Below are 60,407 nucleotides of genomic sequence, written 5' to 3'. Positions count from 1 at the left end.
AACAGAAAGAGTGGCAGCAGGCAGACAGGCATGGAGCTAGGGCAGTAGCTGAGAGATTGTACCTTGATCTACAAGTACAAGGCAGAGAGAACTACCTAGGAATAGTGTGCTTTTGAAGCCTCAAAGCTCATCCCCCAGTGACACACTTCCTCCAACAAGGCCACACCCCCTAATCCTTCCCAAACAGTTACATCAACTGGGGACCAAGCATTCAAATTCTCATTTGAAACACCACACAAAGTTAAAGTCCATGATTTTTAAATTAAAAGGGTCCATTCAGAAATCACATCCAAATAGTTCTAATGCTTACATCAAGGTAATTTTATCAAAATATTTTCATTTCCTTTTTTTAATTAAAAACTATTTTCAATCAATATATTCTGAATATATATTACCCTTCCTCACCTACTCCCAGATCATCTCTATCTCCCCCCCATCCAACTCTATACCTCCTTTTTCCCCTCTTTCTTTATAAAACAAACAGGCAACCAAATACCCAAACTAACCATAATTTTCAAAAAGGAAAAACACAATACAGACACACATACAAAACCATAAAATCGGAAACCATAATCTATAAGCAAAAGACCAGTAAAACAAAACAAAATTCAACCCTGCAATGAGCAAAGAGACACCTTGTTCTTGGTGTTATTCTTCTATCAGTCAGGGGCAGATGGCAGTCCTTTGTTAATCCTAGCTTGATGCCTGGCTTGGTGGTCAAAACTGTCTTATGCCTAAGATTCATAAAAATCAAATCAAATCAAATCTATGCAGCAAAGTACAGGAGGAGGATGACAGACAGAGACCTACAGACTGCCTTGACACCCATAGACTTGCCCTCCATGCATGGCACAGTTGTTTGCCATAGACGCTTGCTTGCAGATATACCACACAAGATGGATGGAGAATGCCACCCAGGGGCCCAGCCTGCAGTAGTAGCCACCACAATGTATGAGTATGGTGTGACCATGTGGTGGTCAGATGGGAGAGACAGAACTGGAGAGCTTGAACATTATGAAGTGGTGTGAAAGCAGAGACTTGAGGGTGAAGAGGAGTAGCCTATTATGAGTGGCCAGTCCTATTACCTGGGGCCCTGGTGATGTCCCAGCCTGAGTTGACACTGAGGATTATATCTAAGTCTGTGGCTATACAACTGTAGGGTTCAGTATCAATGTCTATATTACCACCAGAGAACACGGAGATGTCCTTGGGAGAAACAGGCTCCAGGGGTTGAGCATAATTAGAGGTAATGCTCCCCACCCCTTCACCACCTGCAGTAGCTGGGAGACCTGACCCCGGGGATCATGAGACCAGAAGAGCTAGCCCTGCTCCCTCTCTGGCTATTACACTCCAGAAGGTGGGCACTGCACCATGCTAGAGCAATACAGTGGAGCTGGGCTTGATGGGGAAGGCATGGGTTAGCCGGCCCAGAGGGTGTGAGAGCGGAAGAGCTGTTTCAGCTCCTCACAACCTGTAGCACTTGGGAGAGTGGGCCAAGAACCTTGGCTGGGCATAAAAATGGAGTTAGCCCTGGAGATGTGAGTGTGAGAGAGCTGTCCCCGAGGTCATGAGAGCAGGAGATCTGACCCTACCTCTTGTTGATGGTGATGGCAGCATTGAGTGTCCTAGCTGGATCAGTGCTGAAGAACCATGGTGGTTTTGACAAGGGAGAGCTGGCAGGCTGACCAGATTAGCTATCACAAAGGCACAGATCCACAGCTCTGAATCGGCCTGCTCCAAAATCTGTATTATCTGGGAAGGGTTGGGACATGTGAAAGGGCCAATCTTGCTGTTCCAAAGCTATAGAATCTCCATGACACAGGGCAACAAGAGGACAACCTGGAGAAGTCCTGATGAGGACTCAATATTGATGGTGTTACAAAAGCCAAACATCTCAAGTCAGACCAATGACTCATTGCAATGAACATTTGCAAGTGAAGATGTGTGGACAAAGTGATACACTGTGGGACACCCTGTGGCATATACAGCTTTCGTGATGAGACGTTTTCTATGTTTTATGCTGTTGTTGTTGTTGTTGTTTGTATATGTGCTCATGTGTTTGATTTTGGGAGGGTTGCAAGGGAATGGGTAGATGAGCAGGACTAGGGTGCATGACGTGAAACTCACAAAGAATCAATAAAAGGGTTTATTAGGCCCAAACGAAGAAATATGAAAAAAAGTCTACAAAATTACCAGTGAGTTAATTTTGTGTTGGCAAGCTACTGCTGGGCATGGAGTCTACCTCTGAAGTATGACTGATATACCCAGTGAGATTCTGCTGGAGAAAACTAAGTTTTCCTTTGCAAGCATCCGCCTCCTCTTCCACATAGCTCCCTAAGCCACGAGGGGAAGAGTTTGACAATGACACACCATCCAGGGCTGAGTATTCCAAATTCTTTCTCTTTCCGAACATCGTTCGGTTGTGGGACTCTGTGTTCGTTCCCACCTACTCCAAGAGGAAGCTGCTCTGATGATGGCTGAGTGAGGCACTGACCTATGGATAGAGCCAAATCTCATTAGGAGTTCTTATATCGTTATGTTTCTTTACCAGAATAAGAGTGTTTGGTTTTCCCCACACCTGTGCCTAGGCTCAGTTTCTTGGCCACCTGAGCAGTGTCAGACAATGGTTCCATCTCATTAACTGGCTCTTAAACCCAGTCAGAAAGTGCTTGGTTACTCCTCCTACATTCTACCACTATTGCACCAGCATAACATGCGGACAGGTCACCATTGTAGATCTCAAGGTTTGCAACTGAGCTCATGGCTACATTACCCCTCTGGTATCCTGCTGGCTGGTCTTAGGCCAACTTGACACAAGCTAGAGTTATCTGCAGGGAGGGAACCTAAATTGAGGAAAAGCCTCCATAAGATACAGTTGTAAGGCATTTTCTTAATTAGCGATTGATGAGGGGGGAGGGCATGGCGGGTGGTTCTATTCCTGGGCCTTAGTTATGTTAAAAAAAAAAAAAAGCAGGCTAAGCAAAGCCATTGAAGCAAAACAAGTAAGCAGCACCCTTCCATGGCTTCTGCATCAGCTCCTGCCTCCAGGGTCCTACCCTGCTTGAGTTCTTGTCCTGACCTCCTTCAATGATGAACAGTACTGTGGAAGTGTAAGCCAAATAAACCCTTTCCTACGCACGTTGCTTTGGTCATGGTGTCTCACACAGCAGTAGTAAGCCTAAGGAAGGCAGATATTGTGCAGAGTACCTTCCAGGGCCATGAGCACAGGTAACTAGCAGCGATGGTTCTACTTCACCAGCTTAACTTATTAGACCATTTTTTACAACATTAAAAAATAAAACAAACTAGTACTTTGGACAAATATGGTCAGGAGAGATCATCAGAATCCCCAGTAGTCACATGGGACAGAAGCCCACAAAAAACAGTGGAGCAGGTCTATATCAAAACTGCGAGCAGAGCGCAGTTCTACACAGACTCTGATCCTGCAACTGAACTGCAGGTGGATTGAAGATAGTTGCAGGTGATCATTCCCTCTGAAGAGAGGATGCATCAACCAAAGAGATAGAAGACACTCAGAAAGTGGGAGAGCGTAAACCTGGACACAAGGGCCTACCACAGGCTAGAAGCCAGGAGCCTCACCTGAGTGGAGAGCCACCTCAGAGGACGTAGGCCTGTCTGACTCCGAGTGTAGGCAGTGCACAGATGTGCCTGTCTCTCAGGGAAAGTGAGGCATTTGGAGTTGTTGCTAATGATGTTAGAGTTTTGTGGTTCTGATGATTTTCCAGGTGCATTAACGATAGAGAGAGAGAGAACTAGATGAGGTAAAAAAAATGAGAAAATGATTGATGCTATTAAAAATGCAAATATCCGGGGGTTGGGGATTTAGCTCAGTGGTAGAGCGCTTGCCTAGGAAGCGCAAGGCCCTGGGTTCGGTCCCCAGCTCCGAAAAAAAGAACCAAAAACAAAAAATGCAAATATCCATAAATAAAAGAAAACAAATTCGTTATGCACTAACACAGACAAGGCAGGTAATAACATCAAATTAAGAGACAAGAATGGGGGTTGGGGATTTAGCTCAGTGGTAGGCGCTTGCCTAGGAAGCGCAAGGCCCTGGGTTCAGTCCCCAGCTCAAAAAAAAGAACCAAAAAAAAAAAAAAAAAAAGACAAGAATGGAAAACTGGATAATAGGATGAAGAAAGAACACCGTGAATAAGATTTAATGAGTTGTGATAATTCAAAACTTAAGTATTGATCCACCAAAACTATGATATAACTGTATGAGGGGGACAGAGAAACTGAATCTGCAGGGAGACACTGAGATACACACACACACACACACACACACACACACACACACACACACACACACACACGTTTATGGTACTTTCTTTTTGTGGTACTGTGATGGGCCTTGTGCTTGCCAGGCAAGACTCTAGTTATTCTTGACATATTTTTATATATACAAGTATACACACACACACACACACACACACACACACACACACACACACACACACACACATTTATGGTACTTTCTTTTTTGTGGTACTGTGATGGGCCTTGTGCTTGCCAGGCAAGAACTCTAGTAACGGAGCTTGATTCTCGCTCACACGGCCTGTTGTATCATTGAGGAGTTTCTAGTGGAATTAGCCAATGCTGGTGCAAGTACAGAGGCAGTGAGCTCCATGCCTTTCAAATGGAGCCTCTGACCTCTTCCCACCTCTGAAAATGGTGCTGTAACTAACTCTGGGTGGCTTGGGGTATTTTCACAGAGCATGCGCGGTTGGTGGAAAGAAAGTGGATAGAGCAGGAAGAGCCAAAGGATGCCCTGTGTGCCCTGGTGATGCATTGGTACGTGACTGTATACCATAGTCACCTCCGTCTTAAAAAGCAAGCTTACAAGCTGACATCTTCTTATCTTGCTGCAAAGCTACGGTCTGTGAGTGACTTTATGGTTCCAATCTCACTTAAACCCTGACCCCTGCATCTGTAGGTAAATGATAATTCTTGGATTTAAGAAGGGTGGCATGAGATGCCACCATTGGACAAAACACCACCCACATGTCTCTCTCAGCTTCTGTAGGGGCAGGACAGAGGGGCTTCACTGAATTTTTATCTCTTCAAAAGCACTTGTTCCTTGACAACTTCATGCACATATCAGATGCCTTCTGATTACTGTCATCCCCATCTTCTCTAATCTCTCTCCATCCCCTACCTACCCCCTACCTAAGATTTCCTTTTAAACATCCTTGTTTTTCTCTTCGTCCTCCTCTTCCTCTTCCTCTTCCTCTTCCTCTTCTTTTCTTTTCTGTGACCATGTGTTTGAAACTCTTCATTGGATCCTGCGGGCACTTCAGTGGGTATACAACTGAAGACTGGCTGCCCCTCTCCTCTGGATCTATCAGCAGACAATACTTTATCAAGAAGGGAGAGGCCCTAATGGATCCTTCTCAAACTCGAGTGACTTGATAAACCCAGTCTGTGTATGCCCGTTGCAGCTGAGGTCATGACCATATTGTTTCTGCCGTGCCGAGAAAATAGGATTTCACAGCCCTTCTTCCTAGCTTTTGGTTCTTAATAGTCTTCCTGCCCTCTTTTCCGAAGTGATCCCTGAACTTTGGAGATGGTGATAGAAAATGTTTTGTTTATTGCTAAGTATCCAACAACAGCATGTTCTTGGCAACTTAAAAAGCCACGGGTCTCTGCGTTCATTGCTGTCCTTTGCCAAAAAGAAACTTCTCTGATTAAGGCTTTGAGTAGCCTCTGAGTATGGGCATAAGCATAAATATTTAGAAGGCAGCTTGGCACTAAGACTATATAACTACACAAGGGTAGGAAGTTCCTCCCTAGAGCCTAGGACCTCCTGAACCATGACAGGCTCAAGATACAAGGCATGCATTTCTTCCTGTGTGATTTGGATCCATCAGGCAAGAGGAATATGTTTGCTATAAAGAACTAAAGAACCCACTGAGCTGAAGAAGTGAAAAACAAGGTTTCTTTGTTTCACAGCTGAAAAGTTCTACAAAAGCCATACATGAGAAATGACCCTCCCCAACACACACACACACACACACACACACACACACACACACACACACACACACAGAAGGTAGACTTGAATATAGGATTTTCATGTTTTTCATGATTTTGCCCAAAGCTTGTTGGGGTCTCACTAACTAAGAGGCAACATCCTAACCTATTTGAGGATCACAAGATGGTAAAACATGGCCCTTGTCCTTCTAGAAGGCAGCGTTTTGTAGAGGCTAAGACAGTGATAAGCACAGAAAAGCAGCCATGCCCAGGGAATGTTAAGGATGCACAGAAGAGGAAGTTGCTTCTTCCTTGACTGCATTCACGTGGGTGCAGTAAGAAAGGAGAATTAGGGGGGACTGACTTGGAGAAGAGAGGGCTGATGAATTAGTGAGTGCCTACCAAGCAGTGTCAGAGTCCTCCCAGGAAAAACCAGTGTTTTAGAGACAGCGTGCTGATGGATGGGCAAAGTTAAGTGGGAACAAGATGACAAGGGACAAGGTCATATCATTAGGATTTTGACTTCTGCCATCCTTCAATACAGGCACTGTTATGCCCCCCTAGAGAGGGGACAAGTACCCAGACTGCAAAAGCTCTGATGTTCACTCCTCTGTGGTCGTTATTTTCCACCTTGAGTTTTGTCCTGTTATTACTGGAATTTTGTATTCGCAGATATCATTTCCTATTCTGACACTTGTGGTACGTTTTTTGACAGACGTGAAATTCTTCTCCTGGATTGGAGGGGAGAGGGATGCATCTAGTAAGCCCCACTGTCATAAACGCAATAATGCTGTTTGCAGAGCCCAGTCGCTCATACCAGTCGGAAAACACAGACAAACAAGTATTGGAAGGTGCCAGCTGGCTGCAGACTGCCTGGCCTCCCTCCCCTGGACCAGACTTTGCAGAAAGAGACCTGTCCCTTAGCAGAGCTCTGGGGCCCTTCTGTCTCTCAGATATGCTCAAGGCTAGTTAGACTGTAATCAGTTCCCCATGAAGCAAACCTAAATATCAACAGTATCTCCAGGATCCTGTCCCCTTGAGAAGACTCTGGATAATGATCACGGTTGGACCTGGTAGGAGAAGATTGATAGACCTCTCTCCTAAGAATGGCCATTCCATGGGCTGTGCATTTAACCACATGGACGTCTGGATTCCTGCTGTTTGAGGGAAATCCTTCTCATTAGAGTTGGAAAAGGTAGCATTAGGACTCCTGCATTCCTGTCTGGCTTCTCTGGGAAGCTTTGCTCATGAGAAGTGTGGCATTGAGACATGGAGGCAAGGTCCTTAAGTGAAGATGACCAGATTCTGTCCGTCCCGTACTTCACAAACGCCTAACGCTACTCTGTGTTGGTGTCTTCTCCCTGGAAAGGAAATAGAGAGTAATTTCTAAATCATCATCGCAGGTCTCCCTTTCCACATGGCCACTGTACCAGGAGGGCAAAGGGAGCAGAAATGGTGAGCAGGTTTGAGATGGTGAAGAGTTTGAGAGCCGGTGACTATGATGAAAAGAATTTCCAGGAGTCAGTTTCAGAGAGACAGCTCATTTTGCTGTTCCAGGGGTAAAGTACATAAGGGTTCTTAGGGTGAAGGGGCAGAAGGGCTGATTGGTCACAACACAGCACCTAATTATCATGCAGGCAGAGGACTTATATACTGAGTCATTCAATGTTTGCAGGAGGCTTTGCATAGGGTCATCCTCCAAATAAGACCACGCATCTGTGCTTAGACACTCTCCAAACAAGGTCAGACAGGGAAAGGGAAGCCCCGCAGAGAAAGGGAGACCTCCAGTTTTTAAAATTTTTTTCAATCTCTTTTAAGTTTTATTTATTTCTTTATTCGTTCATTCATTTTATTTAATTTATTTAGCTGAGCTTGGAGAGCTATCTGGACATGGTAGTCTGTGACCTTAAATAGCAGGGTTCTTCAGCACATTATCTTAGAGATTAAGAAACGAGTGTAGTAAGACTCGCTTTAGAAGGACTTGCAAAAGAAATCCTGGTACTGGCTGACTTCACGCACTGAGTCTGTGACCTTGACCACTGCAGTACTTTTGAGAGCTGGATACCATATCAGGATTTTGTGAGGCTCTGGACCTCCCCACCCCAACCCTGTGTCTCCAAACAGGTGCCTTCTTATGATGCAAACCAGGTTCAGATTCACCACCTACAATTTTAGAAATCACCTCTGGTTCACCCACATTTCATATACTTTCTCCCCCAAACACCCCAAACACTCTAACCTGCTTAGAGTCTTCTTTAAAATCTGGTCCTTGGAGCACACACAGCTAGCCCGAGTGGAATAAACCTATCACTTCCTTCATTCTGGATATCATGTTCCTATTAAGACCCCCCAGCACTCATTAGGTGATTTCTGGTTTAACTCGCTTTGCCTACACATGTTAAACAATCCACGTATCTCTCAGCCGTCTCTTATATGGCCTTTTTGCTAGTTCCAGAAGACAGTTTCCCTCTCTATGTTTGTATCCTCCAACAGAGGATGACAGCCTTCTATAAGAGCCACCCACCACCTAAGAAATTTGTTTTCAAAAGAAACCAGCTAGTGTCTTGCATACACTCAAGATCAAGGCACACATCTTGCAATTTCTTATTTTCCTGTTACCCTGGCCTGAGTGATGATGCTATAGTCACCAAAGTTACCATGCCTTCCATGGGGGCTGTCAAGTCACACGGGGTCTCTACACTGCTGTTCCTTGCTATCCAATGGGAATTGGTTTCAGAACCTCCCACAGAAACCAATTATCTCTGTGTGTAAAAGAGTGTGTTATTTGTGTATGAATAATATACTTCTTAAAGACTCCACATCACCTCTAGATGACTTATGATACATAATAATGTAAAGACAGTGACAATAGTTATTAGGTTGTGCTGTTTGGGGGTGGGTGATGACAAGTGAGGGATTCTGTATATCTAATAAAGTTGCCATTTTAAAAATTATTATCCTTGAATAATTCTTTGGATCCCGTTGGCACTGTGCCATTTATGGCAAACGACAGAGGAAATGCCTTCTACATGGAGGTTTGTTTCCTAGAGAGCTACCAGATGGGCTTCCTATAAAGGCATAACAGAGACACATATCAGTGAGAATTAGGTTAACAAGCTGAGGGCCACTGCCGAGCCCTCTATACAAATGCCTTCAATTAAGAAAGAGGTCCAGAATGTGAAGTATCCCACTGAAGGCTTCCCAAATAGATTTGAGCCCAAGTCTTCCTGCTGTACGTCTGGGACGTGGCCTGTACTCTCTTGCTCAATTTTTCACTTCTAACCTCAATGCTTTGTTTCAGATTCTCAGTTACCGGGGAATATGCCCCACCCCTAATATCAGAAGATACATGCTGTATTAAATATTTAAAATCCCAACACAGGGTTTCAACCCCACCTTTGGTTATTGAGCACCCATATAAAAAACACGCACAGCATATACATATTTAATATGACTTAAGCAGCATAAGAGCTGAGCAACTGGGGCTGGAGAAATGGCTCAGCGGTTAAGAGTTCCGACTGCTCTTCCAGAGGTCCTGAGTTCAATTCCCAGCAACCACATGGTGGCTCACAACCATCTGTAATGAGGTCTGATGTGTCTGAAGACAGCTACAGTGTACTCGTATACATTAAATAAATAAATAAATAAATCTTTAATAAAAAAAAAAAAGAGCTGAGCAACTGCCTACCCTCTATGCTGCTAGAACCTACTTTCCTATTGATAACCCCAAGTTATTACTTACCGTGATGGTTTGTGTACTTGGCCCAGGGAGCGGCACTATTTGAAGCTCTGGCCCTGTTGGAGTAGGTGTTTCACTGTGGGTGTGGGCTTTAAAACCCTGATCCTAGCTGCCTGGAAGCCTGTATTCTGCTAGCAGCCTTCAGATGAAGATGTAGAACTCTCAGCTCCTCCTGCCCCATGCCTGCCTGGACACTGCCATGTTCCCACCTTGATGGTAATGGACTGAACCTCTAAATCTGAAAGCCAGCCCCAGTTAAATGTTGTCTTTATAAGAGTTGACTTGGTCATGGTGTCTGGAACAAGAAGCTATAACATTGATGTTGCCTTGGAGACCCCAAGATGTTCAAGATGCCAGAGCCATGGTCTATCTGCTGAGGAAGGCTGCTAACAGGGTGTGGAACCAGCCCAGGAGAAAAAAGTTTGTTGCAGTCAACAAAGATGAGAAAGAAGTTGGAGATCTAAAGACCATTTTGACATCAGACATAGAGATGCAGAGTTTGGAGTTTGCCCAGCTGGTTTCCTGTCTTGCTTTGGGGATTACAGTAAAGTGATTGGCTAGATCTCAGAAGAGACTTTGAACTTTGAACTTTTAACATTGTCGAGACTGCTATAGACTATGATGACTTATAAAGCTAGACTCAATATATTTTGCATTATGCTATGTTTATGTATGGCCCCCACAGACTCATATGTCTGAACAAGCCTGTGGACACTAGAGAGTGGAATGTGATGGTTTGTTTATGCTCGGCCCAGGGAGTAGCACTATTAGAAGGTGTGATCCTGTTGGAGTAGGTGTTTCACTGTGGCTTTAAAACCCTTATCCTAGTTGCCTAGAAGCCAGTATTCTGCTAGCAGCCTTAAAATGAAGATGTAGAACTCTCAGCTCCTCCTGCACCATGCCTGCCTGAATGTTGCCGTATTCCTGCTTTGGTGATAATGGATTGAACCTCTGAACCTGTAAGCCAGTTCTAATTAAATGTGGTCCTTATAAGAATTACCTTGGTCATGGTGTCTGTTCACAGCAGTAAAACCCTAACTAAGACACTTACCATTTACTTTGCTCCATCTGACCTTCTCTTAACTCTAATTGGGCAGCCCTGAGGGCCATGCTGTCTTGGCCTTTAACCCATGGCATCTTCGTTCCCTTCCTGTGCATTCTTCTTCTGCTCCCACTCCTCTAACCCCAAGCCTGGGAAAACCTAAATCCACATGTGTGTCTTCTGCCCAGCTATTGACTGTTGGTATCTTTATTTACTGATCACAATTGACTAGGAACAGGGTCACTTAGCTAGCTCTAGGGTCTATGTGCTGACTCTCATTTCTGGGGCACCCAGTTTTGAGGACTCAAATTAGCCTTAGAATGCAAGCAGCATCTTGCCGACCCACTACCGATATGACAATAACTTCCTGTGTCCCCAGCTCTTCACCCCATGTGCTCACTGAAGCCCCAGGAGGTAAGAGATGCAGAGGATCTGTCAGGTACACAGACCGTCTTTGGCAGTACCCTCTATCCGGGCCAGCCTGTTCAGGCTTTCTGATTCCAGCACCCATCTCTGTCACTGGAAACCAATGACAAAGCACAAAAAAAACTCTGGCCAGTCCAGCTACCTTGCAGGTGACATCTTTCTGGCCACTTGGCTACTGTGAACAGTTTTCCTCTGCCACTATGACTTGTCCCATATGTAACTATATTGCTCCTAGATGTCTACACCCATGGAATGGGACAGTCTTCACACACAGGACAAACCACAGACTCTAGGCCCTCCCCTGAATACAGAGAACAGGACCTCCCGGCCTGGGCCCTGCACTGGCTTCTGGATTTATAGGCCCTGAGGGCAAGGTCAGGAGGATTTCTTGTCAAGGGTGGGAAAGGTGTGTTAGAATACAGGCCCCAAAAGGGCCTTAGGGAGCTCAGGCAAGAGGAAAAGTACTGAACTTAGAGTCAAAACCCTGGGCTTGAGGTATGACTTTGCAATGTCATAGCTATATGACCTTGGGGTGATTGTATAACTTTTCTTCCTCTCACTTTCTATTCCAAAATGGCCAAACTGGGCTTGACCTGTGTGACAGGTAAACACTGCTCGTCCTCAGTTTCTCTCTATACAAAAATCAAGTGCAACCAGGAACTGGAAGTCCTCAGCTCTCCTCTGAGTCTTCTGAGCCGTGTATGGTGGAGGCCACCCTACGATCTTCAACTGTGGCGCTGAGACAGGAACATTTCTCTGAATGCCTCTGGGGGATACCTGGAGCTGGGAAATGGAGGTTTTGGGTAACAAGGATGTTCTATGGAGCATAGAGAAGACAAATGGGACCTGGTTTAGGCATGGCTCCCAGGAAATGGAAACTTTGCTCTCACAAGGATCTTGGCAGAACTTCTAAAGCAGCAGTCACAGTAACCTACCTCAGCCCGGCCCTCACAGAGCATGTAGGTGTTAGTAGGTACATTGACTGGTTTGACACAAGCCAGAGTCATCAGAGAGAAAGTAGCCTCAGTTGAGGAAATGCCTCTGTGCGATACAGCTGAAAGGCATTTTCTCAATTAGTGATCAATGGGGAAGGGCTCAGCCCACGTGGGTGGTGCCTTTCCTGGGCTGGTGGTCTTGGATTCTATAAGAAAGGTTGAGCAAGGCATGGGAAGGAAGCCAGTATTGGCATCCCTCATGGCTTTTGCATCAGCTCCTACCCCTTAAGCCCCTTGAGTTCCTATCTTGACTTCCTCCAATGATGGATTATAGTCTACAAGTGTAAGCCTTTCTTCCCCAACTTGCTTTCCAGTCATGGAGCTCCCTTGCAGCCTAGAAACCCTGACTAATACAGGATGTGACCAGCTAAAGACAGAAAACAACCTCAGAGAGGGATGAAGACTGAGTCTGGCCCCACCGGCCCTTAGCCAGGTCAGCAATCTGTCCCTGTTACCCCAGTTACTGATATCATGGAACGAGAGTGACCTAGGGCATATCCATTGCCCACCATGAGCGCATCTGTGCAGTCAACACAGGACTTTACCCTTTCTGGCTCTATGCACAGAAAGTAGAGGCACCATAATCTCTCTCTCTCTCTCTCTCTCACACACACACACACACACACACACACACACACACACACACACACACACCACACACTTTATAGAAAAACAGCTAAGGAGCAGAAGAGGAAGCTCCCTCCTCCCAGACTCTCATCAACACCCCATGTTCTTGGTCTATTCCTTGAGGAGCACTGGTGGCTGCCAGGTTTCAAGGGAGAGGAGTTGCAGACACCAGTTGCCCAATGGGTGCTATCTGATGCTATTGAAAAGGAAAGCTGGACAATCAATCTCTTTTCCATGATCCTCTTTCAGGATCCTGGCCTTCTTAAAATTCTTCAATCCGAAACAGAGGTAGCGAACTCTTACTCCAAGAAGCAAGAGTTTCCTCTCTTAACCCAGTAAACCTCAGTCAGGGTCTCAAGTAAACCACAGCAGCTGAGGGTGAGGATTTGCATAAAGGCGGTCTTAAAAAATCCCCTTTAAACTGGGTATGGTGGTGCATGCCTTTGATCACAGCACTCCAGAGGCAGAAGCAGGCAGATCTCTGTAAGTTCAAGGTCAGCCTGGTCTATAAAGCAAGTTCCAGGACAGCCAGGGCTGTTATACAGAGAAACCCCATCTAAAAAGAAGAAAAGAAAAAAAGAAACAAACAAGCAAACAAACAAACATACAAAACCCTTCCCTTTAGAAAAAGTCCAACCCCTTCTTGTCTTCATGTAGAAATTGAGCTTTGATATTGGAGAAAATCAGTGGAGGGAGGGGAGAGGACCCTTTAATTTTTGTTTCATTTTTTGAGGGGGTTATTTTGTCTTTGTTCTTTGTTTTGAAGAGGGAGAATGGAAGGGAGAAGTGAAGAGGTGAGAAGAAGAGGGGAGGGAAGAGGTGGGAAGGGAAGGGAAGAACAGAGCAGAGCACACATGGTGGGAAATAGGGACCCCTGTGCTCTCCTCGGCACTTTCCAGGAAAAGGCAGCCTCATTCAACAGCTCTAACTTTATGCCCCACTGAGCACAGCCTTCCTCCTTCCTCAATAGCCCAAACCAAAAGCACTCAGCCCAAGCCACTCTTGACAGATTGCAGATCCACCCAGCGATATTGACTCCACATGCAGCCGGCTCCCGCAGAGAGCCCTGTGCGGATGGAGCTACCCTGTGTATAGTAGTTACTAGGAAGATTACGGGGCTCGCTGACTATGAGTTAAAGAATTAGCCTTCCTGTCTAGGCATCGAAAGCTTGATGGCAATTACAGAGCTGGGTGTGCTTGGGGGATGGCTCTGCAGGAAAGGGGTTGTTTGGACCTGCAAGGGGATCTCAGTACCATGTCACTTGTTGGGGTATCTTGGAGAACAGCCTGCCTGACCTCCACAGAGAGTCGCCATCCTCTTAGTGAACTGCATTTCTGCTATTTATACACTAACCTGACAGCTTATTCATCTGCCGTGTTTGAAGACACCCTAGGGGGCAGAGAATAGAGCTTTACTTGGCACACGTCTAAATTCTGCCATAGTCACATTTTGAGATAAAGCCAGCAAAGAGTTCCAGAGTGCATGACTTAAATGATGGGCAGCCAGTGTGACGATGGTGAGGTAAGGAAATGCTTGCCCATCGGCCCTCCTCTGATGGCCCGGCACAAGGCAGCTCCTGAAAAGGCAGAAACCTTTGAGGGTAAGATCTGAGGATGGCAACTCTGATGTTTCCAAAATCCAGAGAGCGCCCTCATTCTACCGTATGTCGTGTGTCAGTTGGCTTTCCAGCGCTGTAACAAATGCCTGCCCTAATAAAACATTAAAAAAAAATTAAAATGTCAGCCTGGGCTCACGAATTTGTAGGTTCCATTCTGATTGGCTGATGGCAAGAAGCATATCTTGGTGTGCACATCCTAAGGGAAGCCCAAGAAAAAGCAAAGAAATCCACCACATGCTAGGAGATAGAAGAGCAGGAAAAAGAAAGGCAGGGACCCACTGTCTCTTCCAAGGGCGCGTCTCCAATGACACGAGGACTTCTCCGTAGGTTCCATGTCTAAAGGAGGGCACCACCTCCCTACTACACCAAGCTGGAGGGCCCAGCTTTAACACAGGGACCTTTGAGGCTGTCTCAGATGCAAACCCTTTTTGGTCATGAAGGAAAAACCGTCCCAACTGACACTTCAGAATCCTGAAAGATACAGATGGCCGCTGTACTCTCTGTGGTAGAGAGAGGAGAGAAGCCACTGCAAAGAAGGTGGACTGAGAGTCCCCACAGAGGTCTTTAGTGAGTAACCAGATCCCTTCCCTAACCCAGCCCGGGAGGAAAAGTGCCCTAGCCTTTCCAAAAAGCTAATGATTTGATCTCTAGAGAGCAGACAACCCAAGATCCTGAACAGCTAGCACCAATAAAGATGGCTTATTTATACCCCAAAGAGATTGGGCGAACATATTCACACCATATCCATATCAAGATGAACATATCCACACTCCATATCAAGATCCCAAACTCTTCACTTCAGTCCCAGATGGCTGGCAGCCAGGGTTCTACCCTCCAGGTAAGAGTTGAAAGAGCTGTGTTCCCCGGGACGCTGGCTACCTCAAAAGTAGGATCCATGTTTGTACAGTGAAAGGCTCAGTCAGACTGTCCTCAGGGGAGCTGACGGTACCAAATCCTAGCCACGGCCTGGAGTTTTCTCTTGCCAGGATACTAGATATTTGAGGAGAACCAGGCATGAAGAATACGTCTAGGAGAAAACAGTTCAACAACAAGAAAACATCAAACAGAAAAGACTCTGAGGACAATATGGACAGGCAAACAAGTCACAATGGAGGCCCCTGGAAACTGTACAAGAGAGAAGAACATGAAGTTTTCAGAGACGGTGTTAAGAGACACAGCTGAGGCACAGAGCAAAAATACAAAGGGAAGCAGGTGAGAAAGATTCCCTGCGCAGGTCAGCTCTGAGTAGAACTGTCTAGTCGTAGTGACCTCTAAGCTGTCCAGTTAGCATGGCAGCATAGCTCCCGTTCAGGCAAGAAATGGGAAGAGTGCAAGCATGAGGTGGGGATGGCAGGGGAGGGGGCAAACCTAAGTCTCCATCTGCAAGGGGTCTGCCAAGAAGTGTTGCTGTAGGAATGTCCTTTGGGACAGGCAGTCGTGTCAAAAGAAATGGAAGGCTGTGAGGTGGAGGAAGACGAATCCAAATTGTTCTCACTTCAATCCACAGCAATGGGACGCCTCAAGCACGTGCGTATATTACTCTAATAAAAACGAAAACTACAGACGAAAAGGGAAACCAAAGTAGACGCAATTGTACTTAATGTAGAATCTTTTGCAGCCACGAGATGGCGCCATTGGCACCTTGTGAAAACAACTAGACCCAGCACGCTGATTAATGATCCACACTTGTCAACGTTTTCCCATAAGACAGAATTCATGGGGGGGGGGGTCTTTGGTTGTTATTTGGTTTGGTTGCTGCAAACATATATGCTATGAGGTGAAATAAACCCTTTCCTCCCCAATTATCTGGTCCTGGTGTTTATCACAGCAATAGAAACCTTATCTAAGACACAAGCCCTCCCAGAGGTCAGTGTATTGGTTTACTAGACTTCTAATATCATATACTTAAGCAAGAGAATGTTCTCTCTCAAAGTTCCAGAAGCAGTGGGTCCACTATCAAGATGCTGAAGGGCTGGTTCCTCATAAGCCTTCTCTGTCCCCCTTGGCTTGGAATCAATTGTCTTCTCTTTGTGTCTTCTTAAGGACTCTCATCTTTGCATAACAATTCCTGGTATCTCTCTGTGTCCAAATGTCCTTTCCTTATAAAGGTATAAGCCAAATTGGATTAGAGCTCTCCATGATATCCTCATAGTGATTTAATTAATTCTTCATAGGCCCTGTCTCCAAATACAGTCACTTACCCAAGGTACTAGACTTTCATCTTGAGTATTTGGTTGGGACACAGGGCAGACCATAACGGATAGAAATATGGCTCTGGAATCTAACAAAATCTGTTCTGCAAAGAGCTTGGAGACATTGTTGCTGACTGTACCAGCCAGAAGGGCACTCTCTCCTTTGGGCCTGTTTCTCAGAGTCTGTTGAGAAAGTGGCAGGCAATTACTTACAGGAAGCATCTTTGAGAGCATAGTAGGCATTCAGATAATTACAATGTGCCACCTACAGTCCTCTCCCCAAATCCCTGTAGCACCTCCCTCCCCCAACCACACACATCTAATCCTGGAACCCAGGGAGCTCACCTGGCCATATCTGGTCCCTACCCACCCTCTCTTCTGGGAAAATCCTGGCCTCTGTTCCAGACTCATTCTCTTCATAGGCCTGAAGTCAGAAGTCAGCCCCAGCTGGCTGCTGGATTGCTCTCTCCGGGCTTCATTAGCATTCTTAGCAGTTACACACCATAACCCAACTCTTCGAGAGGAATTAAAATCCCCGTTGTGAATTTGACTTCCCCTGTACACCTGCTGACCTCCCCAATTTTGTAGGAGGTGTTTTTGATCCAAGTCCACCATGATGCTTGTTTTTATCTCTTACACATCTCAAAGTGTCCTAAGCATCTCGGGCCGGCTGGTGAATGTGAAATGCCTCAACGATTCCCCTTAACCACTGCCTGGCCCAGCCCCCAACGATTCCCCTTAACCACTGCCCGACTCAGCCCCCAGTGAATAACTGCACACTTGCCCCTTGCCCTACACGTATTGCACAAATACAAGTCCTCTCCATCCAAGCCAAGCACACAGCATCCAGTTCCCCCACAATGGGATGTCTCCCCCACGGTAACCAGCACACCTTATGCAAAAATAAAGCTAGCATATATTTCTTTCCCCTTCTTTGAAATTATACAGACACAAGTTTTTACTATTGAAACTGTAGCAACCTTGGGCTAATAAACGTTCTTTCTTCTAAAGTTGGGAACTTTTACCGTTTTCATTGAAAGGAATCAGTTTAAGACTGTGGGGTCTGTGCTGCCTCAGAGATATTAATAAGCAAGGTAGTGAGAGGTTGACATTAGCATTGGCTGCCAAGTCCGTGACGTGCCCGGGTGAGTCGGTCTCTCACACAGTGTAGACATCCTGTGCCTTGATAGGACAGGGCAAGATGCGTGACATTTCATGACGCTACTCAGACTCACACACAATGCCAAACCTATAAATTGAGTATTTCTGAAATTCCCCATTTGGTTTCTTCAGATCACAGCTGCTGCCTGCTGGGAACTGACACCAGAGAAAGTGTAACAGTGAGTGTGGAGTGACTGCCGTGTTCATGGCCAGTGTTCACTGATTGGATAGCCGTGTGTGGATAACTGTGTGTGTGTGTGTGTGTGTGTGTGTGTGTGTGTGTGTGTGTGTGTGTGTGTGTGTGTACTCATGTGCACATGCAACTTTAGTATAAAGCAACCATAAGAACAGAAAGAGTCAAATTCAGGTTTTCATGTTGCTAATTCTTGAGGGTAAAGGAGATGCTACTGTAAGAGGCTACAGCTTATTTTTCTAGTTTTTTGAGTTGCACAGATGCCAGCTATTAATTAAATATCGAGGAAACCTCATTGATTGATATCTACTGTTCCTGGAGAGTTTATTAACGGACACGGGGACGGACGAGAGATTTTCCTAGCATGAGAAAACAGTACTTAAAATATTTGTCTTAAAAGGGATTTAGTTAGGACTTCGGAGTATAACTCCGAATGGATTCTTTTAATTAATATTTTATCTGGCAGGAAATATTTATGAGACATTACTGGCCTCATAAATGCAAATGGAATTTCTATAAATAGGAGAAAAAAAGTAGTTTTCCTCTAAGTGTCATATTCTAAAGAGAAAAACTTTAACTGCCAATTCGGTTCCTGCTCATGAAAGAAGGGGAAAGAAGCAGATGAAAGGAAAGGGAGGAGGTGTGTCTGCATGCTAATTAACAGTGACAGCACAATCGGCTACCTTCTTGCATCTCACATTAATTTCCAGACAATGAAAGACACACTTAGCACCTGTCAAGCTTGCTAAGTAGTTCTAAGTAGTTCTAAGTCATCGACCAGTGGTGTCATTTATCCTTAGATGCCATTTGTACTCTGTCCCAGACTTGGGCTAGAAACGTCCAGACCACCCTACGTTTCTGAACACTAATCAGGACTAAAAATCCCACCCACCACCTCTCACGTTCCAGGCCCAGGCTAAACACTGGACCTAGAGTGTTCTGCCTCCAGTTCAACCCTGGGAGAAGGTTGTCGAAGCAGTCCTGCCCACTCCAATTTGTTACAGATCTGCCCTGTTCCACCATGAGGCACACGGAATGCCTTGCTCTCTACAGCAATCCAAAAGCCACTGCTGCTACAGGGCGGGACACGAAGCCAAGACTCAGCCAAAGCTTCATGTTGGGCACGAGCTGGATCTCTGAGCAACACAGCCTAGCTACTCCTGACAACCAGGACACCAAGAGTTAAATGCTCCCTACCGAGCATTAAACCAACACCTAATGGATGTGCTGACTAGTTTTATGACAACTTTACGTAAGCTAAAGTCATCTGAAGGAAGAGAACCTCAGGTGTGAGAATAACTCCATAAGAGCTGGCTGTAGGGCATATTCTTAATAATGACTGATGGGGAGGGTTCAGCCCACTGTGGGTAGTTCTATCCTTGGGCTGGTGATCCTGGATTCTATATTAAAGCAGGCTGAGCAAGCCATGATGAGCAAACAAGTAAGCAGCACCCCTCCGTGGCCTCTGCATCAGCTCCTGCCTCCAGGTTCCTGTCCTGCTTGAGTTCCTGCCCTGACTTCCTCCAGTGATGGACTACGATGTGGAAGTATAAGCCAGATAAACCCTTTCTCTCCCAACTTGCTTTTGGTCACGGTGTCTCATCACAGCACTAGTAACCCTGACTAGGACAATGGATGAGCACCAAGACGATCAAAGTCCCTTGAGGGACAGACAGGCGGTCTCCTGTTTAAGAGTGAGGTGCTGGCTTGGAGGCAGTCGGCTCTGTCTGGGTAGGCTAGGACTGTGGCTCCTGGGTGCTAGGACTGTGGCTCCTGGGTGCTGCTTTGCAGCATAGCCATGTAGATACATGTCAGACTCTGTGTCAGGCACTCTTCTCCTTGTCATGGAATAAACCAGCTTCCTGACCATGGACCTCATTCACATGATAAATAATTCCCCCAAACACCAGAGCTAGGACCTGGGGATACACGAGCACCACTCAGGCTGTGTTTGTTTGTAGGGGCCAAAGATATCTTACTGAAAGCCTGGTATTGGGGTGCCGAACCCCAAAGACTGGGTAACAGACAGGGAGGGGTTAGAGTTGGCACCACTGAAGGCACCAGCAGATAGTCACCTGCTGGCTCTCCCAGACAGCAACCCTCCCTCCCTGTGCAAGGACATTCCTGTCTTTGCTACAGTTGATGAGAATTGAAGAAGAGAGAGAGTCCTCTGTTCGGCCCCCAGAGCAGCAGCCAATGTGGTCTATACATGGAGAATGTCACACAGAAAATGAAATACAATCAAGAGATCTATGCAGGGAAATTGGATATGGAATAAGGTACACAGACTGGAAGCTTGGTGGGTGTGGGAGCTTGAGACCTGGGGATTCTGGGGCGGGGTGCCATCGGTGGGCTGCTTTCTGTTCAGCACGAGTGTTAGGACAACAACATACACAGAACGTCATTTCAGGAGAAAGTGGAGAGTGAGAGGTAAGGCCACCCACCTTACCTGAAGATGGCTCAGGTCTCACTTTTCTTTCAAGGGAAGACCGTATCCATTTCAATGAATAGCCATTCCCACCTAGCTATAGACTACCCAGGAGAAGGTGCCCTAAGCAGAATGCCCCAACAAAAGACCAACTTCCTTTCTCCCTCCTCCCTTCTCTAGACTTTCACCTCCATCCAGCGTTTCAGAGCCTCATAATCTGGTCCGGTCTCAAAAGCCAGATACATCAGTGTTGTTTTAAGGCTTAAGGTGCCCACTGGACTGGGACTCCGGAGTTCCAGGGGAACGTCCCCACCTGATGCATCTGGCGTCTGGAAGGGAACGGAAGTTCTGTCAACAGCCCCCTCAAAGGGCCCAGAGTGACCGAGCAGTCACCCCCTACAAGGCTCTGAGCCTGCATTTTCTGCCCTAAGAGTTTCTTCTGTCTGCTCCTCTGCACCCACTAAACACAGGCGCTCGGGCGCTCACACACGCGCGGGGGCGCTTACACATGAGGGCGATCACACACACGCACACGCACACGCACACGTGAGCTTTCCCACATACACACGGGAGATTCTCACACACATCTGACTGGCGCAGGTCTCTAACCCTCGCTTCGGCGTGACCAGAAGCGTGGGAGGGAGCACCAACAAGGAGGTCTTGGAGGGAGATGGCGGTCCAAGGGAGAAGGGGAAATAGTGGGCAAGAGAGTAGGGAGGAGGCTGCCAGCTCGTCCAGCACCGGACTCCTTCCCAAGTGACTGCGACCCCAAAAGCCCCCACCCATCTCTACCATTGTGCATGCATTTCCCCCATTACTGCCTTTCCTTGTGGTTCTCCTTTGCCTGTGGCCCTTTAAATCGCGTTCTATCCAGAGATTCAATTGTAGGGGGACAGAAGAAAGAGGAAGGGGGGGGGGACCGGCAGGGTTAGGGAGGGGGAAGAGAGGAGGGCGGAGAGGAGAGGGACAGCGGAGAGCCTCTCGCTGCTCTCTCCAGATAGAAGGGCGAGGCAGACCGGTGAAGGGGCGGGAGGTTTACACGCCTCTGCTAGCTGGACCTGCGACACCAGAGTGGCTCAGGGCGGCTGCCCGTACGTAGGCAATGCCTGAGGCTATGGAATCCCCTGGAGAGCCCTGAGAGCCACACGCACTGCCTTGAAGGGATCGCCAGAAGTTAGCCCCAAGGGCTCAGAGAAGCTCTCTGCTCTACGAGTAAGTTGTCTCCTTTCCCTGGAGTCCCTCCCCAGCCCAGCGACTTCCCAAGCGGGATCCTTCTAGGGGTCCTGTGGTTCTAAAAGCAGGCTTTCCTCCGGAGCCTGTGGTTGGGTTGCAACTGGATGGGAACAAGATTGGCGGTCCGAAGTTCAGCAAACTGAAGCTGGCTTTAGCTGCCAGCCGCCCCAAGATGAGGAGTCCACCCTCCCCAGGACCGTAAACGCCCTGCTCCCAGCACCAGACCGGGATACGTGCGCTACAAAATCCTTCCATCTTTGGCTTGCCTGGCCAGGCCTTGGGGGGGAGAGAACCTTGCTACCTTCAAGTGGGGACAGAGATGGTCAGGTTGGATGACCCCCTAGACCTTAGACTCTCCTACTTTCTAGTCAAATTGGGAGAGTGCTTTTGTGGTAGCAGTCCTCTCAGCTTTGGTCACTACTTATATACTTTCCTTCCTTATAAAACAGTTCTGTGATTGTTCAAAAGAAGGGTTAAAGATAAAAGCTGGAGGAGGGTGGGCATACATCCGCTTTCTCTTGACAGCGTGTCTCCCTGGCAATCTGCTCTGTAGCCCCTGATTCTATCAGGGTCTCCTTCAAATGCAAGGGCAGGCCACTAGGATGGAGTTTTCTATCCTGGGACTGTAAAGTAGACTTCCTTCAGTGTTGGCTCCTCAAAATTTCATGGGATATTCCCAAAAGGCAGTGGAGGCTCTAGCCTGCCCAGCATCCATACCAAGAGCCCTGGGGCCCTGTCACAGGGAACCTTTCAAACACCAGGACAACAGAGGGAACATGCATGTTCATGCTGACTCTTCTGGGTTGGACAGAGACTAGCAGCTGTCTTGTTCCACAGGTTAGAAATGGCAGCCCAGGGGGTGAGTGACTGAGCTTACAACAGAAGATTCTCATCAGCATCCGTTGCCAAAGTGTACCTATTCCTTAACATAAGCAAGCTGCCTGATTCACAGAGCACACTCCCATGTGGAGACCTAGTGGGGAAGCAGTTAATGTTCATGGAACTGGGGTGTCGAGCTGGGACAGGGTTCTATGAGTTAACCTGGATGCAAGCCCAGTGATACAGAACTAGGTTTTCCTGCTTTCTAAAGGGAACTAAAGCAAAAGGCTCTCTGGGCCCTAAAGGGGGATTCTAATCTTCACAGTCCTCGCCTTCAAATCCAGAGCCCATTTCCTACCAAACACTAAGGCTGTAAGGTGTTCCAGCTTCCTGGGATCCATGCCTTTGCTTAGGTACAGTCTCTCTCCACCTTCTTTGCTACTAGCGAGACAGGTCATCACTATACAGACCTGGCTAGCCTGGGACTCACTGTGTAGACCAAGTTGACCTCACAGAAATCTGCCCACCCACCTCTGCCCCTGGAGTGCTGGGATTACAGGCATGGGCCACCATATCGGGTTTACATGCATGCAGACTTGAGTCTCATCCCAGGGTTTCCCAGGCTCTGGAAGGTGAACGGAGCAGAGCGATGCTGTGGGATTTATAATTGGGATTATATTGGATTGAGCTGGGCTATGCCATCAAGGGTTGGCTAGAATCCTTGGAATCATAGACTTCTGAACAGGTCTGGAATATACTAGTCTTACAGCTTCCATTGGGAGTACTAGGGGACGGGGTGTACTTGGGAGCCCCAGACCAGCATGGAAAGAGGTACTATCACAGAGATAACTTCATCCTCCAACAGCACCCAGCCATCTTCCCCAGATTTACCGCCTAGCTGTCCAAGAGAAAAAGGGCCGTAGCCTCTCCCAGACAGCTACCAACTGCTGGCCAGCCACTCCGAAGCATCATTTCTTGCTTAAGAGCACATCTGCTTTAAGCATAAAACTAGTGCGTTCTATGCTCCATCTGGCAAGCAGGTCAGTTGTGGGAGGAGAGAAGGCAGGAGGAAGGGCAGGAGATGGATGGAGTTGGTCATCCCCTCTGCCCAGAGCTGACTGCCTCTGTCCAGAGCTGTCCCAAAGCAGAAATTCCTACTCTGTATAGTCAGATCTCAGAAGGACTCCCTAGTATCCATTCCCCTGAGGCTGCCTTCCACATCCTGAGCATTCAGATCACCTCTTTTTGTGGGTCCCATGGACATATCGATGTATCCTTGTGACCACATCCTTCCTCTGTACATGATGCACAAGCTGCATGGTCCCTCTCGGGACCTTACAAGTGCATGACTAGGTTTCGGATCCATGAATGCAATTCTTCTAAGTCTACTGTGGTCATCTGTGAGGAAGTTTACTACATAGCAGTGTGTTCAGTCTCTGGTTCCCGCTCCCTCCTAAGATGCTGGGATTCTGAATACCTCCTGGGGCCAAGCCGCCAGAGGGTGTGCTGGGAGTTCTAATACCTGAAAACTCCATCCATATCTGAACACTCTTTAAAATGCCTCAGCATCCAGTTGATCACCTGGCATGCACCAGGAATAAATGATTGTTGGAGCTTTTCGAATGCAACCATTTCACTGGGGTTGTTTTCCATTTGAGAAACCATTAGCTGAATGATGCCTGTATCTTCCAAGCCAATACTGACCAGGTTTTTAGACTGGGGGTGGAGAACAATGGGGTGAAACTGAGTGGGGGGCAGGAATCTATGGTGGCTCAGGGTAGCCATTTTTAGATTAAGCTTTTTCACTGTGTGTGAACTGGTCACTGAGAGGCAGCGCTCCTGAGGGGACCCATCATCAGCTGACGACTAAGACACTCGTCAGCCATGGAGAAAATTTCCTGTCCTATTTTATCCCTTTTCTTTCCCTTTAGAGACAGGAGAATGAGAGTTCAGATACAAAGAATTACAGGGAGGAATTTGAATAAAATTACCTGAATGTATTTTTTTTCCAAAACAATTCAGGAAGTGGATTTCTTTGAAATTATTTTAAAAGCCAGGAGAGGAAATGCAAAGGGGGGAGACTGGGTGAATGGCTGTCCTGGGTGTCTAGTTCCTCCTGCCTCGACTTTCTGATAAGAGAGCTATTCTTGTCAACAGAGCCCAGGGTGACATCAACCTTCGCCAAGAGCTGTGTTAAAGCTAAATGTCAGAACCAAACCTTTAACACAGAACCCTGGAGATCCTGGCTAGAGCTTAAATATTAAATTCTACTGCCAGTCTAGACCAGAGCAGGCTGGGAGCAAAGGTCAGGGATAATCTGACCAGTTAGCAGGTGGCAACAGCTCTTCCGGATCTCCAAGGACAAGTGTACAGGCGACCAGAATATCCGGGAGAAATGACAAAGAAGCAGAAGAGGGGCTGGGATTGGCGGGCAGCTCCTCGTGGCCCTGACTTAGCTGTCTAGGCTGGGAATGCTGCCTGTCTATTGGCTTCTTTCCCACCCCAGGCTCCCCATCTTACAACTAGGGAGACCTTAGTGGGAAAAAGGGAAAGCAAGAACCAAGAGGACTCAGACGCCCTTTGGGGCTGAGCCCCTGTTCTCTGATTCTACTCCTCAGCCATCTTGACACCAGCTCTGGCCACTAAGAATACGTAAGCTTGGCGGGCAGTAGATTGGAAGAGCGACTCACGTGCGGCCCTGCTTCTGCCCTAAGAAGGTGTTGTCTCTAATGCAAGAGAAGCAGGCCATGGAAGTCCAGGTCCCTGAGGCCCTTTACAAAGAAAAGCTGTCATGACAGCACAGAAACCTCACTGAACAGCAGCCTTCCCTGCACTCCCGGGGCCGGAGGAACTTGTTTGTTTCCTAATCCCACCTTCAACCATGAACTATGAAAGTCACTCACATCCCTTCAGACTGCAGGTGAAGCTCCTGCCTTATGCAAGTGTTTGAGAGAGAAGACAGACTCGTTTGTACGCCTTGCCTGCTCTGCCCTGTGAGGGGGTGTGACTTACAGCCTGGTTGGCAAGTGACAAGAGAGACACAGGTAGAGAGTGGCTAGCAGGGCAGCCTCAATGAAGGCATGCAGGAAAGGATTCTATAGGGCCTGGTAAAAACAGATCTGCTAGTGGCCAGGAGGAGTGGCCTGCAGAGGAAGGAATGCAGAGAGACCCAGGACAGTAAGGAAACAAGATGAAGAGCAGAGGCTAAGAAATGGGGCCTGGGGCTGGCCATGACAGTCCTGGGGAGCCTAGCCCTGCCTCACCTGTGGCTCTCTCTCCACTTCTGATAAACACTCATACCTGCACTGTATTATTTTCCCTCCCCGTCGCCCTCCCTCTCTTCCTCACCTCCACTCTCACTCTCTTTGATCACCCTGACCTTCAGGGCCTCCCACCCCACCTTTTATTTTTAAAAACTACTTTCATCATTCTCTTGTTTCTTTTATTAAACTTTTTTTTTTTCATTTTAGATCATGGTATGCAGGGTAAGCAATAACCATTAGGGAGCACTGCCATATCTTCACCACTTTTTCTCAATATGAACATATTGCAAAACTGACCAAATGGTTGCCAACCAATCTATACTTCCACTCATATGGGCATCTTGTATGTTTCCCCAGATCACCACATAGGTACCCAGTCACCCTGCCCACCTCTCAACCCTGGCAACTACCAGACTGCCTCCTATTTCTTTTTTTATTTTTATTTTGTAATGTCAAGAATGTGATATAAATAGGATGATAATTTGGGGTTTGACCGTTCTCACTCAATACAATTACCTGGAGATTTGGATTCCCTTGTGTCTGTGTATGTCTCTATGTGTTTGTATGTGCGTGTATGTATGTATGTATATATGTATTTATGTGGTGTATATGTGTATATATGTATATATGTGTGTACATATGTATATATGTATGTGTGTATGTATGTGTGTATGTATGTATATATGTTTGTATGTGCATGTATATGTGTATATATGTATGTGTGTACATATGTATATTGTATGCGTGTGTATGTATATATGTATGTGTGTACGTATATATATGTGTGTATGTATGTGTGTGTACATATGTATATATGTATGTGTGCATGTGTGTATATATGTATGCATACATGTATATATGTATGCGTGTATAAGTTGCTGAGGGTCCATTGTGTGAAAACGTCACAGTTTATTTAGTCATCTACCCATTAAAAGGCATCTGAGTGCCCAGGATTCAGAACTGTTACCAGTGCTTCTGTTTTTATTGATCAACTGGTTTTATGTGAACATAAGTTTCTATTTTTTCCACAATAAGTGCCCAGTAGTTTGCTTTCTAGGTCACAGAGTAGTGATATGTTTAGTTAAATTAAAATAAAAGTCAGAGCGTTTAAGAACTCATATTCCTCTTTGGGTGGAATGGAGTTTGGTTCCCAGCACCCGTACCTGGAAGCTCACAATCACTTGTAACTCACGTGCACCATCATGTCTTTCTTTCTCATGACTGACTCTTCCGCAGGCTGTCCTGGCAGGTGGAGAGTGTGGTGGAGGAAGGGACAGGGACTGCTCTCTGTCCTGGTAGAGCGAGCAGCTGAGGCTGACGGGGCCGCTGGCCTGGTCACACTGGGCTGTGGAAACCGAAAGCAGGATGTAGGCACAGTTTAGCCTAGCGTGCAGGAAGCCTGGCTCCTTGTTAGCACTGTAGAGCAGAGAGAAGGAGAGAGAAACTAGATGTGCAGTCTCCGTTCCCTTCCTCCTGCAGGTTCAAGGCTGGGTTAGCCTAGACAGGGCCAGCACAGAGAGGGAGTCTTAGCTTGGTACAGTGCAGGAAAAGGGGGTTCCTCTGCAGGTCCAAGCTGGGGCATCTGTCCCCCTGAGGTGCCAGCCACATGACTGGTATAGAATAGAGTTTATTTAGGTGGTGGAGAGAAGATTTGAGGGGGTAGTAGAGTCTGAGAGGGAGAGAGAAAGAAAGAGTAGAGGAATAGAGTAGAGGCCAGCCATGAACATGTGGAGAGAGGGGGAGGGGAATGGGAAGAGAAGGGACAGAGGGGGAAGAAGGGAGAGAGAAGGGAAGAGGGAGAGAGAGCAAGGAAGAAAGAGAACAAGAGAAGAGAGAGAAGGGGAGGCAAGCAGCCCCTTTTATAGTGACTCAGGCATACCTGGCTGTTGCCAGGCAACTGTGGGGCGGAGCCTAGAAGAACCGCTAACAATTAGTACACAGACCCCCATGCAGCTGTAATTCTGGGGCCATACCTACTGTACCCTGGTTCCCTGGTTCTTCCCCACCCTGGCCCAATTTTTGCCCTCTCACACCCAAGGCTTTTCACCTTTCCATAAACGTTTGTATTTTCACCTCGTCTGCCTTCTTGCCGCTGTCCTCTTGGCATGTCTGTCTGTGTGATACTTCAGGAATTGGCAGCAGCCCAGGAAATCTGTCCCCCACCCCCAGACCTTCGAGAGGAAACAAGGGGTTTTTCACTTTGACTTAATTATTAATTCCCCTTTATTATTTAATGCAGTATTCATACAGTGCGGGGCAAAAAATGAAGAAATGCATTAGAATTATGCTATTTCATAGACATGGCAGACTTAAAAAGAAAAAATAGAGATACAAATAGGGGGTAAATGTAAAATGAATTAGTTTGATCTTCAAGCCCTTTTATGTATGATTTTTCTTGCGTCTTCTGCGGGGGGGGGGGGCAGGGAGTGCGTCTGCGAACTCTACAAGCACAGCACAGCCGAGTATCAAAGTGAGGAGCTGTGGGTGTCCCTCAGCAGTTCTCCAGGGTGAGCCATGAAACATCCCCGTTTAAGGAAGCTGGCAGTCAGTCCTCTCCATGGATGTACTTAAATAGGTTTTCACTCACTCCTTTATGTCTTTGTATTTACTCTGGAGGACCGAAATCCCGAAGGAGAGTGCTAGACCTCCCCCCTCACATGTGTGCAGACAGGAAGGCGTCTCCCTGGGAAGCTGACAAACACTACTTACTCTGCTTTTCATCTCAATCACAAACTCTCAGTATTTTCGTTTCTATAATGACAAGATGGCCTGGGGACTAGTCCAGGGCACTTCCATTTGGGTTCTCATTTCTCTCCAGCCCCCAGAAGCTGATGCAGGAGGCGCTTCCTGTCTGAGCCAGCAGCCAGTCGCCACCTTCACTGGGTAGCCTGAGGCTCTGAAGACCCCAAGCTCACCTTCCGGTGCTCCTATGGAGACACCTGACCCTTTTGTTGTGCAGCTAGAAGCCAGGGCCACCCATGAGTCCCGCTGTGAAATCAGTCAGTGTCCCTTGAGTCAGTGTTTCTGAGGGTGGCTTCCCAGGAATGAGGAGTGAGGGGCAGTATCTGTGCTCTCTCAGTCACCTCCACTCTGCACCTCTGCAACAGACTAATATTATCAGAGTCTCGTGGGAGCAGTGAAAGAACATGCAGAGAACCCAATAGAAGTGCAGAAGCCACTGCTACCCCATGGTGATAAGTCTGCCGTGTAGGTGAACCAGCTTGTACCACACCTGCCCGGAACCCAGGCCAACCAGAGTGAAGGGGGCAGGGATATTACCCTGAAGTCTGGCAAGATGGGATCTCCTGATAAGACGGCAAACAGTTCTGCAGCCCATGGTTCCCATGGACACCTTTTGGCTTTTACAAGGCCAGAGACAAGGGGTGGGGACCTATTGGATAACCTGTGACCCAGGGAATGCCCGAAGTCAGGAGAGGCAGAATTAACCTGTTGCAAGAGATGCGCTGAACACATGCTTGAAACAAAGCAGGAAGAGTCCGAAGCCATGGGGACCCATTTAGGACACCTGTTTCTAAGGACGTCTCGGTATCTGAGTCCAAAAGAGGCGCGACCGAGTAACTGCAGCAACTCGAGTCCTCTGCCTGCTTCCCCACCTTGACTCAACAGTAATTTGGCCTATGCTGAAGCCATTTTGGGGGTCCTCCTCCGAGGAGCAGAGGCAGCTAGGGTACAGGCCAGGGGTGTCCTGAGCAGAAGAGAAGGCAAATCTGACAGATCCCCAAAGACGGAGTCTGCAGTGCTGATGGAGAGGAGCCCTCAGCTAGCCCAGGCTTCTGCTCGCCGCTCCCTTTAATGGGAGCTCCTCTCAGCCCAGATCCCAGCAACCATAGCCCTGCTCGCAGTGATGACGTGTCCCTTCTGACACCAGCTATTCCTAGAGTCACACTGTCCCTGGCTCTACACTCCACCGAGTGCCCTTTGCCCTTTTCCTGGGTCCTGGCCTGCACTCACTCCCCTCCAAAGGCGCGTGTAATCTTATCACACGGGCTATGGGAGAGCCTCTGCCCAGGGCCATCTGCTTAGAGCAGAGATAAAAGAACCAAACATCCCTCAAGCTCTCCTGAGCCCCTAAGAAACAACAGCATCCTGGGAATAAAGCACCGGGCTCTTAACACCCAGCTGCGCGGTCCTGCTACGCCATCACGGCTGACTGCTGGTGGTCGGCAACCATTTCATCTGAGATAGAAGGTAGCAGAGAGGTTGCCTGCTCTGCCCTCCTGTGCTCACAGCTTCCCTGAAGGGTTTGCATTTGCAATCAGAACTCTTCTCCTATTGAGAACCCCACCACCACCATTAGTAAAATGCAGGACCATGCCCAGGTACCTGGTGCGCTGCTCTCTGCCGCCCCCTAGAAGGGCTGCTGGCTGGTGAGGAAAAGGGACACTCTTGGAGTGCAAGGTGCCCCAGCAAGCCAGCTGCGTGGCAGAATGGGCTTGGAGGATACGGCTGTAGGGAATAGTCAAGGCTGGTGAGAACAAGGGAACAGCCCTTGACCTCACTCTGTTGGGCAGTGTCCACAAATGGAAGCCCCTGCTTTCTTCTGCCCTGACTGACTGCTGGCACTTGTGGCACTAAAGAGAAAAGCTTTGAGAAAACTGTGTGTGTCCCTTGAGCCCTTAGTCCCAGGATCACTGCCACTGAAAGTACAATCTACTTTTCCTGGGAGGAGAAGGACCCTCTCCAGCTCAGTAGCCCAGAAATGTAACACGGAGACAACAGACCAAACGTCTCACAGATGCCTTTTCTTTACCTCATACAATGTTTTCAAAGTTGAGCTCATTATCATCACATAATGTAGAATTTTGCTTTCAGTTTGCTCCTTTAAAAAACTGAAACAGAGCCTCATTCCATGGCCTAGCCTGGTCAAGAACTTGCTATGCAACCAAGACTGCTCTCACACCCTGCTGCTTCAGCCACCCCAGTGCTGGGATTAGAGCCAGGTGCCGCCATGCCCGACTTCATCTTCAAATCTTTTCATTTCCAAACTTTCTAGAAGAAAGTAGTGGAGCTACAGCATACCGTCAGGACACAATCCTTCCAGAAGCGCACGCGTGTACACGGCTTGCTACAGTCCCCACCATGCCTCGCTATGTCCCACAAGCTTGGAACAGTTTTGTTTACCTTTACCATCTGTTTGGATAATTGCTTTTTCCTAGACTAGAGACAGTAAAGTATTTCAAGTCTTTATACAAATTGCCCAATGCAAACCAGGTTTAGAGACACACACTTACAATCCCAACTACACTCGAGAGGGAGAGACAGGAGGATCAGAAGGTTCAAGATACTCCTGGGCGTGAGGTCACCCTGGGATAGTAAGTCTCCATATTTTAAAAAATGCAAAACGGGGTGTGAGAAAACATTACATCTGAATTAAGATATGAGAGAGACTGTTATCTGCTTTAGTCTGATAAGTAGCTAATGCAGTGTCCTTCCAGAGAGAGCCTAACACAGCAGCTCCTCACTGGCCTCTCATACCTGCTTTTGTAGGCGGCTGAGTTCAGCACTTACCATGGCTTCTGTTTGCTGCCAGCATGCACAGTGCACTCATCAGAGTATTCAGGGGGAGTGAAGTATTTGCCTTGGCTCCTGACAGAGGCAGACTCGCTCAGATGAAGAGTAGCTAACCCAGGGATGGGTGTTAAGGAGGGAACCAGTGGCTACCGCCAATGGTCTCCTTCGTAGAGTCTGCTCTCTAAGCAGACACTTCTGAGAGGAAAGAGAGGGCAGCATTAGTGATTCTGTCAGGTTAGTTGGTGCTCCATGGACCATAGGGGCTCTCAATCTCCTTGGAGCCATGAGGGATGCTTGGGAGCAGAGGATGCTGACCTATGGCTCCTGGGGTATCAGGAGGGGAGAGCGAGGGCAGAGAAGACAGCGCTGGTGAGAACAAGCAGAGAAGCAGCTGTGCCACTGGCAGCCTGGGAAACAGAGCGGCCCATCTTAATTTCATTGGCTTCCTGACACAGATCAGGGGTCTGTCCATCTGACCGCAAGCTGGGTCAGGTTGTGTTGAAGGCCGTGGCAGCACAGGGCAACTTGGTAGGACCCTGAGGACTGTTGGGGAGCAGCCAGCGCTCACAGCACGTCAAGAGGAACCGGGTCCCGCCCACTCACACACTGCAGGCTTAAGCATGCCACTAATTGACTGTGTTTCTGTGATTTGCAAAATCAAACTATTAAAAGGGACTTCATACGTGTGCGTGAGATGATACAGTACATAGGCACCCGGCACAGAGACTGGCTAGGCATTGGATACCTGAGCCCTTGTTCCTGCTTGACCCTCTTGCCAAGGTTTTGCTGCTCTGTTCCCCTGTAAGCCCTCTCTGTGCAACAGCTCTGCTGACCCTCCCTCACCTCCTCAGCCACGCCAAGTGAAGAACTGTGCCTTGGATTTCATGTCATTCTCTACAGAGCTCACCTGTTGGTCATTGTGTTCCCTGGAGTCTTGTGAATTGGACGAAAGCAGGGAACAGAGCTGCAGTGTTCACTCACTTGCCTTCCAGAGACCCAGGGAAGCAGAGCTAGTTGCCCTGTGCACACAGGGTGGAGGCAGGCCTGTCTCTCAGGAAGAAACTGAAGGCCACAGGCAATGATGAGACTGGGATACCTTAGGGAAAATGCAGACACGAAATGCAGAAAAACCCCAGACTCAGTAAGTCAGAACAGCATCTCAACAATATCTCCCATGAACGGAAGGCGTACCAGAGCTGCTGTGGGGAGCTACTAGGTTCCTCCACCCCCAGGGCCCAGCAAAACACAAGTGTTCAGTGGGAACTCATTAACTGGCTAATTGGCTGGCTGGCTGGCTGGAGAAAGTCTTGCATCTTGTTTCCTTAAGCTTGTAGACTTAGTACCTTATGCGCTATGACCCAAACTGACCCAGGCATACCAGCCAGGAATTCAAGAATAAACCTCACCTAAATTGATCAACTCGATAGCTGCAATATGATGAGGTTTCTCAGCGAAGTCCCTGTTGGGCTTTTAAAGATTTGTTTCTGCTGGTCTTTGTGCCAGCAAGCCTCCGAGTGCTCTAAAAAAGGGTTTCGCTTTAAGAATACGTTTGAAAAGCTAGGAAGTCAAGATTAGCCCCTAGGGAAAGGCCAACATTTTGGTGTGGTTTGCACACAGGCTCTTGGGGTTGGGGAATGTAGACTGGCCCCTCCCTAAGTAAGAGAGCACTAGGTAAGGAAATAGGGCCTTGTCCAATATTGAATTGTACTAATCCACCCTCACCAGACCCCTGGGTCCTGCTAATCCACTGTTCCAGGGACAATATTACTGTCTTCTCTTCCACATCCACCCCTGGCATCTGGCAGTCATGCCATGATTTCTGCGTTCAGCTAGAGAAGTCTGTAAGTATCTGGGGCTTTTCTTCTTTCAGCTGACTGGAGGGCAGAAAAGATGTGAGAGGAGGATTGTGTTTGTTTGTTTGTTTGTTTGTTTGTTTGGTTGGTTGGTTGGTTGGTTGGTTGGTTGGTTTAGATTGGATTTCTGAGACAGGATTTCTCTGTGTAGCCCTGGCTGTCCTGGAATTTCTTCTGTAGACCAGGCTGTCTTCAGACTCTGAGATCCGCCTGCCTCTGCCTCCCAAGTATTGGAATCAAAGGCATGCACCACCATGCTCTTTGTGTTTTGTCCCAGTAAGCATGTTGTCCTAGACTACCCGCTAGGCTAGGAGGGTATCAAAAACCTCGGTCTGTCACATTCTATAAGGCCAGGCTGAAAGCCTCAGGTCTCAGGACTCGGGTTCTCACTGAGTTCTGAAACTTCAGGTCTTAAGGGCTCCCAAATGCTCTGCTCGGAGACCCCATTCTAATGGCCACCTCCACTGCTCAGAACTGCCCTGCCTTCTTGGCTCCACTGCCCATGGGGCCCCTTCCTCCCCAAAGCATCTCTACACTTTGCTGCTGCAGGAGGTTCCTGGTAAGCCTCTCAGGAGCAGGAAGCAAGCAAGCAGTTACAGGCTGTGCAGGCCAGCTCTGCCTGAGGTAAACCAGCCAAAAGGAAACATTTTTTCAGAGAGTTCTCCAGACACTGTCTTGGGAGATGAGGTGAGGGGTTCACAACTATGGTGTGGAAAGTGGAGGAATCCAAATCTACAAACAGAGTTTACTCACCAGCACAGCCCTGTTTGTGTGTGTGTGGGGGGGGTGATTAAAAATAATAATCACATCATGTGCCCTTGATGAGATTTTGAAGCTCCCGTTTTCCCCTTTTGCAAAACAAAGACAAAAACCATCTCCCTCACAATGAAGGATGTGGAGCCATGGGCTCGTGAGCCTTCATCCCTGGCCCTAGGAACCCTGCTTGCCTCCTCTCATAGAGGTGCACTCAGTCTCTGAACTGAGGCAACCTGGTCAGTGGCCGGCAGATCCTACGCTGAGCTCTGCCCTGTTTCCATTTCTGCCATAGCTGATGGCCACAGACAAAACAGCATCCACCGAGCATCAGAGGTGCAGCCATGGTGTGATCCTGACCCTGCTCAGTTCTCACAGGGAACTTGAGCTCCTCTCCCCTCCTCCTAGGGATATGAGCCATCCAGTCTCTGTCCTTGTAGGACTGTGGCTGCCTTGGGAGCCATCTCTTCTCTGTTCTCAGAGGCGGTCACTTTCTTGCTGGGTAGATCCTTCCGTCTTTAAAGAAAAGAAGAAACCTATCGACTCCTGCCTCAGGAAAGCCAAGTCCCTCTGAGGGTGGCTATAATTAGGTCAGGTTGACATCACCTTCACACTGTTCCAACCATGGAAGCAGGGTCCCCAAGTCCTGGGGCTTCAGGGAGTGTCTGTAGGAATAGGGATCGTGGGGCAACTTGGAATTTTGCTTGGTTAAATGTGTCTTCTCTGTACTGGATATAGACACCATTTCTAGTGCCTTTAACACTCCCTGCTAATCGGGGTGCGTTTGAGAGGAGCGAGGCAGCCCAGCCACCAACCCGCTTGGAGCATTTTCATATTTTAACACTGCAGTGCAGTAGTTATGGGGGAGTTGGGGTTCCTTTTGTAGATCGTTAGTCTTGTTAATAAAGGAGTTAGTTTAAACAGACTCAAAAGGACGTTCTGGGAGCATTTTATTAGAGTTTGAAAGGAAACCTATAGGCCAGACAAGCTGAAGAAAGAGATAGGTAAGAGGAAGCAAGAGAGCCGTGCCATTTAAATCGAACTCAAGAAAGCAAGCAGGTTCAGCAACAGGGACCGAAAGCAGCTCGGTGGTGGAAGTGAGAGGAGTTGTGGGGTACCCAAAGTGTCAGGGGATGCACACTCAGGATATGGGCTGGTATCCAAGCAACCAGCCAACCAAGTAAGCAAGAAAGCAAGCAACAAAGGATATATAGAGAAGGGAAAGTGATTGTTATTACTATTTTGCTAGAATTTAGAAAAGTGGGCAGGCTTAGCAGTGTGCATGACAGAAGCTTGCTTTAAAAGGTGTTTAATTTTATTTCATGTGTATGGGTATTTTGCACACATGTATGTCTGTGTACCATGTCCAGGCAAGGCCCACCGAGGTCAGAAGAGTGCACTGGATCCCCTGGAACTGGAGTTAAAGATATGTGTGAGTTGCCATGTTGGTGCTGGGAATTGAACCTGAGTCCTCTGGAAGAGCAGCCAGTGCTCTTGACCAATGAGCCACCTCCCCATGGCAAAAAACATCAAAAGCAGCTGTACTAGCATATAAGTGCATCCTTCCCATTAGGAGTAATTGTTCCTTATGTTGACTTAGCATTCCTTCACTGGAATCACCTTTCCTGTGGAATAGTCTCCTGGCCAGTGACTGACAGGCCTGGCCGGATTAACTCTTGTTGTTCTTGTTAATTAAAGATATTCTCATACACCAAATTTTGATCATATTTTTCCCCTTCCCCAACTCCTTCGGGATTTTACCCACCTCCCCACCCACCCACCTTCATGCTCTTTTCTCTCTGATTTTCACCTTCCCAGCAGGCATCAGCCGGGAATAGTTTCTGTGTTAGGGATGGGACTTTGTGTCCACTTCCCTTCTCACTGCTGGGATATTTGTCTTGTTTGAACTTATGTAGGTCTCGTGTGTGCCGCCACGCTCTCTGTGTGCTTATACATGTATTAGTCCCATTGAACCTGGAAAACACTGTTTCCTTGGAAGCATCCACCACCTCTTATAATCATTCTCCTTCTCTTCCACAAAGATCCCTACTCCTTAGTGGTGGGAGTGAGTAGGTAGGTGGTGGTTGTGGTGTTGATAAAGACATCTCGTTAGGACTGAGTACGACATAGTCTTTTACTCTGTGCATGGTATCCAGTTGTGGGTCTCTGTGCTACTGCAGGAAGAAGTTTCTCTAATGAGATTGAGAAACACACTGATCTATGGGTACAACCCTATGCCATTAGGGGTCATTTTATTGCCATGTTCCTTTAGCAGAATAATAGAAGCAGGTTTCCCCTCAGGTCCATGGTCTAGCTAGTCTAGTTCTTGGCCTCTTTAGCAGTGTCCAGTGTGGATTTCTATTGTAGAGTCGGCATCAAATCCAATTTTAAAGAAGCGGTTGGTAGCTCCCATCACATTTGTACCACTATTGCCTATCTTGCAGGCAGGGCTCTATTGTAGGCTGCCGAGTTTATATTACTGGGTGATGTTGATGACTACTTTTCTACTCTGAGAGCATGCAGAAACCCTCCCAGAGAACTGAATGCTAGTCAGTAGGGGTGAGGCTTTCAGTTGGGTGCCAGCTCGATCTCTTCATGTTTGACATAAGCGTTGTCAATAGGCCTTACCATAAGGGTAACCTATCACATGTTACAGAGAGAAGTGAGAAATCCAGAGAGATGTTTGTGATTCTTATTTTTCATAGGTGGGAAACTAAGACTCCCATTCCAGTGCTCTGCCCAAAAAGCAGAGCAAGTCTGAGTATCGTTCTTACCAGACTGCTACCCAGAGACTCCTGGGCGTCTAACATTCTAGACCACCCCATGGTCCAGAGCTTTGTGCACTGTGCTGGGTGTGTTGGGGGATCCTTTTCCCAATGGTCTATTTAACGAATGTCGGTTTCACTCATGCACATCTCAAATACAGCTCCTTTGATTTGGCCATTTCTGAGACTCTTCACCTGTGTTTTATATCAAAGGGATTAGCCTTCTTTGCTGGACTTGAAACTGTCTTTGTGGAGACCTTTCATCGTGTTCCAGTAATTCTTCCCATCCACAGGCGAAAGGGGGCAGTCAGAAGGTAAGGACAGTAGCAGGGTGGCCAGGTCTAATAGGATTTACCCAAGGTGGATGCTTAAAGAGAGCAGCTAGCATACTCAGCCTGCCTCTAGCTGTCCTGGGCCTTTGTGTCTCCCTGGCTGTTACACACAGCTCTATACACTCTATGGATTCGAAGATGTAATGCACTGGTAGGTTGAGCCTATGCTCACTGCTTCACAGCTCTAAGTCTAGCTCCTAGTTCAGGGGCTGGACTATAGTAGTTCCACAATTAATACTCGCTTAATGAATGTAAAATTAATTGAATTGATCCTAGAACCTGATTTTAAGTCTACCTATAGTGTCCCTAAAAATCTGTTTGGGTTGCTGGGCACACAAGCACTGGAGGCCAGGATTTTCCTGGATGAGCCGGCTCTTACGTTTTAAAGAAATCTGTGTAGTAACGGTTCCATGATCAAGCAGCTTGATCTCACACTGTAAACACCACTGAATTTTAGATGTTTCTCCTCTCCATGTGCTTAAAATTTGGGATAATTGAGCATTACATTGCATTTAAATTCAAAGGAGGAGAGATCATAAATTTATACAGTCACACAACTTAACCACAGAGACACAGTCTGAAGAAAATGCACCAATAGGTGATTTTGGAGAGCTTATTTATACAAATTAATATGGCCAAGAGCAGGCTGTATTATTTATTATGTGACGCTGTCTTAGGGGAACAGTGTTGTCTCTGTAGTCTGCTGTTGATTTTAGCACTATTATGTGGTTCAGGACTGCATTTTAATAATACCCGCATCCCTTGTAGTGTTCTCCATAATGGCCCCCAGGCAAGGAGGGAAGAAAATAGTAGCTGAGATGCATAGCAAAGGAGAGCGAGGCAGACACAGAGAAAATTGTTTTTTCAATGACCCACAAAGCAAGTCTGTGCCTATCAAGCTCAAATCCAAGTCCTACTCTAAGTAGCTGTGACCAAATACTGGATTGGAGGCAACTTAAAGGAGAAGAGGTTTGCTTGGGCTTGAAGGTGTAGCCCATCACAGCAGAGAAGGCACAGCTGCAGGAGTATCCAGGAGCACCAGCAATGAGAGCTTGCTCACGTTTGGGCAGATCAGGAATCAGAGAAGGGGAGGGGCTTCCAGGGCTCAGTTTGCTTTCTCCTTCCTTTTTTAAATTAAATCTGGGACTCCAACCCACAGGGTCCTGCTGTCCACAATCAGGATGGGTCTCCCTTCTTCAGGTTTATCTCTCTGAAAACACCCTCACCAATAGGCCAAACTCGTGTCTCATTAATGACCTACAGAATTCTTAACCCAACCAAAGACTGTAAAACTTAGTCATCACACGCTGGGTGCCACAAGGAATATTTTAGTTACGTGCATGACTCCTTAACTCAGAAACTTGCAGACTTTTCCTAGAGCCAAACCCTTTCAGATATGGGCAGAGGCATCCTAGAATACATCATTGTGCTTCTAATACATTACAGGGCCCTCTGCTATAAGAAGGCACGAAGGGTATTTTAAAAAACAGTAAAGAAGCAGTGCAGAAAATCAGTGCAGAGCTGCAGGCAGAGTACACGTTCTCATGTGCCCAGACTACTCATTCTCATGGCCCTGCCTTAGCCCTGTCCAGCATGGGTAACTAGAAGAGCTCACTATAACACTTCAGCTGGGTCCCCAGGAATGCAGGGGCTTTGGGGTTACAGCACACTTCACCGGCTTTAGGAATCTCTGCTCAGATTCACCCAGGGGGCAGAATAAAACCCTATCTTGTGCTCTGTAAAGATAGTCCACGGTTTCCCTTCTTCCTTCATTTATCTTTGTAAATGCCACATTTGAGTGCAGGGAGCAGGTGGCTGTGTGCGGTGCGGAAATGGCCAATGGATGTCTGAGACAAATGGTCCTTCAAAAGAATGACTCTTCAATGTGACATTTAAAAAGTTACCTTGAAATTGCTACAGCTACCTAGGTGATAAAGGAAAAGAGGTGCTAGAGTCATAAGATTTCTCAAAATGGCCAAAATTACCTTGGTTAGAGCCAATGGGGTAGTTGGTTCAATGCTCTATGTCATTGGTATTTTGCTCTTTGTCTCATCTCTACAGTCTTGCGATCTGTGCCAAAAGATTTCATGCAAGACATAGAGAATATAGTTAGAAGGTGAAGCTTATTACAGACTAACACAGGCCACCCTCAATGGGTAAGAACAAACAGTGAACAAAGAGAACATTGTGTCGATGTACATTGTAGGCAGACACACTATTTCTAATAGACTTGAAATAGACAGTTGTTTGGGTTCATATCTTTTGCTTTAATAAAATACTCTGAGAAAAAGCAACTTATGGAAGGAAAGGGTTCATTTGGCTTATAACTTGCAACTCACCTTTCATCATTGAGGTCAGGGCAGGAGTACAAGACAGGAACTTGAAGCAAAAGAATACTGGTTGCTTGCTAACTCTCTGACCTGCCCCCTGGCTCATGTTCATCTAGCATTCTTAAGTAACTCAGACCCACTTGCCTAAGGAATAGTGCTGCCCACAGTGGGCTATGCTCTTCTGTACCAATCATCAGTCAAGACAATCTCTCACAGACATGGCCAAAAACCATTCTGATATAGTTAATCTCTCAACTGAGCCCCTCTCTTTGGGTGACTCTAAAATGTGTCAAGTTGACAAATGAAGCTAACTAATACAATATCTTCCCCAAAGGGAATTTTCCTGTCCAGATGATTGGTGGGCCAATTTTGACTGACTCTTACAGGAGCTGGCCTTGGTATGTATAGAATGCATACAGCTAGATCTGAAACAAGCTTTTAAATACTTATAAATGGATGTTCTCAGAGAATTCAGCATGTTCACTGAAGAACCAAATTTGACTTAGGTCCCTTTCCTCTGACTAATAACTAGAGCCCTACAGTTCCTGTCCTAGGTTTCACATGACCTTGATTATAAAGAAGGGTTCCAGCCCTTATGTCCACCAAGCCTGCTAATTTCTAATTGGCTACCTATCAGTTTATAGAACACTCACCAGAATGGTTCCAAGGAATTCCATAAAATCCCAAAATTAGTGTTAGGGAACTTCCCACAAGGGACTACCCACAACTAAATTCCAAAGAGAGATATACCAAAGGTAAGGGTGAACATCCAGAGAGTGTGCCTGGATTTAAGCCTGAAGGAGAAAAATGTTACCTGAGGAGGGTCACAGAAAGGTAAAAAGATATTTTGTTTCTCAATCAGTGCAACAAAGAAAATGATGGCCTGTGAGAATTATATACCCAGGAAAGGGTATTCTTGGGAAACCCGGGGGGGGGGAATGTTTACAAAGGATGCCCTATGGATTCGTATGCTAGGATCAAGGCTCCAAGAAAATTCTGGAATTAGCAGTCTGTTATGCAAAGCTTGAGTCATAGAATACCATCATGTCTTTAAAGCTAAACCTCTGGGCTAGGGCAAGGTAAAATCAGATCCCAAACCTATATTGGCTAGATGCTACTTCAAACATCATTTCCTCAACTGAAAACAGAGAATGGACAGGTTAGCTCAGCATGGTGGCCTACCCCAGCCATACCAGCACCACAGCCTCAACAGGAAGGTGCATGTTTGAGGCCACCTTGGGTTACATAGTAGCCTCCCTATCAACCTGGGACTATGTTAAAATAGAGTATCCTAACAAACAAAAAACCTTAACAACAATGAAAGAGAAACGGACAGATTATAACTGAGGCGGGATTAAACAAGCAAATGGAACTGCATTTCTTAGCTCCACTCCTGCCCCTGGGCAAGCTGTTGTCAGTAACCAGAGGAGATCACAGTCTGTCCTGTCTTTATCAGCCTCCAAGCATTTTAAGTGGGTTTGAGCAGAATGTCAGGAAGGCAATAGAAGGAACGCTCCAAGTCCCCATGTGTCTCTTTGAAGTGGCATGTCCTCTAAAAGCAGTCCTTTTGAAAGCCTTGGGGTACGAACACCCATCCATCTCAATTGCCCAGGACTAACTAGATCAGATTTTCCAAGGGTGCATCTACACAGTGGTCTGTCATTTTAATAAGTGCTCAGATGGCCAGGCTTCCCACTCAGACAGCAGGAGTGACCACTCACTGAACCAGACACATGCTGTCTTGTCCTTTATGTCATCTGCTAAAGGATCCCCAGAAAAAAGAAGGGAGACAGAGGGCCTTAAAGGACAGCACAGGCTTGGGGCCGGGTGAGTAGGAATCCAACATCGGCCTTCATACATTCTTTAGATCTTCCCCTGCTTTCTTGTTCATTCTCCCATTCTTCATAGAGTGGTGCTTTTAAACCACAGTGTGTGTCACATGATGTATTCTGGGTGTCTGGCATGTAGCAAGGAGCAAAAAGGCACAAAATCCTGCTCTTGAGGACCTTGTATCCTAACAAAACAGTAGAAATCCACAGGAGGGGAAGAGCCATGTCTCAATGGTTAAGAGCACTGGCTGCTCTTGTAGAGAGCCTGGGTTTGATTCCTAGCCCCCACAGGCAGCTGACAACTGTCTGTAACTCCATGCCCAGGAGATCTGAGGCCTTTTCTAGCTCCACTGGCATAGGCATGTACATGGTGTGCATACATATGCAAGCAAAACATACATACATATAAAAAGCAGTAATAACAGGGATCGTAGTCTCTAACTCTGACAGGCTATGGTGTTGACTATAAAGGACAATCCCATGAGAGTTCCCAGAAGGGAGTAGCCTCCCATTCCAAATCTGTACTAATCAGAGTGTACACGTCACTAATGATAGTGTCATTTCAATCCACTGTATCTCAGCTATGGCTGGTGATTCTAGGAATGCTATGAATCAAGACATGGAGATAGGAGTCACCTCCCAGGACCACAAGAAGATCCCCAAACAGGCTCGGGATTACATCCCCATTGCCACAGACCGCACTCGCCTGCTGCCGGAAGGCAAGAAGCCACGCCAGCGCTACATGGAGAAGACCGGCAAGTGTAACGTGCACCATGGCAACGTTCAGGAAACCTACCGCTACCTAAGTGACCTCTTCACCACCCTGGTGGACCTCAAATGGCGCTTCAACCTTCTGGTCTTCACCATGGTCTACACCATTACTTGGCTATTCTTTGGCTTCATCTGGTGGCTCATTGCTTATGTTCGAGGTGATCTGGACCACGTGGGTGACCAAGAGTGGATCCCTTGTGTTGAAAACCTTAGTGGCTTTGTGTCTGCTTTCCTGTTCTCCATTGAGACCGAAACAACCATTGGGTATGGGTTCAGAGTCATTACAGAGAAGTGTCCCGAGGGGATCATTCTCCTTCTGGTGCAGGCCATCCTGGGCTCTATTGTTAATGCCTTCATGGTGGGTTGCATGTTTGTAAAGATCAGCCAACCAAAGAAGAGAGCAGAGACCCTCATGTTCTCCAACAATGCTGTCATCTCCATGCGGGATGAGAAGCTGTGCCTCATGTTCCGGGTAGGGGACCTCCGAAACTCCCATATTGTGGAGGCCTCCATCCGCGCCAAGCTTATCAAGTCCCGGCAGACCAAAGAAGGGGAATTCATCCCCTTGAACCAGACCGACATTAACGTGGGCTTTGACACTGGTGACGACCGCCTCTTCCTGGTGTCCCCCCTCATCATCTCCCATGAGATCAATGAGAAGAGCCCTTTCTGGGAGATGTCTCGTGCTCAGCTGGAGCAGGAAGAGTTCGAGGTTGTGGTCATACTAGAAGGGATGGTAGAAGCCACAGGTAAGACATTTTGCCCTCCTCAGCCGTGTGATCCACTTCCTACTCTATGGAGCCAGGGCTCTAGCAGGTGCAAGTTTGTATGTAAGAATCCCAAGATGACAGTGAGGGCACTTCTATCCCTAATGTGACCCAAGGGGCAGTTACCCAAGACAGAGCACCAACAATAGCTAACGTGGGCTGAACTTACCACCTTCTAGGCATGGTTCTAGGTTTTAAGCATATATTACAACGTTGGTCCTCTAACACCTTCATAAGAGAGAAGTCATGGTTTAGAAACAGAGATTCAGATGTGAGCAAGCACCACCAAGACAGGAGAACCCGAGAGCCAGCCCTCATGTCCAACAGATCAAAATGCTTCCTGTCCTAAGACAAGCATGGAGTGACTGGGAAAGCTGGGCTGGGTAAGAGAGGTGGCGGTGTTTCAGAGTGAGATTTCATAGCTTTATACATCAGTGCTTCTCAGCCTTCCTAATGCCTCCATCCTTATGGTTCTTTATGTTGTGGTGATCCCCGACTGTTGCTACTTTATCATTCATAATTTTGCTACTGTCATGAATCATAATGTAAATATCTGATATTCGGGACATATGATATGCAACCCTTGTGGGGGTCACATCCCGCAGGTTGAGAACCACTGCTGTACATGTTGTGGCCTCATTAGGGGAGGATGGTTTTGCTCTGTGTGGCTGTGATAAAATATTTTTGACCTAAAGCAACTTGGAAGGGGAAAAGGTTTATTCTTTACTCATCTTCTCGGTCCCTCATTGAGGGAACTCGGGACAGAAACTCCACAGAAGCCATGAAGGCGTATTGCTTACTGGCTTGCTCCCCCTTGCACTCTTATACAGCCCTGGCCGGCTTGTCTCAGGGCAGTATCACTTATAGTGAGCTGGACCCGCCCACAACAATCATTAAACAAAACAACCCCCCCCCCACCTTGCTCCCGACATTCCCACAGGTCAATCTGATAGAGGCGATTGAGATTCCCTTTTCCCAGGGAACTCTGCCTTGTGTTAAGTTGACAAAGATTAACCAGTTCAGATGGTACCCAGTATGCGGCCTTTCTTAAGTTCCCAGGTATTTCCCCCACAACCCTTATGTTTAAGAGGACCTACGCTCCAGATCTGTTGAGAGCCACAGGCGGCTACCCTCACAGTCAGCCCACCTGCTTCTTGGGAAGGAGAGCCCATCAGACAGATGCCATATCTGTCCTCCTCTGCCTTCCTTCTCCTTATTTCAGCGGGAGGACTGAGAAGCAAGTTAACACAAGGGCTGACCTGTTCGAAAGTCCCCCATGCTCAGAATAATACATCTGTTTCAAAACCTTGCAAATAGCGTGTAGATGGTTTTCACTTCCCTTTACAGATACAGATACTGGGCCTCCAAAGGACTAGGCAGACATTAAGTGTGCACACTCGGGCTTTATGTCCAAGTCTCCAGCTTTTTCTACGCACCACGCTGGTCCCTAAGATGTTAGAGGCTTGTCAAAGGTGGACAAGCATACCTTGTCACCCCTTGGGAATCTGGTTACTGGTTGGGAGACTCAGACAGGATCTTTATAAGCCTTCCTTCCCATTTCCAAGTCAGAGTCAGGCAGGGTGATGGCAGGCCCTAGGGACTGTGCCAAAGGCTGCCTGGCCATCTGTTGGAGGGCCGGAGCCTAGCCAGGAAGCATATGGTGGCAGCTGGAGGAGCCCCTGGGGCTGAGGGCAGTCAGGAAGCAGGAAGCTGATTCGCGTGCCTGAGGACTCTAGGGTCAGTGTGTCCTTGGTAACAGGGTCAGCATAGAACACAAGATCACTTTCTAGGGAAGGAGCTCCTCTCTGAGGTCCTGAAGAAAGGATCAGGCAGAGACAGTCTCCTGGATCCCTAGTGATGTGCTCCCTACCACCAGCTGTGCCATAGGAGAGCTCCCACAAGCCACCCAGCAGAGGGAGTAGATGCTGACCCAGTTTGCCCGCTCCTCCCACATTTCCCTGAAAGCTCTGTCCTATACTGTCCTACCCTAACACAACCTGTCCTAGCTCATCCTTGTTCTCTGTCTGTGAAATATGAGGGTCACTAGACCACCTGCTCACAAATGACCTGGATTGTCCCATTGCTATGCTCAGGGAGCCTTGGCATGAGTTCAGGCCAAGTTTGAGCAGCGTAGCTCTTCCATATCGCTCCTATGGGAGTCTGGGTAATGTGCTTGTCATGTCTGCAAATGAGGAGGGTCAATAGCGTATGCTGGTGGGGAGACTAAGCACCAAACGGAGTGCCACCGATGAGACACAGAGTTGATATGTTCACTGAAAGGCAACAGTTGCAAGCAGCCAGGGTCTCTGGCTACCGGAGAGCCTGTCATTTCCCTAGAGGACAAAAAGAACGGACAATGAGAAGATCTCTAAGGGACCTCTGCAGACACTCTTGTGGGAGTCCTGTGCTAGGGTCTTTTCAGAGTCCTGGAAGCCTGCAGGCATAGGGGTGTGTGTTGACTGGTCAGTATCCAGCTTGGGTGTTTCTACCTCTGCTGGGATCATGGTTATACAACCAGGGTGAGGCCTGAACGGATAGTCCTGAGTTGGGCAGGTATCACCCTGAGAGCAAATCGAGGGCTATAAGGCCGCCGTGTGTGGGGTGCTTTGGGGCACCCAGGCTCAGATGAGTGGGAAGCAGCTTTTGGCCTCACTTTGTTTGTATGGTCCCAGGTAGGAACTGGGGAAGACCTAGGTGGGAACAGGAGGGGGGTAGGTGGGAACTGGAGAAGGGTAGGTGGGAACTGGAGAAAGCTTCCCTTCAGTATCTAAAGAGCACAAGCTAGTCCTTCCTTGGGCAGAATGTGAAATAAAAATTTGCTTTTCTGTGACCCTAAGCACAGAGGCCTCCTCATCCATAAACAAAACAGCCCTCCTTCTCTGGAGAGGAAACAACACCTAAAAATAGCCCAGCCATGGCGGCACAGAGAAAGACTGACAGCATTAGAGCATCCTCAAATCCAGAAGCCAGGCTGCTGTGTTAGTTTGCTCCCCTTCCTGTGCATGCGTGCATGTTCGTTTGTGGATACATGGACATGCATGTGTTCATGAGTGTGCAGGCTTCTGGTGTATGTCCACTCAAAAATTATTCCCCTGTGGTGTGATGCCCACTAGCTTCCCTCTGGTCCCTCACCTTCAACTTATCTTGTCCAAACCCTGGTCCTGCCTCCTTTCTGGCGTCAGTCTACTACTAAATGTCACTTTCAAAAATGATGTCCTTGTCTGCAAGTATTTCATGTCCCCCACCCTTTCCAGCATCCAGAAGTGTATTCTAGAATCCTGCTTGTCCATTGGTCCTTTTCTTCCCTTAGTGTAGTTTGAGCTCCTCCACCACAAGGACCATCATTCAGCCTCATCTGCCAGGTCCCTGTCACAAAGAGGAAGTTCAAGAGATGCTTGAAGGGCTGGAGAGATGGCTCAGCGGTTAAGAGCACTGACTGCTCTCCCAGAGGTCCTGAGTTCAATTCTCAGCAACCACATGGTGGCTCACAACCATCTGTAGTGAGATTAGATGCCTTCTGGTGTGTCTGAGGACAGCTACAGTGTACTCACATACATAAAAATAAATAAAAAACTTAAAAAAAGAGAGAGATGCTTGAAAAAGTATTGGAGGAATTGATGACTGGATACATAATAGTTGGAAGGATGGAGGGTGTCTTGGCGACTTTTCTGTTGCTGTGAAGGGACACCATGACCAAGGCTTTCTTATAAAAGAAAGCATTTAATTGGGGGCTTGCTTGCAGTTTCTACAGGGTTAGCCCATTCGTATCATGGGAGCAATCATGGTAGCAGCAGGCCAGCATAGTGCTGGAGCAGTAGCTGAGGATTTACATCTTATCCACAGGTATAAGGCAGAGAGGAGAAAGAGAGAGATGGAGAGAGAGAGAGAGAGAGAGAGAGAGAGAGAGAGAGAGACAGACAGACAGACAGACAGACAGACAGACAGACACAGGACAGAGACATAGAGAGACAGAGAAAGAAGACAGACAGACAGACAGACAGACAGACAGACAGACAGAGAGACAGAGAGACAGAGAGACTGGCCCTGACGTGGGATTTTGAAACCTCAATTAACAGCCCCCAGTAACATCTCCAACAAGGCCACACCTCCTAATCCTTCCTACACAGTCTACAAGCTAGAAGCCAAACATTCAAATATATGAGTCTATGGTGGCTATTTTCATTCAAGCCACCACAAAAGGGTAGATGGAAGGACGATTTAATGGCCCAATATTGGTTTGATTGAGTGAATGGATGGACAGATAATGAATACACATTTATGCAAACAGATGGACGATGGAACAGAAGAATAGATGACTGGATGAATAGATGTATGTATAGGCAGGTGGATGGATGGATGCATGGATGGACAGACGGGAGGGTGGGTGGATGGATGGATGGATGCATGGATAGATGGATGGACGGATGGATGGATGGATAGATGGATGGATGGATGGATGGATGGATGGATGGATGGATAGACGGGAGGGTGGGTGGATGGATGGATGTGGATGGATGGATGGATAGATGGATGGATGGATGGATGGATGGATGGATGGATGGATGGATGGATGGGAGGGTGGGTGGATGGATGGATGGATAGATGGTGCTTCCTAAGGCATGTGGCTTCTGTTTCCCCAGGCATGACTTGCCAAGCACGGAGCTCCTACATGGATACAGAGGTGCTCTGGGGTCACCGATTCACACCAGTCCTCACCTTGGAAAAGGGCTTCTATGAGGTGGACTACAACACTTTCCACGACACCTATGAGACCAACACACCCAGCTGCTGCGCCAAGGAGCTGGCAGAAATGAAGAAGAATGGTCGGCTCCTCCAGTCCTTTCCCAGTCCTCCTTTGCTTGGGGGCTGTCCCGAGGCTGAGAAAGAAGCAGAGGCTGAGCACGATGAGGAGGAGGAACCCAATGGACTGAGTGTGTCCCGGGCAACAAGGGGCTCAATGTGAAGCCTGTGTGCTACCCAGAGCCTCTTCCTGCCAGACACCAAGGAGCCTGGGAGGCCAGAGAGGCCAATTAGTTGAGCAAGCTTTGTGGAATCCCAGGAGTATGGGACCACTACAAAGAACAGTGTGGTGAGGCCTCGCCTCTCCTCCTCAGGGCCTCGGAGCAAGTGGCGTTGCCTAGGCCTCCCAAGAAGTGTTTTCTCGGCCTCTGTGAAGGAGAGCATTAGGGGTCACCAGGGTGGGCTTCCCAGGGAGGAGTTCTAAGGTGTCATCCATCCTCTCTCTGACTGATGAAGCCTGCTCACTGGCCTCCCTGATTCTCTGTCTCCTCAGCACAATCACTGAGGCCTGTGAAGGGAGGGACGTAATTCCATCCATGGATACTCAGGCCTCCAACCGGGGATGAGTTCACAGAGGCCTTCCAGGGGCAATGCCCTTCAGTCTGAGGCCAAAACCCACTGATTTAATAGCTTCTTAGCAAGGCCCCTTGTTCACCTCTGATACTACCTAGTGTGTGTTTTCCTCTTCTGTGTCCTCTTCCATGGACACTATGGCTTACAGGGTAATTGATTTAATTAGAGTGGCCCTAGGACACTGAGTACCTAGGAGCACACACAATGTCGTCCTCACAACTGCCTGGCATTCCTACTCACACTGTGCCCTGCACTTCAAAGGAGAGACACAGCAGTTGTGGCTTTTGTAGGAGTGTGTGGTACAAGAACTTCAAAGAACCGACCTCTAAAGCGGTCCCCGGGAACATGTGAATTTCAGAGAGCCAGATTAGCTCATTGGTACTAACATAGGGATGGCAGACAGGAAAGAGACACAAGGATAATTTTAAAATAAGTATCTGGAGCCTGGTGTTGTGATGCATGCCTGTAATCCTAGCATTTGGCAGGCTGAGGCAGAATTGAGAATTTGAAGCCAGCCGGGGCTATATAGCCCTGTCTGAAAAAAGCAAGAGACAAACTACAACCAAGGAAACATCCGCCACAGTTGTTGCATGGGGGCTCCTCGGAGAAAAGTAGGCTATGAAACACAAGTGACAAGAGGCCATAAAGGCCTCTTCACTGCCAAGCCAAGTGTGGACCAGAGTCTTGGGCTGCCGCTGAGATGCCTCTGGGCCTCCCTCCTATGGAACAGCTCCAACATGGTGGCGGGACCTAGAGGGAAGACCCTGAGAACAGGATGAGAGTTGGTGGGTGACTAGGGAAAGAAGAGTCTAAGTGTGGAGCAGAGCCTTGGGGTCCACAGCCTCAGAGACCTTTCTCTTACAGTCTAGGAGATCTGATGGTCAGACAGTGAAGCATTATGTTGAAAACAAAGTTGGCCTGGTCTTGGGAATATGCTAGCATGATCCCCAACACCTCTACCCGGGTGTTCATGGCTCTCAACCAGCCTCTGAGAATAGAAGCACCTAGAGAACTTTCTCTGGCATCGCCAAGGAGATGAGACGCTAAGGTAGGCTAGGGAACAGCATCCTAACCTCAGGCCTTGTTCCCCTTAGACTGGGTGCCCAGGTCTCTAGGCTGGTGAGAAGGTGTCCTAGGATGGATAGCTACATTGTGGACCAGACACAGATAGAAGAGGGGAACCTTGACTTGTTATCTGGGCTGAATCTTGAAAGACGGTCTAAAGCCAGTGGTTCTCAACCTTCCTAATGCTGTGACCCTTTAATATAGTTCCTCATGTTGTGATGACCCCAATCATAAAATTATTTTTGTTCCTAATTCACAACTTTATTTTTTCTACCCTTTTGCATCATAATGTACATATCCAGTATGCAGGATACCTGATGTGCAACCCCTGTGAAAGGGTTGTCGGACTCCCAAAGTCATCGCAAACCATAGACCAACAGGTTAAGAATCACTGATCTAGGCAGAGATTGTGTGCGTGTGTGTGTGTGTGTGTGTGTGTGTGTGTGTGTGTGTGTGTGTGTGTGTGTGTGTGTGTGTACAGGTATGCTTTGTGTGTGTATGTATAGTGTGAGGGTTGGTAAGTAGGTGTAAGGTTGGATGGGGATGATGTGTGTACTTATGTGTGTGTGGTATATGATGAATGTTATATTTGTGTATATATGTATGGTGTGTATATGCTGTAGTGTGTATCTTTGTTGTGTGTGTGTGTGTGTATGTGTGAGTGTATGTGTGTGTGTGTGTGTGTGTGTGTGTGTGTGATGGAAGGGGGAGTCCCAGTGATAAGGTGGGGGTCATACATTTTCTATATGGTTAAACAGGTCTAGCAGAGAATGGGAAACGAGCTTCCATTCCTATTCAGGAAAGGAAATCAGCGAGTGGGTCCACAACACCCAATAGGTAAGGAGTTAGGAGTCTAAGGATGGAGCCTGCTGCTGAGACCTCTAGGGCAACAGGAAATGCAATCGCTGTCACAAGAGATGGACACTCAGCCTGGCTTCCTGGGTCCCAGGCGTAGGCAAGCAGGACCAGGTCTTTCCCTTGGTAAGCCATGAATCCTGTCTCCATCAGAACTAGCTAATGCCTGCAGGTTAGGACCGTGAGTGAGGTGAGTTGCAAAGAGAAGAAGTAGCAGGGAATGGTGGTCTTGTGGCCGGGCAACGGTCTGGCTCCTGTTCCATTCTTGCCTTATTTGTGTTTCTGAAACGTCCCCCAACTGGCCAAGAGAGACCAGTGGTCAGTGCGAGTCAGGGCCACTGGTGTGTCAATTGTGAAAGCTGTGGAAGCTACCAAAGAGGTGGATACACTCCTCAAGATCCCCTCATACCAGAGCTGATAGGTACTGGAATTAGTCAGATAACAGGCCCAATCAGATTTCTGTCATGGTGACCTAAATGTGAGGAGTCTGCCCTTCACCTCCCAAGGACATGTCCATTCAGTGAACAGTTGCTGTCACTAAAGTTTAAAAAAAAAATCTTCAAATAATTTTCTGGAAGTTCTTGACCAATAAATTTAAAACATGGGTTAATTATTCGATGCAAAGTCTGATGCTGGCCCATGTCTCAATGGGTCATTACTCCTACATATGAACTATGTTAGTCATGAACCTTATCGTATGACTCTGAGGTCATTCCATCCCTCATGGCCACAAAGAACTGAGGCAGGGCTGGAGAAGAGGCCATCAGTAATTCCCAGAGATCTCTGCTCCTTCAGTTTGGGAGGCTGACTTCCTGCCTTAACTACCATGTCCTTCCTCTCAGAAAAAACCCTTGCTCCATGTGCCAATAGAAATTCCCCCAAGCTGGAGAAGACAAGTTCTTGCCGGTTCTTCCCTCATTTTCCCCAACCAATCTGACACCTCCTAGGTTCTGCCAACATAACCTCAAGATCCTGCTCTTAGGCCTCTCTGCTTCAGACGTGGCTCCCACTGGGCTCCAACATAAGCAATGAGCCCACATGTGCCATTTCCCTTGGCTGCTTTGAAGCAGTTGACACTGCTGGAGAAGAGTCCCTGCCTGTCTGGGGAACTTGTCCCTGCTTGTTATCTGTAGCAACTGGGAACCTTCATTCACACCTCTTATCCCATGGCCTGCCTTCCAGCTGGCCCCAGCTCTGTGACTCCTGTGTGGTAAGGAGCGTCTCCTGAGAGTGACACAAAGCAAAGATTGTATATCAACTTGTAAGACATCCCCGCCCCTGTCGTGTGGAGCAGTGGTTAGACACCACTCCTGAATTCTTGGGCTTGATTCTCCAAACACTGCAGTGAAGGTGTCTGGAGCCCTTTGTTACCACAGATGGAGATGTCTCAAACAAAGACGGTGGGGCCATCTTCCTGCACAAACACCCTTAGGGATCAGCTCCCGGCTGCAGGCACAGACCGAGCCCAGCACTCACGGTGGCTCTGTGATTCCCATGCTGTGCTCTAGAGGACATTCCCTTTTTCCTGCAGCAGGATAATTAGGAAGCACCTTTCTCTGATTCCCAGAGAGCTAATGAGCCATGGGCAAAAGAGATTCCATGGGGAAGAATGGCTTTCCTCTAGAGGTTACATAACCTCTGGGCTTGGTTCTCTAACCGCATCCTAAAGCGCTCTGTCAAATGGACCTCCCAGGCATATGACTTCAGGCTTATGGAAAAGGACATCATTACACTGCTAAAAGCACTCTCTCTCTCTCTCTCTCTCTCTCTCTCTCTCTCTCTCTCTCTCTCTCTCTCTCTCTCTCTCCTCTCTCTCTCTCTCTCTCTCTCTCTCTTCTCTCTCTCTCTCTCTCTCTCTCTCTCACACACACACACACACACACACACACACACACACACACACACGAAATGGCTCGACCTGAAATGGCTTTCTCATTTAAAATACACAGCTCCTGAGCATTCAGGAGCACTCCTGGTTGGAGCAAGCCCACTCCTGTTTTCGCTCATCTAAAGCTGCAGTTATTAACATTAGGCATTTTGGCTGGTATTGGGGTGGGAAGGTCAGGCCTGGAGAGAACACTGCCCCAGTAACAGGGCTCAGGCTCCACAGGGACAGCAGACTTCAAGATGGCAGCAGAGACAGAGATCGCCAGGGACTCACACAGCTCATCTGTCCACAGATAATTTTCACCTTTTATTTAAGGTTAGATATTCAGAACCCATGAGTAACTTTAAAGTATCTCTTCCTTTGAATAATTTTGAAAACAGCCACTTTGGGGAGTCTGTGGGCTATCAATCTGCAGGCAAGGACTAAGTTCACAGGGTGATTGTTGTCAGAAAACCCTGGGGAGAAGGCAGGGAGGCGGTGGGAGTTAAGATTAACAATCTCTCAAGTGAAGACCTAGCTTTCCACTGAGCATGTCACTGGCAAGGGAGTTGATAGTGAGTGTCCTCCTGCGATGATCATCAACTGTCAGTGACAGAATCTCACGTGGACATAGTCCTCACTCAGACTCCCCTGCAGTCAGGGTATTGATTCATCTTGGGAGGGGGATATGAGGAACCCCAGCGGGTACAGTGCAGAGGCAGTGTGCGGGGCATGTCCCATGTCTGACTTAACACCCGCTCTCCAGGGTAATCAGAGAGAAGGAAGTCAACCCATGTGTGGCAGACAGCAAGCACAGAAACTTCCTTCCCATCAGCAGGCAGCAGTTGGCAAGAGCGCCCGTGACACTCAGCTTGAGGACTACTGGACAACGGTAGAAAACAAAGAGGACATAGACATGAACCAGGAAGCTGTGGCAATGACCAGCAGCTTCACACGGGGGATACTGCTGCCCCTGTCTGCAGGCAGAGCAGTGAATCCTGTGCTGATGTCCAAAGCAAGGCTATGGGGAAAGGACTCCTTAAAGGGCACGTTTGCAACTCAAACCTGGACTGTGAGTTGAGGAAGGAGGGGTAGATATAAGGAACTAACAGCAGACCCACAGAAAACCCACCTTAGCCCAGAAGCTCTGCTCTGCCCACAACAGGTACCTGTATCAGGTGCCACCTCTTTAGACCCTAGTAGAATCTGACAGCAAGACATGTCAACCTATTGGTGGTAAACAAATGTTCTAGGGAGTGGTTTTGGAAATAGAAATGTTAGCTGAGGTTTTTTTCCCCCTCCAAGGGACTATTTGCTTTTATTCAAAAGCTGCTACTCAAATAACTTTGGCTTCTGTGTGCTGGGGGCAAGAATTCTAAACTACAAGAGAAGGAATGGATGGGAAAGGGGAAGTGTTAGCCAGAGCATAGAACTTCATTCTTCTCGAACGGTAGAAGTAAGCACAGAGAACCAGGACCACTCGGGGTGAGGCTGCTGCTGAGGGAAACAGTGAACACGTATGTATGCACGTTTAGTGTCCCTCTGTGTGCACAAGCAGACTGTTGCTGTCACATTCTGAATCACCTCTGAAATAAACATGCTCACGGCAGAGACCGCAGCCAGCCCTGTGTGGTTTGAAACTTCCAGGCTCGCCTAGCTGCCCTGTTACCCGGAGAAGTGGGCAGCTGCAGTCATTCAGGAATCCACCTACCATCTGTTGTCCCCACAGAGCGGCGCTCACTGGGTCTGGTCCATGGAGACAGCTAGGAAAGAGGGAAGTGTGTCCACCAGATTGACTGTGCTCTGGAGGAGAGAAAGAGCCATTAAACTCTCAGGAGTTCCACTGGCAGAGCCTTTCCCTCTCTCCTCTTCAGCCTAGACCTCTCCCCATTAACATATCCCACCTCTTTAGGTCCCCACGGCCTCTCTGCATAGAAAGGTATTCCCATCTGAACTCCCACAGCAGGAAGACCTGGGCATCAGTCCAGCGGCCATCCATTCTGACATTCCCTCTGGGCTTGGTAAACTTTTGCTTGGCATACCAACACCTGTCTTATGGTGAAGGTTGAAAAACTGCATCAGGAAGCAGAAGGTCCAGTTGGGCTGTATCTCAGTGGATGGTGCAAAGACCTGGGCCTAATTCCCAGCACCTAAAAGGGTTGGAAAGAGGGTGCACACTCCACAAAATGTTTACTGGCCTCTGACTTCCCATCACTTCGGCTTTCCTACATATACCACCATATTTACTGGACACCTGCTATGTTCCAGAAGCAATAGGGGACACACCGTGATTCAGTAGGGGACAAGAATGTCTTCGCTTATTCTCGCTGCTGTAGCACACATGCCTTGGACTGGAAAATGCAGAAGAAATGGGAATGCATCAAGGTAAGCACAAGCTGACTCGGTATCCAGTGAGGCCCTATTCCTCCCAGATGAAAACCTCTATGCATCCTCACACGGAGGAGGGGACAGGCTTGTTCCCCTACAGGCCTCCCATGTAAGGGTGCAAATTCTACTCTCTTCTGAATTTTACTTTCTAATTCTATTACCTTGGGGATTAGACCTCGACATGCAAATTTTGGAGGTGAAACAAACACCCAAACCCTAAAAAGATAATGTGATCTCTTGGTCCGTGGGATTTGCTGTGTGTTAGGGAGCACAGAAGGCACATGAATAAAAGAGCAATGGGTGCTAATAAAATCCAGGAGCAAAGCGGAGTGCTGAGCTCAACCGAGAACAGGACCTGAGGCCGGCTCTGTCCGTCTTACCCTGGTTGCTGAAGCAAGAGACTCAAGGAAACACAAGCTCACCAGACAAAGTGAACAGGCTTAGTTTGGGGGAGGGGGGCAGCAAGACAGAGAGGCAGGGAGGTAGAGTGTGTATAAAGTCCTGATTAGATACTGGAAGGATCTGTAGGGCTGCAGCCCCAAGAGAGAGGGGAAGACCCAGCCATGCCTTATGGGGAGGACCTGGATGTCACCCCGAGGAGAGCTTATCAAAGAATGACCTAATGTGGAATGTATGTCTGTGGAGCTCCTCTCTCTAGGGGACTGGGATCACAGGTCAGTGTCACAATACCTGAATGAAAGGACTTACTTAAGAGGACAAGAAAAAAGAAAGCCAGAAAACATAACAAACAAGAAGCCGAGATGAGTCCATGTGTAAAGTGCTTGTGTGCAAGCATAAGGGTCTGATTCAGATCCCTGGTACCACCCAACGGGCTGCCATGATGACACACACCAGCAATCCTGACACTGGGAGGCAGCAACCGCAGGATACAAGGGAGTCACTGACCAGCTAGGCTAACCAGATAACGGGCTTCATGTTCAGTGGATGACCCTGTTTCAAAGAATAAGGTGGAAAGCAATAGACTGACCTCTGGGCTCCACGGGTGCACACATGTGTATATGCACCCAAGCGCGCACACACACACACACACACACACACACAATGTACATCACACAGACATACAGCACATGCACATATACCACACAAACCACACACACAAACCACACACTTACACACACACACCACACACATACCACATACACATACACACACATCACCCACATACACACATACACACACACCACCCACACATACACACACAACCCACACACATACACACACACACACATCACCCACATACACACATACACACACACACCACCCACACACACACACACAACCCACATATACACACACATACACCACATACATCACATACACACACACACCATACACCATACAGACACACCCCACACACACATACACTGTACACCACACAGACATACACCACATACACATATGCCACACATACACACACACCACACATACCACCCACCACCCCCCCCCCACACACACATACACCACATACATCACATACACACACAGACACACACTCAAAACATACACCACATCATACACACCAATAAACAAACTCTTCAGTGTAGAAGGGCTCGTGAGACTGGTCCCTCAGTAGTGAAAGGAAATTGTCTCTGAAGCTTAGGGAGCCGTCTATCTAAGGTCAGACTAACTAAACACACGATGGTAGATGCTATGGTCATTCACTGAACTCACTGTTCCGCATCCTGAGAGGACCTGGGCAGACAAAATGGAGGAGACTCCATTTCTTTCTTCTGGGAGCTTCCACTGATCACCACAGGAGGCTACAAGCTGACCGCTCTCATGCTTTTCATTGATGACTTTTCTCATTTAAAATAGCATTTTTAACATATAAAGATAATTGTCTATAAATTCATGAACGTGTTCATGCAAATTTATTTTTTAAAAACAACTTAGCCCGTGAGCGAGTTTTCTTTAAACTCAATCATCAATTTGTCACCCAACCAGTATTTAGGATGTTTACACTCAGCACCAAAAGGCAAGAGCACATGCAGACAAGATCTCTGCGGGGCTGGGGATTTAGCTCAGCGGTAGAGCGCTTACCTAGGAAGCGCAAGGCCCTGGGTTCGGTCCCCAGCTCCGAAAAAAAGAAAAAAAAAAAAAAAATCTCTGCCTGCTCCTGGTCTACCTGTTCCTTGTAGAATGTGCTGTGCCATGGTCTCACCGTGACTCTGGGGAGCAGCTTTGACCATGGTGTCCTGTCAAAAGCGTTCTCAAAGACAGGACCATGGTCTGTAGAGAGTTAGCCCATCTCTTGAGGATTTTTGCTGGGTTTCTCCTAGCTGAAGCATAGGTATAAACACGTCTTGGTATTTCTCTAACAGTACATCTTTTGGGCTCAGCTCCCAAGATGTTTCCACGCTCCAAGTTAAAAAAAGAGAAAGGGAGAGGAGACGAGAGGAGAGGAGAGGAGAGGAGAGAGAGGAGAGGAGAGAGAGGAGAGGAGGAGGAGGAGGAGGAGGAGGAGGAGGAGGAGGAGGAGGAGGAGGAGGAGGAAGAAGAAGAAGAAGAAGAAGAAGAAGAAGAAGAAGAAGAAGAAGAAGAAGAAGAAGAAGAAGAAGAAGAAGAAGAAGAAGAAGAAGAAGAAGAAGAAGAAGAAGAAGAAGAAGGAGAAAAGGAGGAACCCTGGCCATTTGTGTACAAATCTGGAGGGAAGCTGGGCATCTTGGCTGATCCTGGTTCAGGTCTCCCTCCCTCTATTTGGCCACATGACCAAAGCAGGAGGTAATATTTCCCAGCTGGAGGATCAGGGATAAGATATCTACAGACCGGGAAGATGGGTCTTAATTTATTCATTGTCCACTGAACAGCTCTTCCCGCTGTTCCCGGGGCAGGGAGTAAGGATGTGTGGACTGGTCCTTGTGTCCAGGATGGGACATCCAATCAGGATACAAAGAAACACCATAGCCCCATAGAAGGGTCAGGGGTAAAGCCAATGAGCACACCAGTGTTAGGGCCTCCTTTATCCCATCCTATTGAGTGAAAGTGTATGTTTGTGTGAGCACACACACACATAGTCCTATAGCAATGAAGACATGATGTGCGTGTAGCATTGTACCTAAGCCATAGCGGCAGTGTTTGAACAGAGAGCTAAAGGGAGAACAAGGTTGATGAGTGGGGATGATGTACAGGGAGGAACCCGGAGAAAGCTGCCTCTTGCTTGGGGATCAGTACACAGGAAGGGAGTGGCTGGAGTACCCAGTGAGGATGCTGAGAGTAGCTGGATAGCAACAGGTTAGACCATCACTTTCAGAGCAATGAACTCTTGGGAAAGATCCCTGTCTTCCAGCAGCCGACATACTTAAGCATGAGGAGTGGACTGGAAATGTCAAGCAGTGATGGAACTCAACTAAGAAGGCATCAGGGCCAAGCAGATGTAGGCGGATCTTAGTGTGTGAGAGTCACTTGCAGAATGGTCGAGAGCAAGGTTGAGGAGAGTGATGACACACCCATGCACCTGAGTTCCCAGATCACCTAGTTTAGCTGCACTGGAGTAGGATCTAGTTTAAGGTAGGGGAGACTAATATGTTTAGTTTTAGATCAAACACTCAGAAGCAGGCATTTGCATCCATCTGTCTAGATCTACAGGAATGAGTGACGGTCCTGGGATTGGAAGTCATCAGAGTATAAGTGGGATTGAAATTGAAATCCCAGAGGGCTTTGGCCTAGAAGAAAGTAGAGTGCAGATCTAGATGTCCCGACGTCACTGAGGCATGACCCTAAGGAGCTCCTGCAGGCTCCACATCAGCGAGAGAGAAAATGGGTCTGTGGAGTAAGCACAAGAGGACTTCTCATACCCATCACCTTCTAGAACCCTCCAAGATGTCTAGGGAGGAAGAGCCTCTAGGTTTGTCTAGGTACTGCTTGCTGTTCCTAGAGCCTCTGAGCAGGTAGCCCTTGGAAGTCTGGTCAGGAGGCAGCATCTGAGGACACATGACCTCACCCCTAATAGACTGTCACCTTCAGCACTCCCACACAGCTCCACTCTCCAAGCACACCTTGGTCATGATGGGGGTTGGGGGAGGCAAGAACCCTGCCATACCCCACAGGACCCACTCTGATGCCCACAATGCCCTTCTGCTTATAGCATCTGTTTCTTTCTTCCTGTGAGTCACATGGAGCTGTTCTGACTTCTCCTAATTAGTTCTTCTGACATGACAGCCTTGCCATCCCTTCACGGTTCCACTGCCCATTTCAAAGCCTTATTTTCATTTCTGAAGCATCCCTTTAAATTCCCTGTCACCTCTTTGGTTTCCATTGTGATGTCTGACATGTCGCTTGCTTAAAAGAGAACATTTCCATATTCTCCTCCCAGATTTGCATTTCCGTTTCATGTGGAGAGAAGACTATGGATTCCTCCTCGGAAAGTGCTGCTGGGCTCAGGTTGGATCAGAGGAAGTGACTGGCTCGTTTGCAATATGAGATACCGGAGGAAAATTTAAGAAACTAACCACAGGCAGAAAACTTTGATTAATAAGAGTGGGTATAAAATTGGATTCCTACATCACCGCCCCAGCTCTGGCCAATTCCTTAATCTATATTTACTATGCCCCAAAGGGCTTATTGTGGAAGGTAATTCAGAAGCATTTTTGGTAATCGCTGATGTCCCGGATAGTTCCACTTTACTTACTTTATCCGATAAAGAGTATGCTTTGTCTCATGAGAACATTCTTCTTCAGAGCCCAGCACTACCCTGCCCTTTCCCTACTTAGAAAAGCCAAGACAGTCGTGCTTAAGGCTCTGTAGTGAGACCTTCAGCCAGGCTTCACAGGAGTGCCCACAGATGGCAACATTCTCAATCTTACAACGTAGATGGCAAAACACACCTTCCTCTGAGACCCCGGCAGCCTTCACTTCGTAATTCTGGAGCTCGCTCTTCCCTTACTGACCTTTGAGTTGATTGCATTCACGCTTGCCCTGCTCACTAGCGTCCCACGGGGGGTATAGAACGGAGTTCCCAGCACCCGCACCACACACTGACTCGTGTGGCTTGTCTGGCTTTGTACTACCCAATAGGCCGTGTGTTCTCTGTGCTCCTGTCTTGTGTGTGTTTTCTCTAAAGGAGAAAAAGCCCCTTCAGTCCTTCAGGCCTGGATTTGACCTCTGAGTGTCTTCCAATGCTGTGGACCAACGAGAACTACCTCTTGGGATGCCAAAGAACTAATGCAGCCTCTTGGGGAGGGTCTTTTGATGGTCTGCAAATATAAGCTTTGCTCTCTTTCCTTTGGGGGCCATGGACACAAAGGGGCAGCATGTGTCTCCCCCTTCGCCCCTGGCCAGCACTAATGATGACAGCATTCTGTCTGCAGTCCCTCATCCTCTCTTCCTTTGCCTCTTCCTCGTTTACTTCACCATGACAGCATTTGTCTCAGAATTGCTGATCTTCCAAGAATATCTTGGGTCTGGAGTCAGACATCTTTCCACTGTCGGTAGCTATTCCATATGCTCATGACTGAGAGAGCCCCCATGACTCTCCCATGATGCTTTTCTCTTTATAATGTTCTCTGGCCATACTCATCATCCTTGAGACAATTGGCTTTTTTTTTTTTAAATCAGCTTAAAGAGCAAGATTCATGCGCTATGGACACAGCTCCAGTGAGCTGCATTCTTCAGCAAGGCCCTTCCTTCTAAAGTGTCCAGACCCCTCCATAAGGCCACCCGCTGGGTTCCAAACAAAGCCTTTATTAATAAGTCAAGGAGGGTAGCATTTCATATGGCCATCCTCTCCGTGTTCGCTCTTTCTAGTCAGTTACTAAGCATGAACTCTGTTATGGCTAGTTCTGCACCCACTGCCATGCCTTGTCCTTGTCCAGTTGAATATTGAAGGCAGTAGAAACTGAGGGCCATCTCAATTCACATACACTGTGTGCAGACCGGATGCTGTGGTGGCACTGACTTCGCTGTTACCTCCTTTATTATTCTAGCACTCAGGGAAGATGAGGCTCCTTATGGAAAAGTAGGACCCCCACCCCACAGCTCCCCCTTTGGTTTGTGAGAAAGGGTAGAAGCTTTCAGATTTCATGGGAATGGCATAAACAGAGGCCTGTAGAAAAGTCTCTGGGGCTTGCAAAATAGCCCAGTGGGTAAGGGCATTTGCCATCAAGCCTGAGCACCTGAGTTCAATCACTGGGACCCACATGGTAGCAAGAGAGAACCAACCCCCACCGTGTCCTCTGATCCC

At 47.7% G+C, this 60,407-nt stretch overlaps 1 protein-coding gene and 1 non-coding gene across 3 annotated transcripts; both read left to right on the top strand.

Moving 5' to 3' along the window:
- Positions 1–609: 609 nt before the first annotated feature.
- Positions 610–747, top strand: LOC116908378. Its single transcript, XR_004388925.1, has one exon. It is a non-coding gene; the product is annotated as a small nucleolar RNA SNORA48 (small nucleolar RNA).
- A 20,699-nt stretch (positions 748–21,446) lies between these two features.
- On the top strand, positions 21,447–49,350 carry Kcnj5 (potassium inwardly rectifying channel subfamily J member 5). Of its 2 annotated transcripts, none has more exons than XM_032911028.1 (3): positions 21,447–21,625; positions 41,704–42,642; positions 47,301–49,350. In XM_032911028.1, the coding sequence occupies exons 2-3, from the start codon at positions 41,706–41,708 to the stop codon at positions 47,621–47,623; spliced, it is 1,260 nt and encodes a 419-aa protein (XP_032766919.1). In that variant the 5' UTR covers positions 21,447–21,625; positions 41,704–41,705; the 3' UTR covers positions 47,624–49,350. The 2 variants fall into 2 exon arrangements, with proteins under 2 accessions (XP_032766919.1, XP_032766918.1); XM_032911027.1 differs by lacking the exon at positions 21,447–21,625 and adding an exon at positions 35,279–35,310 and having other exon boundaries at positions 47,301–47,734.
- Positions 49,351–60,407: the final 11,057 nt, after the last annotated feature.

The sequence above is a fragment of the Rattus rattus genome, chromosome 8 (assembly GCF_011064425.1).
Source record: "Rattus rattus isolate New Zealand chromosome 8, Rrattus_CSIRO_v1, whole genome shotgun sequence".
Classification (NCBI taxonomy): domain Eukaryota; kingdom Metazoa; phylum Chordata; class Mammalia; order Rodentia; family Muridae; genus Rattus; species Rattus rattus.
The sequence above is the reverse complement of the archived record's forward strand: the minus strand, read 5'-3'. Positions and strand labels throughout refer to the sequence as shown.

Excerpts from the sequence above, each read along its gene's own strand:
- Kcnj5 (XM_032911027.1), top strand. Across the intron at positions 42,643-47,300 it reads AGGGATGGTAGAAGCCACAG|GCATGACTTGCCAAGCACGG; the intron begins GTAAGACATTTT and ends CTGTTTCCCCAG.